The sequence below is a fragment of the Prinia subflava genome, chromosome 3, assembly GCF_021018805.1.
Source record: "Prinia subflava isolate CZ2003 ecotype Zambia chromosome 3, Cam_Psub_1.2, whole genome shotgun sequence".
In the NCBI taxonomy this organism is placed as follows: domain Eukaryota; kingdom Metazoa; phylum Chordata; class Aves; order Passeriformes; family Cisticolidae; genus Prinia; species Prinia subflava.
In genome coordinates this window covers 52,660,976-52,733,064 of record NC_086249.1, presented here as the reverse complement: position 1 = coordinate 52,733,064, position 72,089 = coordinate 52,660,976, and the positions used below count along the sequence as shown (strand labels likewise).

The window sequence follows — 72,089 nt, the reverse complement described above, 5'->3', positions numbered from 1 at the left end:
GTTATATCTCAAAAGGATCATTTCCTTCAAAATCTCCTAAGTTCTTTTTCTCTTTCCTGCTATGCATTTTACCCATTACACTGTAGTCATAAAAGAACTAACTCTCTCTGATTCTCTTGCCTCTCAGAATGGCTTTTAAACTTTATAATTTTCTTTCAGTTTCTTCTCTTCCACACTAACAAAACAAATTCTGTAGGTCATTGGAAATAGTAAAAAAAAGAAAAAAAAAATCTCACACAACTCCTCAAATATATTTCTAGTTTCAAAATTGTGTCTTGAGAATTTTCAAAACTCAATTACGTGGCATGGATGATATATCAGGAAGCTTCATTCAAGTGTGACACTGATATTCTTATGCTGTTGTACATCCCCTTTGACATTTGTCAAAGTACTCGAATTGCTGAGTTGCAGTGAATTCACTGAAAGGAAAATGCCATACATTTCTATATCTCAAACTGAAAATTTGCACCGAATTTCTTCTCAGAAAGCTAGTTCTATAAACATTGCCTGTGATCTGCTATTAACTTATTCTTCAAATTCAGAAATAAGACTCATCTCCTTGTCTCTGATAATTTTTTTAAAATACCAGCTGAAAGAGAATAGTCCCTGTGGGTGACAGCAAAATTAACAAACCCTGATGCGTACATGTGGAACAAATTCCTTGTGTGTCCTTGGAGCCATCATTATACAGGTTCTCAGTAGAGTGCTTTCTTTTAATCTTCTTGCAATCGAACAATGAGTTACATATCCTTTATTCTGTCCTAAGGCATAAAAGCCTTTGCTGAATTTGAAAGCTACAGCAGTTTGGGCTGGGGTTTTTTTGTGTTTTTGGGCTGGGGTTTTCTGTTGCATTGTTTATTTTTTTTCCTCTTCCCATGAGGGTTTTGTGACATGTGCAGTAAATACAGAATTCAGGCCAGAAATTCCAGGTGAAAAAGAAAAAAACAGTGTTATCTTTTTTCAAGTTAAAATTTGCATGCCAGAGTAAGATACTCACAGAACCTAATCTCCTAGACTCTTTGGACCTGTGAGTATGAATTTGTTTATGATACAGTAAACTACACCAAACATATTTTCTATAATATTTCCCTCCTGTCTCCACTGACATGTGTAGGTCTAAACATCTATGATAAGAAAAATTATATCAAAAAGACTGAGTATTTAGTTTCTTTACTTATTTATTTCTCCTCAAAATCTCATTTGGCCTACATTTGAAAGAGCCTTTCAATATTTCAGAATGTAAACATTTTGTCTCTTCTCTGATGTAGGAAAGTGAGCTGCAGAGAAAACCAGGAGTAATCTAATCTGTATGAAGGGACTGTACAGAATGGATAATTCACCCTAATTCTATCCATTTCTCGAGCCAGTAGGTATTCTCCATCTGGAGTACACCTGCTTAATAAAGGCTTCTATAATAACATAAATGAAGAAATAACAAGATACTGGTCACAATTGTCTATGAAAGATGGCTTTGTATACAACTTGTGTCATATTTTTATTACAACATCTATAAATAATTTGAAAATAAAAATTCAATCTATAGTTCAGGATGAAAAATAGATGGAATATGAAGCTGCTGGTTAAAATGTTACTTACTTAACATCTGAAGTAAGTAAATGCACCTACTGTAGGAGTAGGAGAGCCAATGCAAATTCAGGAATGCCTCAGTCATAAATTGGCAGTACAGTTCTAGAACTTAAAATAGTGATCCATTCAACAAGACTTAAATCTTGGTTTCTGTGCTGGCATAATTAATTAACATGGTTTTGATGTTGAGTTTTATGATTTATGCTGGGAAATGGACTGAGACTACCAATTAATTCCTCATTAATCATTCAAGGATAAGTATTTTCAGTGGCTACCATGTGGACAGGACTTGAATGAATGTCTTTAAGTATAAAAAGTAGTCTACTCCTTAGACAAATACCAGAATCAGAATTCTTGCTCATTATTTTAATCAGATTTGGTTTTATCATGCATAAGAAACTCAAGTTATATGATAACAATGCATTTTGAGATAGAGAGATAGAGATTGAAGATTAGGTTGCAAAGTTGGGGTCATTATGAGAACACTTTTTAATTTTTTTTAAATAACTTTACCAACACCATACCATTTTAAGTCCAGACAGATAGACAGCTACTATGTAAGCAGATTGTTCAGACTTTTTACACCATCACAGTCAAGAATGCGTTTAATAAATTACTGTCACTTTTTTTTCCAAAAAATTCATTTCAGTAAATTGTGCAGTCTATTTTTTCAATCACATCACTGGAATTGATGCAATGCTTGGCAACAAAAACAGCAAGCCAGTGTTGCTAATGTGCAAAGGAAGCTATGACAGCAAGATTTTCTTATACTTGTAATCAGCAGTCTTGAAAAATAGAGAAGTAGAATCATGATACATTTTAAAATAAACAGTTCTACTTGAAAAATTATATCCCCTGTAATTGATTTTGAATAAAGTTTCATAAAAACAGCATGAAACCAAAAGAATTATATTTGCCTAACAAGGTGACAGACATTTTGTTTCATTGATGCTGAACTGAATAAAATGAAGATATAATTTAAATAAGTACTAGAAAGTAGTAGAAAATCCTGTGCAGGAAAAGTAATCAAATTCTGTGGCAATAGTAATTACATTCCTGAAAATTTGTACTTGAGGTGAGATGTAGAGCTCTCAAGCTCAAACATCAACATTGAAATGACCTTTGTCTAACAGATATTCCTCTTACAGTAGTATTTCCACACATACACTGCCCCAGGTTGCTACAGAGAATTGAAGATAGTATTTATATAAAGAAATGCAGTGCCACCATATGCCCAGCAGGCTTAAAGCTGTTGAAAACTTGGCCTGTGATATTCATTAGAGTAAAACCTGTTTTAGACCACCCTGAATAAAATGCAGCAGTAATAAAACAGCTCTGGTCTCAAGGTACAGAAGTGCAATTTTCTCTTTGTTGTGAGCTATAATTGGTGAATATATTAGTATTTGCATCTTGCAAGGAAGAGAGATATTGCCTGCTATTGTCTTCACAAATATTTGTAACTGCTTTGCATCCTTTGCTTTCATGAAGGGTATGACATTCAAGTGCCATGAGCTGGAAGGAAAGAAGTGTGATATTGTTCTTAGACAGAAAACTGAATGTTCCCCTAGCTGGAGGACTGCAGCCAGGAATCTTTCCCAAGGAAAAAATTAGAGATGCATATTCATTTATCTATGAGAGGATTTTCTATAAAGTGTATCTCTTCTCCATAGGTGGCACAGAATGCAATTAATTAATTCCTAGCCTTAAAATGAAGCAGCATTTATCCAAGAGATTAATAAATGGCATGCAGCCTTGATATATTGCCAAAGCTCGCTTCAGTTTATTTTTGAATGATATACTGCCTTTTCATAAATACACATTCATTAGTAAAAAGCATTAAACAAATGTTGTACAGAAGTGAAAACAAATCTGTTTGCCAAATTGGTTATGCTTGAGGGAAACATGAGGGTTGGATTTTTGTTCAGTTTTATTTTTGATTTTTGAAATAAAGCAGGAATAGTACTCCTGATTTCATTTTCATTTGAGCATTTTTATGGTTTCTTTAATATGGTTTTACAAGTAATAATAAAAAAATACTATATCTTTAATAATTGCTTTCCTGAATTATGCAACAGGTATTACATTTAAGCAATGTTAAAATATGTTGTAAAAATGTATTTTTCTTCTGCACGTTCCTCCGAAAATTGACAATAATTTTAGGTAACTCTATTACATATTCTCTAGACCATTAGCAAAGGTTTAGAAAATTGCTTTTGTCCAATACTTAACTGGAAACAGAAGTTTTTTTACCATAATGAAACAAATCCAAGTCAAAGGAAAATCTAGCCCCAGAGAAACAGAGAGAAATCTAACTCTTCAAAATGTTAAGCACACATCTGTTCTGTTCATTGCGTTCATGAGATTAAGGTGGTCAAAATATGACATTTTAAATAAAATATAGCAAAATTCATTTGCTGTATGTTCAGGTATGCCTCCACATTCATTTGCTATTAAGCTAAAAATTTTAGAATTTATTCGACGGCAATAAAATATGTATGATATGAAATTTAGTTGGTAGAGTGATCTTTCTGCTGAAACATAGTCACATGCCAGCAGTCTTGCCACATTGCCTTCTTAGCCTCTGATGGAAAGAAAATATTGAAGTGAATGACAAGTAGATATGAAATTACAAACTTCAGGGGCTTAATCCAAAAAAAATATTTCACTGGAACTAGGTTATTACTTCTATTTTTTTTTTTTACCTACCAGCTGAAAAAATAAAAGTAATCTAGATCTGAAAAAGTAGTTTATTGATCATAATGTTACTTTTTGATTACTTTCTAGAAAATTAACTAACAATTTAAAAAGAGAAAGAAGAAAAACAACAGATACTATTTTATGAAGTATGAAATTTCAGTGTGGCTCAGCATTAAATGTCTTGTTTTTTGTAAAAGGTCTCATGTTGTGAATAGAGTCCAGGATGCATAACAGGGCCTTGACATAAGCTGCACTACTCTTCAAAGTTCTTCAACTGATAGAAAACAAAACTATAGGAAAAGTGTACTTGGCGAAGTTCTACACTTGCATCTTCCACTAGAATAATCTGTCATAATATTCATAAACATGGATATGTGGCCAGGACAAAGATGTCTGTGTGTCTCAGGCAGTGAAGAGATGCTGAGTGTTTTATAGACTATCCCAGGGGAGAAATGGTGCTGACAGAAGATGCCACAGCTCCACACCAGACTCCTGTGTGGGAATGCTCCGTGTGCTGTTAAATAGCTAAGTATGGCCTTGTGGCTCTATCTTTCCTACTGTTTCCACTTGCTCATCCTCCTTGCCAGACTGGTCTACTGTGGAGTTGAGAGACAGCTCTCTGAAGAAAGAGTGGTGGGTGGAGAATCAGTCTCAGAGACAGCATCCATCCAGCAGCAAAGGAGGTGCAGAAAAAACCAGCCCAGCTGATTTTTAATTAATTGTTCAACCAACCAATTAACCAACCACCCAAACAACCAACTCCTCATGAAAGATAAAAGGTTTAAGAACATCACCCTAGGCTTTAAGGGTTATTGGTATCTATGCTAGGGCAGCACAATGGCACTACATCTATAGCAGGTTGCTGTTTCAGACAAAAGTCCTCACTCCAGGATTTTGGATGGCCTCATTGCAGTGTGAAATCGCCATAGTGGATTGACTCAGCTAAACAGCTAAATCTTGTGGCAAGATTGGATTTTGTAAACTTAGTACTGACAGAACCTAGAGTACAGATTTTTCAGTCTTCAGAATAATATGTGTTTTGAGGACTGACATATGTGTTTGGGATAGAAGAACATCTGCGTAAGCTGTACATCTGAGTTAATTGTTCAGATGATCCTCTGTAATTCTTCTCTCATCTTACGTGAAGACAAGAGGAAAAAAACCCAAACAATGGAAGAAAAATTATAACCCCACCAAGCCTATTTTTATTGCAAGATAGCTTTGCAAGATTTTATTGCAAGAGGTTTTAGAATACCAGGTTAAAACCAATACTAAGTCTTGGTTTCAAATTCTGTAAATTTTTATTTAGTGTTCTGATAAACTGTTTCTGTTTGACCAATTGTTTCTTCATTTGTCTTCTGAGAAAAATGTCAGTGGAGAGGCTCCACAAGGAGCACCAGACCTATAATGTCTACTAATCTGCTGTTTGCCAGATGAAGAACCAGATTTTGTTTCATTATCTAGCTTTGATTCTCTCTATCATATAGCAAAATACTTTTTTCCAACCAAAAATAGTACTGGAGACTCAAAGACATTTTCCAAAATAGCAGTCATGCCACATAAGATGCAATTATCAAATTGCATTTAAAGAGGCAACATACAGATGAAGACATTCGCTAAATTAATCCAGCTAAAATACTGAAAAACTATAATGACAGGTGTTTTTTTTAAGCATTGATTTCTGCATTCTCTTGTAGGACACTCATGATGGGACTGTAATTCAAAAGGAACTTGCTTTGCATGTGTGCAAGCTGTAAATAGTTAAGTAGGCATGCAGAATTTGTTTAGCAATAAATTAAAAAGTTTTGAAAAAATAGTTTTTCAAGCATTTAGATACAGGAGAATGTTTTCTTGTGTTTAAGTAGACATGGGATTTCTACACTCCACAGAATGAAGGTGAATATTTGTCCTTTGCATATCTCTTCTCATGAAGATCTGGGAACTATCTAATTTTTGTTTCTGGCATAAATTTTGAAATTTTTCCCATCTGATAGCTTTCATGAAATCTCTCTTAATGCATAGGATTATATGAGCAGGAAAAAATGCTGTAATTTTAGTATGTTTTATTGCATTGCAAACAGTTGTGTCTTTTATGCAATCATTAAGACCTAATTAAAAACTCAGAACATCTTTCACTTATCATTATATTTTGTTGAACAGGTGAAAGCAAATTGTGACTAAGTGAATTAAAAAAAAAAACTTCAAAAGTTAAAAAGCTTGTTAATTCTCAAGATTCTTCTGTTCATAAATATGCCATATAGTTAACCATATTGTTTACTACTGTTTGTTCAATGAGGAGAAATTATGGACACCACATAAAGCTCTAGTGTCTTTTACATTTCTTACAGTTTAGGATTCAAAATGACCATCTGCTTACTAATGTTTTCCTAGTCAACAGAAATATTTTAGTTGAAAAAAACAAACCAACATAAATAGAAACAAACATTTTCAGACACATTCTCACTATCCATCAAGAGCAAGGGTAGATTACATATAGATTATCATGCTTTGGGAGTTTTTGTACTCTCTGTGAATAAGTATTCCAGTGCTCATTTGAATTATTTGAGAAGCCTTTTGTTTCGGAAGTTTGAGAACATGTAGGAAATTATTTTAGAGTTGAGATCTAAAGCTGTCAAAATAATAATAACTGGAATGAAATTTTTGATTATTCTTCCTTTAAATTAAAGCAGAAAAGCAAATCTATATTTATAATAGAACTAGTTGATCAAATTCTTCATTGTTTGTACCAGAATTTAGAAATATCACAGATCCATAAAATACATTGTCCAGTCAGAAAATGCGAACAAACCATGTCCATGTACAACTAAAAGAAAAATTTAACAAGAACATATGTAAACATAGAAATTAGGAAATGGTCAGAATTCTAGGGACTAATGTTTATTAACCCTATCCATATTAACATACCATCCTGGGAACTAGCCCTCACTGCAAGAAAAAGACAAAATATCACAAAGGGACAGTTATTTTTTTCTGTCATATAAATTACAATAATTAAGGAATGTCATTTCTCATGGCTCCAATTCACTGCCATCACATAACTGCACTTCTGGGGAATGATTAGATTTTGGAAAAATATCTAAACACAAAACAGAAATAAAAGTTAAGATAGCACAAAATAATTTTATGAGGAACAAAAGTAATGAGTTGTCACGGTGCTGTTTCGAGACCTCAGCGTCTCCACGCACGGCCAGCCCGGGCACCGCGACACGGGACGAGGATCAGTTCATACGCCGAGCGACAATCCTGATTCCTGTGGGTTCTTGTTATGAGGGATCTTTGGCAGCGGTGTTAAAGTGACGAAGCAGAGGCAGGGTGGAAGGCAGCGAGGTAGCGATGTTTATTGTGCCGCAAGCGCGATGTCACCCGCTTGCGCTGCTCTCGCAACTGCCCCGAGGGCGGTTCTGCGTACACTTTTATACAGAGGGTGTCAGGGAGGGGTAAAGGCAGAAACAACCAATAGAGGGAGTTATAGGGACCGTTAGACAGGTGCAATATTCAACTTTTGCCAACCAGGGGACAGGGAGGAATACAAAACTCGCGGGCTTCGTGAGTGACAGAAAACTGACAGTTACATCACTTGCCTCAGGGGTACACGTGGATGAGGAGGGAACAAAGGAACATATAACAAACTTAATAAACTAAATTTCACACACCGCCACAATGAGTCAATTTGTACTTTGTATACAACCTTTCTACTCAGTGGAACATTTTTTTGCACAGCTTTTGCACATTTTTGGTGCAATGCTGACATTTCTCAGACATTTATCATTCCTTACTAAGCTATATTCTTTAGTTAACTCTCTTAAAAAACAAACTCTGTGTCTAATCATGCTGCAATTGTTTATGATTTTTCACAGACATGCTGGTACTGGAAATTTTGGACAGACACAGAGATTTCCTCAATTCTTACTGTGCCTAGACTAACAGAAAGGCATCCCATTTTCCCTGTATGGATTTCTTGTGTAGCAAACAAGGCCATCCTAGAGACTAGCATGTGGGCCTCCTGCTGCAGAACTTACAAAAGTGTCTGCAAATAAGATCCTTTTAAATAGTCAGGGAGTGCAGGAATGGTCATATGGAACAGCCTTCTTCTATACATAGCCAAGTTAGGAAGGATAGATTTTGTACACGGTTTAAGATACCGAAAACAGACTTGCAGGGATCAGTAGAGCTATTTGGGCACAGGATTACATGAGTTTACTAGGAAAACATTGCAAGGAAGTGTCATTTGATCCAGATGATGATGTCATTGCAATGAAATGCCTGTCACCATTCAGAGAGCAATTTATTATCTTTTCCAGAGTTGTAGAAGGTAAATTAGCTTTTCTTTTTAAAATTATTTAGTTTTTTTAAAGGAACTGTCTCTTCATCAATATCTCTGCAACAAAAGTGATAGGAGGTTAGCCACTAGATTTGTGTCCTTGCATATTTTTTGTCTATGGCTTCTTCCTTTTCCTCTTATCACTTGTTTCAGTGAAAAGCTCCTTCACCAGATACAATTAAAGAAGGAACAGATGTTCTTTCCACCACTTTTGCAAAGAGCTTTTGGATAATGGGACAGAATCTCACCAGCAATAGTGTTTCTCTAGAAGTACAGTTAAACTACATTGATCTAAATACATTTGCAATTTTATTAATTGAATTTAATTTGTTCACTGAATTTACCAACATCAATAAAAAAATTAACATATTTACACTAGTTAAGTCTTTGTTCTCATCAATATGGCAAAATGTTAACAAGATTTCTCCTGAATTTTAGAGCTTCTCTAGTCTGCCACATTTTTGTAGTTGAGTTATGAATCCATCTTGCTTACATTTGAAGAATATATAACAGAATGATTATCTATGTTGTGTAAGCACTTCTTTCAAATACTCTGTCCCTCATATTTTATATCACCTTTTTACTTCATCTCCTTTGAATATTGATTTATGACGCATAACTTCCATTACTTTATAAAAAGCAACAAAATTATATTTCAAAATGTCCTTACTTATTTCTTAAACGTAAACATTAATTACATAAATTAGTGTCTAGCAACATTAAAACAAAAAGTTTTGATTATGACTTCCACAGTCATATTCAAAGTAGTATTAATCATTATAATAGTATAGAACAGTAACCACTGTGATAGCTGTGTGTGCCCTTCATTTTACTCCTTCCCTTAATTCTCTCCCTTCTTTCAGCCAAGTTTCATGAGACTGACTTATCCAAATTTATGTTTCTAAGTCAGAAATCTAACCCAAACTTTATCACTTTAGACTGCTTTCTCCTTTTGCAGACATTAGAAATAATTTCAAAACCTGATTTATCTCAATGCAAAATAAAAAAAATCTGTGGTGAAACACCTCCAGAAGGTACTAATTTCTCTCTAATAAATACAGAAGAAGCCCAAAATTTTAATCTCAAACTAAGGATAATATAGTTTAATAGACAATTTAAGGCTTTTGAGTACCTGCTATCAGGATCAGCATAGTGACCTCGGTGTAGATAGATGAAAAACAGGTTTCCATGTGTGAAGTACAGCCAAGTCTTCACCTACAGAATTTACAAAACTCAAAATAAAAAATAAACTAATTAAACTCTAATAATGTAAATGACATTGGTTTTAACTTACACAAGTGTGTTTACTAGAGGCATCTCGTGTATAAAATTGTTGTGAAAAAGTAATATAATTAATTATCAAATTGCTATTCTTTCATGCTGACACTACCTACATATCACTCAGTATTTGTGATTTATTATGAGACTGATGGTTTGTGTCACTCTAAATCCTTTCAGCTTTTTGATTTCCAGAGTAAAATTGTATATGTCAAGTTTTCATAACGACTGATGATTAACACAATGCAGAAGTTCTCAGGTCTTTAAAAAGGAAAAATATTCATAAAGGCTTCCTTTCCTAAAGAAAACCTTAACCAAAAAACACCAAAAAAACCCACAAGTCAGTACAAAAATTATTTTTATATTATGGATCTTTAAATGAAAAAAATGTAATACTTTATGTTTTCTGCCTTTAGCTTCAATAACTGCCAAAAGGAATTTCTTTCTGTGTGTGTAATTGAGTTGGAAATGTATTTTAGTATTTCAGAGTATTGTTTGATCTCACTCTGTAAGCAAAATATCTATAAATTTCTTTTTTTCTTAAAAAAAGAAAAAAAGAAAGAAAAAAGAGATTAAGAGATTAAGTATAAATGTGTTTGTGCAGATTTCAGTTCATGTCCATGAATCTAAAGATCTGCATCAAGATCTGTTTTATATTGCTCTAAACATTACAGAAATCACCATCAATTTTTTTCTTTTTAATTCTGTAATATTTCAGCATGTCGTTTTGTTGTTGTTTGGATATAGCCATTGTCATAAGCTGCCATCACTGGTTTCACTGCAAAACAAGCAAGCAAATATTGGTTTTCGTGGCTGTATATAACATTCTTCATACTTCCTTGCCATTTCTTCCACTTCTGGCTTGCATGGAAAAGGGAATGAAGGCAGTAATTTCTTCAGGTTTGTACTCCATTTACTCCCACTGGTTTGTAAGCAGTCAAGAATGTGCAAACCCCATAATGGTATACCAGAGAAATGTCTTTGTTAAGATCTACTCTTAAGAACTAATTATGTAACCTATTACTATGGAAAGGTAACTCATGTTGCAAATAATAATAATGAGAAGCAGAATTTATAACACGACCTAATTTATCTAACTTAGCTTTTGAAAAATGCAAACATAGTAGATTTGTAAGTTTTGTGGTCATTTTTACTTGCTGATTATCCCTCTGTCAACTTATCATTTTTAAATTTTGTCCACACAGATTTGTAGATTTTGGAAGACATCTTGATATGTCTTGTTTTGACATCTACTATATCATTAAAATGAGCCTTTTTTAACGAAAAATACTACCAGTTGGAAGTATAGATTAGGCCTATTACAGAGCAATTTTGTAACTACATGAGAAATTTTACACTATGGGATTAAATTTAAATCAAAATTCAATTTTCCAAATATCTAATCTTCACCAAATAAATTTTACTTGATAACAAATCCTATTAAGTTGTAGATAGAAGCTTAAAAGTAAATGGTTTTGTTGGTCAAAAATTTAATCCTATTGGTTCCCTTTGTCCAGTGGCTGACTTAGGCCTGATTAATTAACCATAATACAAAGACAAACAATATAAAACAAAATCTCACGGGTTTTATGAAAGATAAGCTGTAATTAGCCAGGATGGAAGTGTTCATAAATACTTATATCTCTTGAATATTTTTTGTCAGCATACATTTGTTTTGCAGTTCAGAGGGGAAACATTTAGTGTTAGTTAACTGACATTAATCTTCTCCTGTGGCATGCAATCTATCTCCCCTTCCTTAAAAATGTGAATGTCAGTTCGTCATCTGTTTATCTTCATTTTTCCAAAATTTTATCTCAAAGCAATGAAAAAATCTCGTTCTCTGTTTGTCCAAGGTCAGTGATAATCTTAAATCTTCTAAATACACATTTAAATAGTATTTTAACAGTTACCAGAATCTGATGCATGTATACATTCTGTTTCATGAGACCGTGCTTTGTTTCCAAGCATTTTAAATTTTTATTCAAACCATAATTTCATAATATAAATTTTGCCACCGTGACAGGTGATTTTCCAGTGCTAACAAAACCTTTTCTTTCTAATGACATGCTCAATATTACACGAGCATCAGCCTATTATCATTGGCTTCAGTAATGCACAGAGGGAAAAAAAAGGTTCATTTGGCTGGAAATTAATATCAGGTTTACCTTCTCTATAAGTCACTACTTGCAAAATTTTGAATAAAACTTCCTCATATATGCTGTTCCTTGTTATGCCAACACCATACTTTTGATATAAGTGAAATGTGCAGTGTGCTACTTTCGAATTTGGGGATCCAAAGAATTCATCCACTATAAGAAGTACTTAGGAACAAGTAAACTTTGTTTGCATCATAATGCAGGAAATCCAAGTATCACCAAAGGAACTTTGAAACAAAACTAGAAGTTTAATGTATTTATAAGAGTGAGGAAAAAAGTACATTGGGTTAACAAGTTTTATTGCACTTTATATGAAAAAAGTATAGATTTGATTTATTATTTTTTCCTTTAGCGCTTTTCTATTTAGATGTAGATTGGAATCCTAAGAAATTGTACCACTGTACCATAGTTCCATTGCTTCCAGAAGGCAAAAACTCCTGTGTGGAATGATTTTGAGTGTGTGTATGTGTATGTGTGTGTGTGTTTGTGTGTGTGTGTTTGTGTGCATATGTGTGTACATAAAAAGAATAACTTTATAATTGCAAGTACAAGAAAGGCTAGGCATAATTCTGAGTCCTGTAAGATCTGTTTTTAGGTGACTTCTAGGCTCTATTCCAATTCCAGATAGGTACTGGATAGTTCCATTTCATTTAACTCTCTCTAAGACAAGAGCCCACGATAGCTGTCTTGAAGAACCTCTTCCAAAAACCATAAAGTTGAAAATATATTGGATATGGTTAATTTATTTTATCAGAACTCTTGAATGCACAAGCACAAGATGGTAACTAACATTCATGAGGGTTTAGTCACCTTGAGTCCTGAGTTCAGTTTTGGGCAGTATAAGAAAGATATCAAACTGTTAGAGTGTGTCCAGAGGAGGGTGACCAAGATAGTGAAAAGCCTTAAGGGCAAGACTTACGAGGAGTAATTAAGGTCACCTTGTTTGTTCAGCTTGTAGAAGAGAGGTCTGAGGGGAGCTGTCATTGTAATCAACAATTTCCTCAGTGTGGGCTATGAAGGGGGAGGTCCTCTCTCTGCTGAAAAGCAATAGGACATGAGAAAATGGAACGAAGCTGTGTCAGGCGAAGTTCAGATTAGACATTAGGATAAGATTCTTCTCTGATAGGGTGATTAATCACTGGAACTGGGTCCCAGGAAGTGGTCATGGCATCAAGCCCATCAGAGTTCAAGGACTGAATGATGCTCTTAGTTTTATGAGCTAGTTCTAGGTAATCCTATGAGAAGCAGGGATTTGGACTCGAAGATCTTTATGAGTCCCTTCCAATTTGAGATATTCTATGATTCCATGAGTACATAGTCAGTTACTTGTCACTAAGGAAATGTAGCCTTGAGACTTGGATATGACTGTTCTTAGGGCTTAAAAAAGAAAAAAAAATAAAAAAGAACAACTATATTTCTGCAGATATATATTATCTCATATTTGGGAAAAAACCTGGCAACAAGAAGATGTAAACACACAGCTATAACCTCAACACTAACAGGCAAATTAAGATCAGAGATAAATGAGTTCCCTGAGTAATGTCTTCCCCTACTCAAGGACACTGCAAATCAGCACTGCTACTTAGACATCAGCAGGTCTCCCTCAACCTCAGTAGAAAATTATCATTGCTTTAGATTTTACACATGTAACTGTGGAAATGAGCCTGCTCATGGGTTTCTCCAGAGTACTGGGTTTGCATGGCCGAGCTTTGGTAGTGGGGAGCTACAGGGCTGGTTTCTGTGAGATGCCATCAGAAATTTCCTCTGCATCCAGCAGAGCCAATCCCTGGTGGCTCCAAAGATGAATGTGCCAAGTCTGGGCAATTAGAAATGGTGGTAATGCCTCTGTGATACCATATCTAAGAAAAAGGAAAGAAAAATTATCCTGCAGATGTAATTGCTGCCACAGAAGAGCAAAGAGAAAATACACAAGAGGAACAATTCTACAGACACCAAGGTCAGTGAAGAAGGAGGAGAAGGAGGTGCTTCAAGCACTGAAGCTGAGATTCCCCTGCAGGCTGTGGTGCAGACTGTGGTGAAGCATCTGTGCCACTGCAGCCCTTGGAGATCCACAGGAATGCAGAGATCCACTTTCAGCCCATGGAGGAGACCCACGTCAGAGCAGGTGGATATCTGAGAGGAGGCTGTGATCTTGTAGGAGGTCCCTGAAGATAGGAGCCCATGCTGGAGAGCCTGTCCTTGAATGACTACACCCCATGGAAGAGTTCCCCATGGTGCAGCAGTCTCAGGAGGACCACTGCCCACGGGATGGGCTTACATTGGAGAAGTTTGCAAAGAGCTGCTGCTCGTAAAATGGATTCACTCTGGAGAAGTTCACGGAGAACTGTTTCCTGCAGGAGGGACCTCGTTTTGGAGGAGGGAAGGACTCCTCTCCCTGAGCAATGAGAGAAGGAATGGGTGATGTGCTGACCATAACTGACCATAACTCCCAATCCCTGTCTCCCTGTACTGTTGGGGTAGGAGGCAGGGCTAGGAAGGACACAGTGATGAGGGAAAGTTTTTGAGGTTTTATTTTACTTCTCATTATCCTGCTCTGATTTTGCTAGTAAGTTCAATTAATTCAATCAGTTCTAGCCTGTTTTGCCCATGATGGTATTTGGTGAGTGATTTCTCCTGGTCCTTATCCCAGCTCATTAACCCTTCTTTATGTTTTGTCTCATCTGTTCAACTGTCAAGGAGAGTGATGGGGAGGTTTTGGTGGATGCCTGGCATTTAGCCAGAGTTAACTCACTACATAAGGTTATTTTGGTTAGCATTTCTTTTACTTGACCATGCTACTTTATTAAGAGACAAAATATGTGTCCCCGTTTCCCTGCCCTGTCCCAAAAAAAAAGACAAAACCCCAAGGTTTTAAAAACTTTAAGAATTCAAAACCTTCATACCCTTGCTTAACACTGAAATGTTATGTGTAAAATATTTTTCCTAAACTTATTTCAATAACAATCTTGTAAGCAAATAACAAATGTCTGGTTATTTATTCCTTATTTTGTATATCAAGCAAGCATAAAAAGAAATGAAAACACATTTAAAGCAAACAAAATATCAACAAGAAATAACCGCTAACAATAATGTATTTAATACAGCTATAGGAATATACCCCAGTGACATTTATAGCAGAGATTCATTTTTAAAAGCAATTTACTTCTAAGGTTGGAAAATAAAATCATGGTACTAAAAAGAAAAATAATATGCAAGATATTGTAAGAAAACAAAAAGCTAAGAATAATACAGATGCATTTATAATATTGTATCAGGATATTTCCAGCATTTTGTATTGTCTCCGGGAGGATACTGCACTTTGAATTATTAAGCTTTTCAAAGCATCAGATTTGTCTTTTGGTAATTTGTACAGCATCTGGTTTAATAAGTCTGATTGTGAGTATGACCAATAAATGTCACAAGGATAAATTACTGGTGGAATTTTAACTTCAGCACTGGTCCTGTAATATATTGTCCATGAGCTGATAATGAAGATTAAAATCCTTTTATTCTGCTTGACTGTGAAAAACCTGGAACTTGATTCAGAGCCATATTCTGAACAATATTGAGCACCTTAAATTCCCACTGATCAGAGAATGTCTTCTAATAAAAATCAGAATCAAATCTCTATTCAGCTCAGATTAATGAAAATTTGGTCACTGAGTGCTGCATTATTAAAATTTGTCCCATGATATACGTTGAAACAGTAGTTCAGTTTAAAAAAAAACTTGTAAATTATATCAGAAATAGAGACTCGTAATAAAAATCTACACAACATGGAGCTCTACAGTTTTACTTTATTTAGCCTAATGATTTCCATTATCTCTTCAGCTGATAGAATCAATTTCAAAAACCAATAATCTCTTGAAATCCACTGAGCCACAAATTAGTCATTAGAGAAAATTTTCAGAGATCATTACCTTTTCCATAGATTTTAGCTTTTCATTTCCTAAATACCCATGTCTATTGTTGTTCCTAAGAAGAGGAGTAAATTATTCAGTTCTGAAAGAATGATTCTAGTATTATTTATGCTATTCACTTTTTTATTATTTGCACTGCTGCAGATTTATTAAAGGTCAACCCTGTATCACTCTTAACCTTGAATTTATGGCCTCATATACTATTAGGTTTTAATGAAAAAACAAATATCATCAACACTTCATTGTGTGCCACTTCAACAACCTACTATTTTCCATAGAAGGAATTTATTGTTTTTCTGAACTAGTGAAATACTGTCTGTCATACACACACACAGACAAACATACACACACGAAAACAGAGGCATAATTTCTAACACAGAAGGGAAAGTAAGAAATGGGGTTCATGGTTCCAGTTTTTCATTTTCTTGGTTTGGGTTGCTTATTGTTTTTTCCTAAGTTATACTTAAAGAGTCCAGGCCTTTTGACTGGAAAGTTGGGCTGAGAGTAATTGAGTTCTGGCTTGTCTCCAAAAATGTTCAGTCCACAGCAGGAAATTAGAAGATGACAGAAATTTGAAATATTTCAAGAAACCTTTTTCAAAGCACTTTTAAAACAAATACAGCAGAATTCAAAAAGATTTTAGGGGAATCCAGTCTTGTTATAATATGTAATATTGAGAAAAACTCTTCTGCATAGATCTGAATACGCTAAAATTACTTATCAAATTATAAGAATCAGATTTTTAATTCACCAGGTTTTCCATACTTGCATAAATATATGTTTCTTCCTTCACTATAAAACATGAAAAAGTTTTGCTTAATAAGTTACCAAAGTACATTCTTCCTAGAAACAAAAAGTAACACCGGCGACAGCTGTGCAGTCACTTGGAATGATTTATGTGCCGTGACTATATCTCTGTGTTGTTTACTCTATGCTTATACTGTCTAAATTGGCAATTAGTTTCTGGAAAAATGTATAGAGCAACAGGGAGTTGAATACTTGGAAGGCTGATGCTGCACTCTGTAGGGGCAACACGGAGAGCTCTGGTTTAAAACCTTAGTGTGGTCATCAACTGAACTTGAAAGGTTTTGGCCAGGATATAGTCCTTAAGAGGTGGTAAGATTAAAGCTGTAACAATGCTTGACAGTCTTTTGAAGGGAAGTCAGATGCCTAAGGAGGAGAACTTTATTGCTTGTGAGGGAACTTGCCTAACATTTACAGCTGGAATGAGGACATCACCCAAGAAATGTTAAATTATATATATACATATACACAGAGACGATTTTTCTCCTTTAATAATTCTGTGTTTACTCTCTTCATATCTGGCTTTAAGGAAACAACTGTGTTCCTGACTTTTGAAGGGGAAGACATAAAATATTTTGAATTAATTGTATCTTGCAAGAAAATGGATTGTAGACTAGACATGTGGCCTATAACTTATTGTATGACCACAGGTATTGTTTATGTCTCTCTATCAGCATCATGTAGCGCTAATTCAGGTCATGGCTGAAACGGATTAATTTAGAAAACTCAAGAAAATATAAGAAGCACCGTCAATTCTGTCAGCCTTACAGCAGTAACTCCTTTTGAACAGTTATGCAATATCTCAAGGCTTTTTGTCAGATATACATTAATTTTTAAGCTATGATGTCTAAAACTTGAAACATGAGCTTTATTTTGAGAAATATTCTGAATCTACATTTCATTTTGACTTGAACTTGAAGTACTCAGAGATATCAACCCAATTTATCAGGATAGACATTTGAAACGAGGTGTTGTGTGAGAAATTTGGACTGAAGCATTATTAAAGAAATCCTGGCAGAATTTTTCCTCAATTTTCTCTACTTGTAGCTGACTAAAATAATTGAAGCAAGAGAGTAATAATAATAATAATAATAATAATAATAATAATAATAATAATAATAATAATATACAGAAGGGAATTGCTATCCATATTTTAAGACTGCTTGATTTCTCATCTACCATAGTTATGATCAGCAACCTTCTGAATAAAAGAGAAACACGCCAAGTATCTATTTATTTCATTTAAACAGAAACACTGTTTATTTGCATACTTCCATATCTGTTTCAGGTCAGTAAATAGAACCAAGTTTCATAGATTTATCACCTCACCTACTGAGACTCTTTTTCACTGAAATTACAAATGTGTCTGTCTGTTATCTATTGAAATTTGCATGAATCACTTTTACATATTAAGCTGTGTTCTGCTGATAAGTCAGCAGCCCTCCAGATTTTCCAAATCTTATCTAAGATGTCTCAGAAACTCAATCTCCGATTAAAAAAAAAAAAAAAAAAAGCAGAGGGGAACGGAGAGAATAGACAACTTACTGATATTACGCACCTGGTGCCATATATCATTTAAATTATGTCTAATGCATCTGTTTTATTTAACAGTACCTCTTCTTCCTCTTTGCTTCTCTAGCAGCATTATCCTGGTATGTCTCTTAATTTCACAGGTTAAAAAGTATCTTTATATACTGACTCCTTGTTAGTGATCAGGAGAAGTGGAGAAGTTTAAAGCTTTACAAATATGTTTAATTAAAAACCACTAACCTGACACAAAAGCTTTCAGCAGTCATTTGACTCTCAGAATTACTGCTTTTCCTTGAGCTTTTTCAGCACTTAAAACCAGGTAAAAATGTAGTGAAGTTTCAAGTCACTACCTTGGGAGACTCGTCCTTGCCCTATTTTCTTTGAAATGGACAGAGATATGCAAATCTGTATACATGTCTGTGCCAGGAGACACGGGGACAAATGCTGGACTCTGTGAGGTGATGAAGTGTTAACAATTCCATCCCTCCCAGCCCCTAGTAAATCTGTCCTTCTTCAGCCCCAGCTCTTGGTGCCTACAGCAAGAAAATCCTAGGTCATGTGAGCTGCCATCACACCAGTCACTGAACAGAACACTGTGATCTGTTCCCATAGTGATCCTCACAAAAGGAGAACAGCTGAGGGAGTGTTGGGTACGTGTGGCTTATTCATGTGATAGCTGTGACTACATTCAATATCACCAAACATTAGCTGGCTAAGCATTCACCAACAATGAGCAAGGTAGGTGGGTGGTGAATCTCCAGCTATGAAGGGACAAAGATAGCTCTCCAAGACATAGCTCTCCCAGACATGTAAACAAACCTAATTCCAGAAATGCCTAATTGTTTCCATTGGTCACTGCTGGGCATTAGATTACATAATCGTCTCCAAACCACTCAAGAGTCAAAATTATTCCCATCAGAGTGTGAAGGATCATTCTTGATGTTGGGTGGGAGATATTTTAGACAATACTTCAGGGAAAATCAAGCATAAGGGAAAAGCTGTGAAATTTGAATTAGCAATATCTGTGTTGTTCTGGAAATTATTATTCATTATTTAACTAGTTTCTTGCTGCTGTCCCCTTCATTTTGAAAATAGGCTGTGAATTCTTAATACATATTTTAGGTTTTTTGTGTCCTTTAAGATATTTATTTTGGAAGTAAATATTTGATGTGAATTTATGAGAGATGTTTGTTCTGACATCTCATTTTTGAGGGGGACTCTCTAAAATCAATTAGGTGGAAAGGATTCTGGATCATCTGTATGGGCAAACCCATAAAAAACATGGTACCATGAAATGTCAGTAGTGCTAATTTAGAGAAGTGAAACCACTAGAGCAACTCAAAAGTAATATACTTGCTGTAGCTGGCTCATCAGAAAGGTGTGTATATCATGGAACTGAAGATTTGTTTTGTATTCCCTGTGTTGCACATGTTAATGCTGTACACTTTAAGCCTGCAGAAATAGTATTAAAATACTATACAGGTACAGGGAACCCAGCATGAAACAAGCTCTTCTGTACTATCTATTGGGAACAGCCACTGAATAAAAACCAGCTTAGAATAAAATGCCATGTTTCAGTTTGAAGAGCACTAGCCTGTTTCCTATTAAAAGGGCCAGAAATAAACTGACATTTATGCCATGTTTATACAACTAAGAACTGGGAATGACTTAGAGGGCTAAGTTGTTTGATATACACCAATTTCTCTTTTCTTCTAAGATTAAGGTGTAATATGGTTTATGCCCTTGAAGAGATTTCTAGAGCTCTTGACCCATAAATTAAATTCTCCCAACCAAGCAACACCCTTGTGATACATAAATAATAAAATATTACATATTTTTGTTGTTTTTATGTTTTAGCTGATGAAAGTATTTTTCCTCCTTTCAGATATTAGCAAAATAAATGCTGCTCACCATGCAGACAAAAAAATCCAGGTTGGTGAAGTAGAAAATAAAGCCACACAATGGCACTATTAGTACTAAGTGATGAAGGCTTAAAGACAAATCTCTTCATATATTTGTAAGTATTATAGCTATTTTCAGCTATAAGAGTATTGTATTTACTGGTGACTTACAAACAGAGCTGCTGCAGTATTGCCCTGTGAATCAAGGTGATTGTAGTTGATATTTAACTTATTTGTTATTCAATACCTGTGTGTTTTATATTTCATGTGTCACAGATCAAGGTTTTTTACAGGCAGAAGAAAGGAAAAAAATAAATAGCTCTTTATCCTGGATTCTGACAGGACAGAGTTAATTTTTTTGCAGTAGCTGGGAGGGGGAATGACTAAGGCATTATTCTATACCAGCTCACTTATTGCCAGGGGCAGGAGGAGAAGAGGTTTTCTTCCCGGGCTCCTTCTGGTGGAGAAATCCACTTGTAACAAGGAGAAGTCTGTTAATTGATCATCGCAAACAAGATCACAGTGCTTTATTAGTCTATACAAATTTGGGGAAAAAAGGGAAAAAGATATTAATATTATTTATAATTAATCAAAGAAAATTCAGCTGAATGAAAAAGCTAGACAAAGATACTGGTTTTGAAATAAGTTACTAAAACTTTTATAGGACCATAGGTCTTGGTTTTCTGCAAGATGCTAAGAATAAATCTGCAGATATCTGTTGTTATGCTGCTAAGTTAAAACTGTCTCTACTGGCATGACAGTGAAACCAATAAACTTATATTGTAAAGCTATATTCCATATATGCATTAATGGCATGGAATTTATATTTCGTTTTTAAGGAATGCAAGAGCTGTAACTAAAGAAACCAGAAAGTTGTTCACAGTATTATCTTTAAAGACATTTTATAAAATCAAAACTCAGTGTAAAATGTCAATGTGATATCACTTTCCTGTAGTATTTTTTGCAGCTGAGCTTATTGAAATATACAGTTTTAAGTAAGTCTAAATTTTTACATTTGATTTTATGAATAATATGTGGCTTTAACACCCTTTTCCTTTCTAATTAAAGTTATATTCAGATTTGTTTTTCAAGCAGTGTTTTCCTTTGCAGTTGCATTAGGTCCTTAATCTTATTTTCATTTGAGTGACAGTAAAAATTCAGTCCCTTGAAACTATTTTGCTTGTTATCAGCTTCTATTCACAGTATGACAGACATATGATAAGGAATCAGTGACATTCTCTTTTTATTTTTTGTATTGTACAGAAAAAAATTATAGATTTTGGTTCAAAATTAATAAAGACCATAGCCATTAGATAAAACTTTTATGTGAATACAAATCTATTTTATAGATTTAAAGATATCTATTTAACACTACTGCATCCTAGTTTAGATAAAAAATATGAAGTTAAACTATTTTTTCAGCCATGGTACCAGACTGACACATAAATACAAAGTTATATTTCATTTGGAACTTAAAATGTAAGCCATGGGGTTGATATCTGTCAACAACATTTTCACTCAATTTTAGTTTTGCATGTTCACCTGATTATGTGAAAAAAATTTGGAGAAGACAGAGCTGATAATTCTTAGGGAATTTTTAGTGCTTTTCTCTCCTGTATTATTTGCAGGCAGGTAACCCATTAAAAGTATTTGACCGGGCTGTTTTTTCCATTTTTGTTATACAGGTCAAACAGAAAATAAACCAATGAAAGGTTCTTAACTGAATCAGTGAAACACAACGTGCATTTTTTATTGCCCTTAGCAATGTTTTGAGAGCAGCAAACTGTTCCCTGATTATTTCTTCACCATGCAGTACACTATAGACCTGCTGCACTGTAACTTTCAAAGGACTTCATGGCATGAAAAGCTGAGTTGCATCCAAAAGATCAACAATGTAGATGGGTCAGAGAGTAATTGTACCCAAGCTTCTACTGGGTCCTCAGTAAATAGCAGTCATCCTCTTTTTGCAGGCTGCTTCTGGAGTGTACATAACAAAAATCAAATAAGATATGTAAATCTCTTATCCTATCTTTTTCAAGGTAGCCTGAAGTCTAACTGGCTGTGCACAAAGCTAAAGGAGAGCAAGAGGCCAGAGAGGGCCTCACTGTCCTAAGCCTGCCCATGGGGGCTGGTGTCCTGTCAGATATGCCCAGTTACGTGCCTGTCCTTGAGCAGTCACGGGGACAGATATATTCTCACAAAGCAGAGAACGTTTTTTTGCAGCTGCTTCATAAAATAATCTTTTGAAGTGAGTTGAAAACACAGCCATTGAGACTGGGAACAGGCTGCTACTGTGGAGAAATAAACCTCTAAGAAGACCCATCTTCCAGACTGAGGAAACATTAATAAAATTCTGCCGTAAAATGCAACCAGTTTCTGGGAATAGGATGTTCAACTTAGGAATGGAATTGAATATCTGCACTGCAATTTTCTGAACATAGCCAAGTTGACCTTGGCAAGCAGTGAGTTAGCTAATGAAGGGAGGATGCCAAAGCTGGATTAAAACTGAATAACATGCGTGTTTTGCAGTGGTTTTAGTCAAAAACTAATGATCATCATCTAATAATTCAACAAGAAACCTTCCAGGTAAAATTCCATCTGTCTCCAGAAACGGCTCTGTTTACAGATTTGCTTCATGGGTTATGTTGCTCTGAATGATTATCTTTGCAGTGCCTAATGTAAGTCCTGCGTCAGCAAAGGGAGCCTTTATTAGCAGAGTTTGAAATGTCTGTTACTGTAGTGCACTGCAATGTTACTACGTGTTTGGAGGGTGTTGTTTTAGACCATTAATAAACAAAAGAAACTGATGATATCCATAGTAACAAAGCCTCAGAAAGAGTAGATTGAAATACTATTCCCAGGCATGCTCAACTCCATCTGAAGCTGGGTGGTTGTTTCAGCCCTACCTCTTCTGTACTGTAAAAGTCCCCCAGCATTCTCTAAATTAGGACTCTACTTTCAGATTAAAATTTCCACTTAAGCAATCACATTGCACTACACTGTTAATATTGAAAGCATACATAAAGTCGTAAAATATCTCGTTTCACTGTCCTATTTATCTTCCTGTAATAATTAGGTAATAAATCAATGTCCATTTCTCTCAGGTGAATCTAAGAATGTAGTGCTGTGAAGGTGAAGTTAGATTAAATTTTTACTCAAAGATTAGAGAGAAACTTCTTTATATAATTAAAGAAAATTAATAGTTTTATTTTCAAATTATATTTTGATTTTTAAAAATCTAATTGTATGTTGATTACCTAAAGTCCATTGTGTTAGGAGAAAATAGCTTGAAGAAATGAGTTCTACTGAATTCCAGTTATTTGTTAAAAATAAGTATTTTGAGGTTTTTGGATTTTGGTTTTTTGGTCTTTGGTTTTTAAGGTTTTGTTTGTTAACAAAGTAAAGCTTGCTAGTTTTCAGGCATTAGTCTGATTCAGTAATTTGAGAAGAATGTAAGAAATTGATACCCCTAAAGATATGATAGTTATAAAGATATGATAGTTATATTGATATAATAACTTTTACCCAGAATATGTCTGATATTAAATTAATTAAAAAATCGAGCTTTTTTGAGAAAAACGTTGTAAAATGCTACTTATACTTCTTCCCTGCAAGGCTATAAGGGAAAGTTTTTCAGTATATAGCCCTGGATTTTACTTTGTTAATTTGGAAGACAAAATTTTCTAAAGTAAGAAACCCTTTATTTCTTGCTCAGTAGATGGGAGAAGATCTGAAAGATTCAGTGTTCAGTGTAAAGTTAAAGCTGATGGGTTTTTTGATAGAAGGATGCTTTGGAAAAGTCAAATATTTTATTTGAACCCTTAAGAAATGTATAGCCTTCTCTGTTGTTTGCAATAATCTTAGTTACTATTTATGAGATGATGTTTTTTAGTAAAACAATATGTATTAAAAAAAAAAAGAGTTTTACCCTTTTAGCTTTTCATCAATGGCTTCTATTCCACTTTTGCCCATGCAATAGAATTCTGTACTTTCTCCAGCAATTTTAACTTTGTGTTGACTACTCTATAAATGTTATTTTACAGTTTTCTCCCCGCAGTCTTTAGATTAGGAAGGTTATTAGGTGAGGATGATGTGTATCTCAACCTTGTACTGACACCACCCAAGATGTAACCAGTATGGGAATAAAAGTCCCAAGGCTCTTCAATTACATGTTCACCTGCACAGTGTAGCCTGATTTGCCCATCTTTTGTCTTCACAAACTCTTCCTTGAATAGGAACTGGGAAAGTAACTTTCAGGTTGTGTTATTAAAATATAGAATCAGAGATTTAACGTGTAGCAATGTGTGTTTCTATTTTCTACTTGCTTTTTTTTCCCATGAATCTGTGTAAAGAGGTGTGTCTTTACCCTACTTTGAGGAAAAGGTGTGAGGATGAAAGAAACAATTGTGTAAGATATCTTGACTAGTACCAGAGTTTCAAGCATAAATCTCACTTCAGAAATACCCACAAAATACATCAAAGCTAAAATATAAGATACATATTTTTTAAAAGCCGAATTGGAATCAGATCCTGAAAACTAGACAATAATTTTGGCAGCTATCTTGTTAATCTTGATCTAATTTTGAGTTTGCAGCTGTTCTGCATTCACTCACAGAACTTTATATTTGGGGTTTAGATAATGAATTTATTTCTACAATATATTTGAAATTTTTTTTTGTTTGTTTGTGAGAAGGCTTCCTAAGTAAATACTGGCATTACGTTTTTTGAAAAGTGATTTAAAGTTTTATAACCTAACACCAGAGGGATAAGGGAAAAAATCTACAAAGGGGCTTAGATAAAATGTGGTATTGTTAGTGCCTTGAGCATCCATAAGAGCCTAAATTGTTCAATTCCTTCAAGTTTGCACTGGGAAATGCCTTAAATGTACTAGGTAGGACTAATTCCTCAAACCCTGTTATCTGAAGGACCTGATCTGAAGAATATATCTATATCGCCTATAAAGAATATTTGTTTTGCCATAAAAATACAGATAGAATTATTAGATTTGTTAGTGTTTTTAAAAGATTATCTACTCTGATTATGATTATTATGTGTTTGTTGTTGTTGATTTTATTGAGTATTTGAGATTTTATATTTAGCTTTAGCTATTATTCTTAGTAGCATAGAAAATTCATAGAACAGCACTAGTTCACTCTAGAGGTAAGGTTTTGGTTTGTTTTCCTTGTACTTGAGCAAAGATTACACTGCTGTTAATACACTTGAAATCTTTAGGATCTAATAAAATAATTATTAGCAGTGCAGATCTAATTATTACAATCCCCTAAATTATATTCAAAAGCCAAACTGAAGTGAATCTGACACCATTATAGCCCATCAATCATCAGAATTTACTTAGTAATTTCTAATAAACACAGAACAAAAAAGATCACATTGAAGAGCTCCCAGCTAATCCACAGCTTCGGAGCTAAATACTGGGCTTATGAATTGTCTGGGTAAGTCTCATATATGAATGAGTTAACTCCATATAGAACAGAAGCTTCAACTGATGCAATATTATGACTTTTAGAGTGTAGTTTTATTTAGAATGAAAATATTTTGTGTGTTTCACAGGAGAATAAAAATAAAAAAAGAAAAAATAATAACAATAAAAAAAATAAAGAAACTTAGTTTTATGTGGCTAAATACCTTTTGCATTGACAGACCTTCTGGTTTTTCGTATTGAGTTAAACATTTTTTTTCCACGTTTTTTAAAGTGAATATCAGAGTTAAAGGTATTTTCACAGTGAATTGTGAAAATAATATGTTCCTAAACTCTAAACCAAGTACACTTCAACCTTGTGTGAGTTTTCTTAGGCTGGTTTCCAGATGAAATTCCACAGCAAGTGACCCAATCATATGAAGCACTATTTTTACAGTGGAAGTCATATATACTCTGCTGTAGACAAGCTTTCAGAGATATGTATTTTATTAATCTTCCATTTTTTTAATCTATATATAAACAAACTTATTTTTAAATGAATTTTGTAAGTTTTGTAAGTTGTCTTGTCCCCTTTGGGATTTTGGGCATCTTATTTATTCATGCAATAGCTCCCTTGTATTCAGAACTGGAAGAGATCATGATTCATTTCCTAAGTTTCTCTTGACCTCATGCCTCCTATATTGTTCAGCTTTAAAAGTAAATAAGGCTGTCATATGGCTGCATATGCAGCAAAATACTCTTGGGTAAAGTAATTTATTGCATCCATGGAAGAGTTGCCAATTTTTCTATTAGGTGGGATTAATTTCCTATAGGGAAATAGAATAATTTCCAGAAAAGTTGTGCCTTGAATTTGCATTTTACCCTCTCATCTTCTATCACTAGTTTTCTCTTACTTTCTAAAGAAACTTACCCTCTTATATGAACAATTCAGTACTGAAACACCTGTGGTTGTGATGTGTTCATCATGAAAAGAATTTCTGTTTGACATATGATTTTCAAGGATAACTAGGTATAGCAGAAGTAAGACTGCAAAACTGGATTTTAGGCATTGAGTTTAGGTTTAAGAAATAGAAAATGGGAACATTTTGATTTGTAAGATGATCAGATTTGATATTATTCTTTGCATAGTCATTTGTCTAACTATAGTTTTATGTTATATTCATACTAGTTTACATCAAGATAACGAAAATCTCCTATCAAAACTATTTTTCCTTTTTCATCAACTCTTTTGCTTTCACAGTCAATGTTACAATACTTTCTGTCTGGTAGTCCACAACAAATTCCCAACATAAATTTGAGTCTATTTCAATAGCTATTTTTCTTCCAGAGAAGACTCCTGACTAGCCTTCAGTTATGTACACTTCTTCCAGGTTACTTCTCTGTCCTTCCTCTATATATAGACCATTGATTTCCCAAGCCCTTTTGTTTCTCCATAAAAATCTAAATTAATGTTTTCATGTCTGTCATAGCATTCATTATATTACTTGATATAAGAGAATGACCTTTTCTGTTTCCTTATCAGCTTAGTGAAAATATTTCCACTTACTTTAATTAGAAGTGGTTTGAGCTCTAAATTCTTACTAGGAATGACTGTAAAATTTCAATTATCCTTCAGATATTGACAATTCACGCAAGAAATTTCATAGCAAAACCATGCTGCTTTACTTACAGAGTTTTGTGAAGCAAAAATATACATTTAATTTTATTTTTTTTATATTGAAAGTAGTGGAACTCATACTTTAAATTGTTTTAAGGTAGGTTTCCTACCTTCCTGTTATTCACTTTTGAGAAAAAACAAGCCCATCTTCCTAACTTTCCTGAGATCATTGCAGATAATGATGACAGATAATTGTTTGTCACTTTAAATGATATTATCTTGCCAGCTGTCTCAGTGACAAGAAAGACAGCAAAAGAAAAATAAGATAGAGATTTTTGTTCACAACAGAGCCATTTTTTATCCTTTTTAGTAACTCCTTCTTAAAAACTTTCCATTAATAAGTAGTATGGCCTGTCTAAGCTATCAATTTTGTATGTCTGGGCCTCAAAAATCACATTACAAGATAACTAGAAGTTAGTGTATTTTTCACCATAAAGAATATTAGACAGCACTGGTGCTGTGTTCCAATGAAAACAAAATGATAACAAATTTGATCTCTGATGCAGATCCTGTTAAAATTCAAGTCAGAAAAAAACCCTACTCTTGGCCCCTATTTACAAGTAAAACCAACATAATTGGCTTCTACAGATTAAAACACTGTTCACAGTTAAGTCCAAAGATGGATCTAAGAGCAGTGTCTGATATTGCTGGGATTTTACAGAAATCCTGGTCCACTTGTAGGTCTAGTTAAACAAAATATTTCCAGATTACTGGAAAACACATTGAATAAATGTTATATGGCAGGATCTGTTGTGCAAAGATAAGGGGTAATGGTTTTAAATATAAAGAGGGTGGATTTAGATTAGCTGTAAGACAGATGTTTTATACAATGAGAGTGATAAAACACTGGAACAGGTTGGCCAGAGGCTGAGATGCCCCATCCATGGAACCATTTAAGATCAGATTGGACATGGCTCCAAGCAACCTGACATAATTGAAGATTATAATAATTTGAAGTCCTATTTCAAACTATTCTATGATTGTGTATCACAGGAGGAGAGGTTCGGAGAGATTTGGAGAGGTTGAGAAGAGAGGTTCAGAGAAGTTCAGAGAGGAGAGGAGAGGAGAGGAAAAGTTCGGAGAGGAGAGGTTCGGAGAGGTTCGGAGAGGTTCGGAGAGGTTCGGAGAGGTTCGGAGAGGTTCGGAGAGGAGAGGAGAGGTTTGGAGAGGAGAGGAGAGGTTTGGAGAGGAGAGGTTTGGAGAGGAGAGGTTTGGAGAGGAGAGGAGAGGAGAGGAGAGGAGAGGAGAGGAGAGGAGAGGAGAGGTTCGGAGAGGAGAGGAGAGGAGAGGAGAGGAGAGGAGAGGAGAGGAGAGGAGAGATGGTAGTAAACTAATATCCCAAAGATCACAATAATCTGAATATGAAGCCTTTGACATGTGACTAGGGGAAAAAATGAATTCTACTTAGATGCTGTATTATTGCTTATGTTGGGTTGTTGTGATCCAAGTGCAGGACCTGGGACTTTGCCTTGTTGAACCTCATTTAACTGACCTCAGCCCATCAATCCAGCCTGTCCTGATTCCTCTGCAGAACCTGCCTGCCCTCCAGCAGATGAACACTCCTGACATCTTAGTGTCGCCTGTAAACTGAGAGTGATCCTGAATCTGAATGGTATACAGTTTGATATGCAATTAAATAAACATCATAGGTATTTAGCAGCTTGTTTTCAGGCCTTCAAAGATACAAAGATTGACCATGGGTATTGCTTACCATACAAGTGTCAGACTTGGAAGAACAGGAATAAAAATGCTTGCACACACAGAGATTTATTTCTACATTGGCTGATTTTATCAGCTTCAAGATCTTCAACTATGGCCTTCTCTATGTTTTTGGGGTTTTTTTTTTTTGTTATTTTGTTTGTTTGTGGGGGGTTTTGTTTTGTTTTGTTTTAATTTTAGTTTCCTTGCTTTTATGCTGCATTTCCAATACATCATGAGTTAGTTTACATTTGAATAAAACTGAGTAGTATGGTAATGGGTGCTAATGTACACATCCATATATCTGTAAAGGTTGTTTCTGGCTGATAATAGACCAACTGGTGACATATGAAAATATTTCACAATGGAATTAGTAAAATATCTGTACAACTCCCTAATGGCTACTGACCTTATATAATTCTATATCAGAAGACTGTTTATTTCCCTGTACCAAACTGTTTAAAATTCTAAGGACTGATGTGTCTTAAGCAATTAGTGCTTGATGTTATTTTTCACAGAGTATCTAGTATATATCATCTCTGAAACTGAATTTTGTTCCTGTAGTCAAAAATATAAAATATCTATACAAAAATAGGAATAGTGAACCAAAATTTAACTCTAGTTAAGACTGGAGGCACATAGAGTCTTATTTCTTATTCATTAAATTCCATGTTCTTCATTAAATGCCAGAAACATAAATTTACCACAGAAGTATACTTATCATTCTCTTCATCCTTAATGCAAATTTCTTCACCTATAACACCATTGCTCTTTTTTCCCTGTTATCTTATTTCTTTTGAAGCCTAGGTAAAAAAATTTCAACATCCTCAACGTTGAATTAGCAACGCACAATCTCACTAAGGAAAGAAAACAGTTTTATTTTTGTTGCTGATAAGAATTTTCTTGCCCAGAACCTTGCCTTCTCTTTTACAATTCTTTTATCTGTAAATTAACTCATTTAAACACAGATGGTACAAAAGCCCATCATTTACATAACAAGGAAAAGCAGGTAAATTTCAGCAGTGCCCCACCTACTGTAAAGTATTAATAATATGCTTCAGCAGTCTTAATTACTTTGGTGACCTTCCTAATTTAACAGATTTGACTTTCCCCATTTGTAATTTTGCAGCAATAATTGGATAACTAGGCAATGCATGTACCTAAACAAATTAGGGCTTTTAAAATAAAACTTGATTGTTCACAGTTCATTAGACAAAAAACTGTATTTTAATATTAATTGCAATCACTCCTGAAAAATGCCTTTCAGAATTCAATATCATGCTCTGTTTTTATGCCCACAGAATCATAGAATGGTTTGGGTTTGAAGGAACCTTAAATATCATCTAGTTCCAACCTCCTACCATGGGCAGGGATGTCATCCACTAGACTTGTTTGCTCAGAGCCCCAAACAACCTGTCCTTGAAAGCTTCCAGGCATGGGGTATTTGGTCAACCTGTTGCAGTACCTCAGCACACTGATAATGAAGAATATCTTTCTTATATCTAATAAAAACCTACTGTCCATCAGCTTAAAGTCATTAGCCCTTGTCCCATCACTACACATCTGATGGGAAAAAACCCTCTTCATCGTTCTTGTGGACTCCATTCAGGTTAAAGTTATTCAGAACAGTGAAAAGATGCATATAAATTAATCTGAAATATATTAAAACTGCTAATATAAATATATTTATATTTATGGTTTGACATAAAATCTGCTTTTTGACCTCACTGAGAAAGGTCAATTAATTTCAAAATAATGAAATAATTTCATTTACGATCCATTTTCTTTTTAGTTATCTACATTTCTGAGGTTGGAATTGCATCACTGAAAATACCAACGACATCTTTAGCTCTGAGTATCAAGATCCAAAATGTTATGATTCACTGATTAACGTACCAATGCTTCAGTCATTTCTTATGAGGTTGCAATTTTAAAACTTACTTCAAATAACATGGACTTATTCTCCCTGATATAAATTAAAACAAAACAAAACAACCAAAAAAAAAAAAAAAAAAAAAAAAAAGCAAGCCTATAACTGCAATATTAGGATATTAGGAATATGAAAATTCCTTTCGTCAGTATTGATTCTAAGAATGTATTTTTCATCAGGTTTTTTTGTTAATTTACAACTATTTTACAGGGCCAATCTTAATGTTGATTTTAGGCTTGTTCCAAAGATTAGAACTTGAGTGAGATGATACAAAATGTATGTTGTGTCAAAACCACTTGTGTTAAAGTAAAAAAAGAAAAATGTGAAGAAACACCTCTTACAGGAATATTTTTTTTTCATCACAAACCTCAGAGTCTTCTCATGTTCAGTAAGTAGTTTTTGTAAAAGTTTTGGTCATTTTCTGAATATATTTTTACGTTGGAAATTAGCTGCAATATTTTAATAATATTTTAAGCTTTTTTTATACTCTTAAATATCTCTAAACCAAGTGTGAGCAAAAGAAATCCCATGCATGCTAAAACAGGCATTATGACTGGAGAAGATATAAATAAATAAATGAGCACAGCCTGCCAACTTACTCTTGAGTTGTCACCACTGTATTTTTTCCCAGCTTAACTTTTCTGTGAGCATTCATATTCATGAAGGCAAAGGTTCAGTTGCATATATGAATTAACCACAGGAAATTTTTATCCCAGATACAGATCTAATTGAGGCAGCTGAAATGTGAGCATATTTTGCTTATCCCTGACCTACAATTTCTGTCTGTTCTAAAAGCGAGAATTAGTTTGGTCACCCTGCTGTCAGCCCAGGGCATCTTCTGACAAGAGATTTCTAATACACTGAACAGCACTTTACATTAAGTGGTACTAATTACTGGGGCTGGGTAATCAGTTTGACCAGAATTTGGAAGCATAACTGCAGATTATTTGAGAATTCCAGCAGGAACTACTGACATAGTTATTACTGTTTACTTTCTTATTTATTAATTCAATAAGAATAGAAACTCCTAAAGCCCAAATATTCTCCCATGTGTTTCTGTGTATTTAGTTATGATAAAGAGTGCATTTTAGTTTGCATTTGTTAGAAGAAAGTCAGAATTTATAACCATTTAATTAATAAGGGCTGGAAAATTTGGGGTAAAAAGGCCCATGGAAATTTCTGCTTCCCAATACTCTGTCCTTCCTGAAACATAGCATCACTCTTTGGAAACAACAGATAGCCTTGCAGGACCGTCAGGAAGGGAAGTTCATATATTTTTCTAACTTCTGTTCTGAATTACCATTTTGCAGTTAGGTGTATTTATGTTGTGATTGGTTCTTCATTGACCTAACAGGGATGGTTGTAATTGACTTCACAGGACAGTATAACTATGTCAAATTTTAAAGCAACCTGACAGAGATTAAATAAATTATTTTTCACTAATATTATTCTCCTTGGAGCAGAAAAATAAAGTTAGAAAAAACCAAATGTTTATCTCCATTTATTGTCCCCTAATGTTAGAGCAGTTTTTCACAGAGTATTTTGCAGTTTTCCACTGCTTTTATCCCATTCACATTCTATCTTTAATTTCCAAGTACCAATGTATACTGCAAAGGATGTTTCTCAAGGGTTCCCCTGAAAGGAATAAGACTTTTGATCTTGAGAGGCTCTGTAGAAGTTCGGGGTTTTTTAAAAATTTATTGATTGGAAGGCGTGTAAGAGTATATGCTATTATCTGTATGGATTCCAATTGTCCTGGGGATTTTTTCACAGAAGCTGTGAATAAAACCCAGTCTGTGAAAGCAAGTCCCTTGGAGTTGTTCTAACATAAATGCATAATTATTCAAAAGTACTTTTATAGTACTCTGGCTTTCTTAACACAGTTGGACACTATGAAGATAAGGGACAGTTTGTATAATGTAACTTTTCCCCATTTTTAGGGGTGTCTGCTTTCCTTTCTTCTTGCTTCTAATTTTTCTCTGGTGATTTTAAAAACTTTTTTTTTTTTTAAATTTCTTTTTAGCTCTCTGCTAAATTCAGCCACTGATTTCCATTTAAGCAACTTATTGCAATGGAAATTAGCAGCAGATTTGAATTCAGAAAGACACTTTGTATGAGATTCATCTGATAAAAGCAGATGATTTCAGTGTCTCCATCTGAGCTACCCAAGGGTGTCTTTATGGCTAATAGACTGAAGTAAGCACATCTAAAGCATTATTAATTTTATACATTTAAGGGAGGTGAATGTCTTGCTCTAGTCTGCGCTGGTTATGTGCACCTCACCTCAAGTTATGTGTGTAGTTTTCAGTGCCACAATATAAGACAGAAAGCTATTGGGAAGCACACAAAGGAAGGCTGCTAAAACAGGGAAAGGTTTGGGGGAAGCTGTGTGAGGAGCAGCTAAGATCACTTGGTCTCCAGCCTGGAGGAGACTGAGAGGAGATCTCATTGCAGACTGCAACACCTTCTCAAAGGGAAGAGGAGGGGCAGGCACTGATCTCTTCTCTGTGACAGGGCCTGAGGAATGCCCTGAAGCTGTGTCAGGGGAGGTTTACATTGGATATTAGGAAAAGGTTCTTCACACTGAGGGTGATTGGACACTGGAACAGGATCCCCAGGGAAGTGGTCACAGCATCAAGCCTGACAGAGTTCAAGAAGCAGTTGGACAATGCTCTCAGGCATGTGCTGTGATTCTGTGCAGGGCTGGGAGTTGGACTTCAATGATCCTTGTGGGTCCCTTCCATTTAACATATTCTGTGATTCTGTCCTGAGGAAACCATATATAATGAATTGGCTGGCGTCCACACAATTTCCAGCTTGGGAAAGAGGAAAATTGAGGCTCTGATCACACAGCTGAGTGTGGAATTGCATTCTATGGAAATGGTTTGCTCTGGCTCACCCCTGGAAAATGTATGGTTTATCCCAAGTCTGTACCCTCCCTGCAGTATCCTGTATCTGTAACCTCATTGACTGGAGAATGTTACCGCGCCCCTTTGAACCTCTGTGATAAGAATGCTAAGGCAAGGGGTCTCGCCCTCTTTGCCCCTCTCCCCCTGGAGGCCTCCGGATGTTCCCTCTTCCCCTTCCCCTTCCCCCTTCCCCCTCCCCCCTCCCCCCTTCCCTTCCCCTCTCCCTCAGTGAATAAATCCTCACCTCATCAGCACCCCACCGGCATCTGAGTCTCTTTGCCTGCCAGCGCGGGAACACCACGACCCCATAAGACCCCGGGGGTCTCCGGGGGGCACTCCCCGGGGACCCCCCATAAATTTAAACTACAACAGCTGAGCTAGGTTTATCCTGTAAAAGAGAAAAGCAAAGGGACTCTGCTGTCAAAATGAAAGATACACTCTGCCTTTGATTATCTAGCAACCATCTAGTATTTTTAAGTTCCCAGCTTATGTTGTATATGTGAATGTGAAATTAGGTTGAGTATTGGAACAGGAGGGTTTTTTTTAAGAGAATGTCCTATGACTTCCTCTGAGTTCATGATGATCACTTCTAAAACAAATGACTTTGCTGTCGCATTTACTTTTATTTTTGTAAAGATTGCTCAGTGTTCTATACTGTAAGTGAAGACTGCTCAGTTTTTTTAGATAGACACTGTTTAAGATATTTCAAAGTAAATTCACTTTCCTAAACATGGTATTTGGATATTATTTGAGGTGACCTACCTCAGCATACTACTTAGCTTCCACCTGCTCTGGAAGTAGTGCTGTATTTTAGCAATTCTCTCAACACAGGCAGAATCAGGTTTAGAAAGGAGACATTGTTTATTCTGTGCAGGGTACAAGGTGAATGTTTTCCACAAATCAAGTATGCAAAGGAATAAAAAAGTTAGAGAATTTATACATGGAATTCTGCATAAACCCACACATCTGATACATTTTTGCCTCCCAACTAATGCATAATTATTTAGCTTGCACAACCTTACATAGTATTTTTCACTGTGCTTATGTGGGCCTTTTTGGAGGTGTCTGGTGATCATCTGGGGAGGTGCCCCCCTCTTCAGTTTTGGGCAAAGTTCAGTTCAGGATACGCAGAACCCAAAGTCAAGTGCCAAAGAGGATGTGATCTGCAGCCACGGTGCCACATCTCAATCAATTGCCAATCAGGACATAAAATACAAAAGCTTTCCATAAGCATTAAGCAAGACCTAATAACATATAGTTGCAGTCAAAAGATGGGTTAAAGGTGAGAATGATACGAATGATACCATCAGCTTCCATCTGCAACAGAGATCAAAGGAAGGGACAAGGACAGAGAATTCTGCTTAAAGATATATATATATATATAAAATAAAAAGAAAAAAAGAAAAAAAAGCACAGCTTGATTCTTTTCATCCTCTAACTTGTTATTTTTAATAAAATTCAGCATATCCAAAGGCAAATATCTATAATAGCCTAGATAATTCCATATGCAATAGAGCTACATTTAGACAGCAATCCTTCTTCTAGAAGAAAAAGAAAAGTCTAATGTATCTAAATTGGATAATAGACAAAAGTTAGAAATAAGAAATTATGAAAGCTTTCTAGTTTAACTACTTCTGCACTACAGTTTTCTGAAATTTTTAAACTATTAAAATTTGTGTCTGGAAGTTTCACTAGCATCTGAAGTTCTCTGTATATATACAAAGGTGTCTTGCCAATATTAATCAGGTAAACTTGTATCCATCCAGGTTCATAAAATATTATTTCCCTTACGAATTTAGTACAGAGATTTCGAAAACATTCCTAACATCTAAATACACCACAAAATACAGGTACATAAAATTTGAATTTAATTGTTTTAATAATGCCATATGTGAAATTGTCCTTTCTTCAGGTTTTTATGAAATTATTTTACCAGATATCCATTTTCTCTTGCTTGTGGAGAAGAACAGTAACCTGGTAGACATTAGATTAAAAACTGAGGTAGGGGGAGTGAGAGTTTGTGTGGTTTGTATGCATATAGATAAAGTCATATAGTCCTGTGAACAGATGGTGTTCAGATGCTACAATAATGCAAGATGTACAGAGCTGATATTTTCAAATCTAATACATAAATACATAAAACTGTAGCAGAGGGTGGTCTGTTAGAACTTGAAAGCTTATCTATTCCACCTCCTTTTTCTCTGGTAAAATAAATACTTCTAGACCTCCGTAGTGGGTTGATCCTGGCCAGATGCCAGACATCCATCAAAACCTTTCTCTCACTCCTCTCCACAGCTGGACAGGGAAGAGAAAATACAGCAAAGGGAAATGAGTTGAGAAGAATACTGGGAGACATCACTCACCAAATACAATCACGGGCAAAACAGACTTGAATTAAAGATATTAATTGAATTATTGCTAACAAAATCAGAGCAGGATAATGAGGTGTAAAAATAGGCCGCCAGCCCCCCTTCTCCCTCCGCCTCAGCTGCAGCCCCACCTCCCCAGCGGCAAAGGGAGACAGGAATGGGGTTGTGGTCAGTTCATCACACATGGTTTCCCCTACTGCTCAGGGAGAGGAGTCCTTCCCTCCTCCAGCGTGGGATCCCTTCCATGGGAGATAGTCCTCCATGAACTGCTGCAACATGGCTCACTCTTCCACAGGGTGCAGTCCTTCAAGAACAGACTGTTCCAGAGTAGGTCTCCCACAGGGTCACAGGTCCTACAAGGAAACTTTCTCCAGCATGTGTTCCTCTTCTCATCCTGCAGGTCCCTTGCAGGACCCTGGTGCAGCACAGGGATCCCACAAGGTCACAGCTTCCTCTCAGGCATCCACCTGCTCTGCTGTGTGGTTCCTTCATGGGCTGCAGGTGAATCTCTGCTCGCCCATAGGTCTCCATGTGTTCCAGAGGCACAGCTTCTTCACCATGCTCTGCACCACGGGTTCCAAGGGAATTAATCACAGTGTGTGGAGCACCTCCTTCCACTCCTTCTCCACTGGCTGGAGTGTCTGCAGGCATGTTTCTGTCATATAATTTCACTTTGATCTTGGCCCACAATTACTTCTCTGCAATCACTTTTTGTGTATGGGTGCTTGTATCAAGATTTTGACTGGAGGGGTGGGGGCTGCATGGGTGGTCTCTGTGAGAAGAGGCTGGATCTGGTTCCAGCCAGCACTATCTTCCCACCAGAGTCTGTGTGGTGCTGTGTAGATGAGGTTGAACATAGAATTGGTCACCAAAAAAGGGATGTAATTTAATAGAGCAGGTGACCAATACATTTGAGATGTTTTTTATTATCCAGGACCCCTGTGCAGATCTGTCTAAAATAATATCAGACTTTCAGGATTACTGAAGGGGCTACTGGAACCTGTGTGGGAAACCACAAGACTTAAAAGGATATGATGCAGCTGTGTCACAGGACAGGGGGGTCATGCCAGTTCATGATGCTATTTATACTTCCATAGATTCTCCTGACTCTATGTGTACAGAATCACAGAATCATGGATTCACAGAATCATAGAATGGCTTGGATTGGAAAGGATCTTAAAGATCAATCATTTCCAACCTCCATGACATGAGTAGGGACATCTTCCACTAGAGCAGATTGCTCAGAGTTCCATCTAAGCTGTCCTTGAACACTTTATAGGGATGGCACATCCACAGCCTTTCCGGGCAACCTGTTCCAGTGCTTCACTACCCTCACAGTAAAGAATATTTTCCTAACATATAATTAAAACCTGCTCTTCTTTTGAATCCATTCTCCCTTGCCCTGTATCTACATGTGCTTATAAGATGTCTCTCTTCTTTCTTTTAGGTTCCCTTCAGGTACTGAAAGGCTGCAATTAGGTCACTCTGAAGCCTCCTCTTGTTCAGACAGAACAATTCCAATTCTCTCAGCCTTTCCTCATAGGAGAGGTGCTTCATTGCTCTAACATTTTTCTTACAGATAACTGAAGTCCAGTGTGTGGAAATAGGTATATGTAGATAACATAAACACATTAGTTTTACAGCTATACAAAAAAATGAAGTCTTTTGCACAATCTGAGTATCAACCTAAAATATAAAGTTAGATAATATACACTGAATTGCTTTTAAATCTTTGCTAAAACACACAAACTCCATTTTCTTATGTCTTATAAGATCATGGTCAATATCTTGACTGTTGGAGTCTAGAACATCCCTCTGGCCACCCTGGAGGGTTTGGAGACCAGACAGGGGTGTCTGGGATCTGTACAGGGGGGTCAGTTAGACCCACACAGGGCCCAGGAGGACACTGACTCTGATTCCTGTCCATGGGAGTGAACACTCACATGCAGGAAGAATCACAAATCCTAAGAATTTGAAATAAGTAGTGGATGGTTTATTATAGAATATAAATATAGAAATTAGGATTCTTAGCATATGGGGCTGAAGAGACAAGATGGAGGAATTGGGGAGTGGCCCCTGTGCTCCTAGTTCTTGTTCTCGTCCCCCATCTTGTGCTGAGTTGGGTTTTAGAGATTGGCTTAGAGTAGAACTGACATGTTAGTAAAGGTAGTAGGTATTGGTAAAATTTTGTAAATAAAAAATACGTCTCAGACAGTGGTTGGGTCAAGGGTACCGTACATAAGGTGCGGGGCTCTCTGATCCGCCCAGTCCGCCGCGTGTCCTGCTCTGCTGGGGATGCCTTGCAGAGCTGAGAAAGAACTAAGATAAGGTACCCTGCCAGGGAGGCCTGGCAGAGTTGAAAAAGGACTGAGATAATGAAGAATAAACAACCTTGGAAATGTGCACCGGCGGACTCAGCTTGTCGTCTCTACCTCTGGTGTGAAACACTTAGGGCAAAGAGAAGACTGAAAACCTTATTACCCCTGGGAACAGCAACCCCAAGGAAACTCCCAGGGAACAGCAACCTTGGGGGAACCCTTAGTACCTTGGGGAACAGCAACCCCAAGGAGAATCTCAGGGAAACAATAACCTTGAGATTGACAGTATCTTAGATTTTGTATCAACTTCAAGCCTTAAAAGCACAATTAGGATTGTAGAATTTATTATTATTATTTAATAGATTTTATTTCTCAAAGAATGAAATAGACTTTATATTCTGAGATAGCTACATATTATTCATAAGCTCACCTTATATTTCTTAAATTTTCTTTTGTTTCAGAGGTCACTTATGGTGAGTTGAACTCTTTGGTTCTAAAGCTAATGTAAATAATGCATTTAATTGCATTAAATTGTTTTTTGTTTAATTGCATTAGATTTTTTAATTTAATGAGCTTTCACTTTCATAACACTAGATAAGGAGTAGATAACTAACTGTCACTTTGAGCTGTATCACAGTTTTTTTAACACTTCTGATAGCTGAAAGAACCATGAAATCGATGAAGTTACAAATACATTATAGCAAGAAAATACACTCTACTGTTTTTCACGTTTGTATACGTCATATATGATATTATTAAATGAGTACTGCACCAACTTTCTTCTGGTGGATGTGTAACTGACTTGAGCATAAACTTTCACTTAACCATATGGAAAAGATAGTGGTACACCATGATTTTCTTATGCAGAGTGAAAGCAGTGGTGTAATATGGATTAGTGATTAGGGTCATCAAAGAAGTATTTTAAAGTTACCATCATTCAACACATTCTACACAGCAGTAGTCCCAACAGAAATGCTTAATAGTAGAGAACTTCAGAACCTTATTATTGTGATTTTCATTATGTGTTCTAGTTTAAAGAGATTCTTGAAAGGGCTTTAATGGGGAAACACACTGATGTGATTGCTTAACATTACTTTAAAAAGTACAATTGTTCCTTACTGACTACTTTTAGCAGTCAGAGTTCACTGCATTTCTTTATATATTTAATACAGGTATTGACTACCTAAATTATAAGTGAAAATATTCCTAAATGTTGAGTGGAAGCTATAGATATAAGGAAAACTTGTTTCTATTTCCTCCAAATTCAGGAATGTAGAACAGAAATGCTCATTGAAACTCCAGTAACCTAGATAAAAATTTAAGAGGCCTAAACTCCTGTATTCCTGCATCTGCTTTAAGTGCACCTTCAGGTTGTATGCAGTGAACAGTAAACACATCTATACCATAGACTGTCCTCTAACAGAAATTTACAGGTCTGTTTTACTACATTATTAAAAAAAATCCCAAAAAACCAAACACCACTTTTCCCTGTTACAGCATCTCTAAAGCATCTCACCTTTTTGCTAGACTTGTTAATATTCTACAATGTAATATCATATCTACTGCAATTGGACAGCATTACTTCTTTAAATGCTGAGGACAAGAAAGCTATGTGAGTTTTACAGTTCATAGTACACAATAATTTAACTTTAGTGAAAAGCATAGGCAGATTTTATAAGCGTTTTTTAACTGCAGAAAAGGTTACCATTTACTCTGAAGCATTTTAAAATGAGTATCAGGCAGTGTTTAAAATCTATCTAGCTTACAAAGCTGTAAGCTGTGATCCACATAAGTGTCACAGAGAATTAAAATATTTATTTCTGTACCAAGTTGTAGTGTAACTAGTATCAATATTATATTATCCTTGCTAAATGATCAGGTTTAGTAAATCATATTCATATCAAATAAATTAACAAGCATATGGCTTACATTTCTTTCTTTTCATGTAATTCAAAAAGTGTGCATGACTGTACAGGAGTTGTAATGGTCATCTTCACAAGTAAGTATATGCATGCTATATTTCTGTTAATTATTTTGTTCTTTTTAAAAATCGGATACATTGCCACTAACAAGAAACCTAGTAACTGATACTACCAATAAATCAAAACTAATAGGAAAAACCTTACATGGTAATACAAGACAGTCTTGAAAAGAAGAGGAAGTTCCACCAACCAAACCATCCAAAGTCTTTCATTTGTATTGCATTACTAATTTGTTGCATTTCTCCTAATGTCCTACTGATATTACTTTTAGACTTCAATTCCTAGCCATAGCTCTTCTTAAATATTAACTTTTTTTATATAAATGGAGAGCTGATTGCACTTCTTTGTAATTGTGTGTTTTAACTGCTTGCAGTTTTTCCTTCTCCATATCCAGATTTCTAGTATTGGTTTATCATTTTCTACCTGGTATCTCCCTCTGCCTTAATCGTGTTGCATATACTTTTATGTGTGAAAATGTTCACACTTTTATAAATATTACCTGCAAGATATCTTGCATATCAACAATTTGTAGATTTTGAAATATTTGTGTAGATAATTTAATTCTTTTCCCTGCTCTCCAGAGCCACGTGGGTTATCTCTACAGTCATCATTACTTTGTGATAAACTGTGTTTAAAACTATACAAACTAAAAGAATACTTCAATCTTTTCTCACAAGCTCTCTTGTGTTCTGGTTTCCAGTTGATGAGCTGTATGGATTATACTTATTAATTATATATAGAGTCAGAAAATTGGACAAGTACTTTGTTAGTAATTCCGACATTTTGTAACTTCATTTGCCTTTTGGAAACACTATGTATGTTATACACAATTTATCACCCATGTACATATTCCTGTTGTAATTCTACTTTTCCTTCACTTGTGTCACTATCCAAAAGTTTTTAGGCTTAGGAAATAAAAAACCCCACAAAACTTATTTCTTTAGATTTTATAGAGCTTAAATTTTCAGAGAAGTCTTAGATCTCTACTTATCCTTCAATTCCTTCTGTGACAAATTTATATTGAAAGACATATACTGCTAACAATGAACCATTTTTGAGTGAGTTTGGTTGTCCTCTTAGAGGGTGGAAGAAATGGCCTAGAGGGAAGGCCCCATGTGTAAAGGGCAGGTACTGGTAGCTTCATCTATCTCTTGTGACACACTGATACACATATAAGATAAAAGATACAGAAGAATTCCTTATCTTCTTGTACTCAGCTGGAAGAAGGAAAACAATTTTATGGCCTAAATGCACTGTTTTCCTTCATGTTACTCCATTTCAGCTCTCGCTTTTATGTTAAAATTGTGCCTGGAAAGATCTAAATCTTGCAGTTCCTGATTTGAATTGAAAATATTCAAACAGCTATTTAAGCTTAAGAAGAAAAAAAATGTGTGAAACCAGCACCAGACTAAAAAACAAAGATGCTGTCTGGGAGACAAAAGATATCAAATACAAATAAAGATCACCTTCTGATGGGCATTAGAGGAAATTACAAGCAGTGAGTTTATATGCACGAACCCAGTATTTTCTAAATTCACAGCACTCCTTTGAAGTGTAGGAAGGAAATTAAATAGCTATCAGTGAAATCTGAGCTACCTTCATATATTGTCTACACCTTAAGCTGTTCAGAAAGGTTAGAGAATAATAAAGATTACACAAAGGTAATTGTGTTTAAGAAAAATGGTTATCACTACAGAGAAAAAAAAATATTATATGAGACCTAAAGGGATAATGAGCACTGAAATACTGCAGATGAGAGGGCATAAAAGCAGTCTATCAAGGGAGCATAAACTAAAGAGGAATGAATAAAGGTTTGCAGTGTCAGAAGGTGGGTCATCCTGCCCTCTTGGAGCACATATGTAAATACATACCTATTAAATTAAAACATCTGAACCTACATGAGAAGCAGGAGGTGAAAAGTAGAATTCTGAAAAGAACAGTGGCTTTCTGAGTGGTTTTATTTTCATGCTACTTTCAATAAAATGAAACATTGCACATAATATGAAAAAAAAAAGCAAATCCTAAATTTACAGACAGAGATGACATCCTTGGATCCCATCAGGATATAAAGTCTGTTTACTAAAGGGACAGATGTGAGCATCACACAAAAGGAGGGAATAAAAAGCTTACTTATAATCTTTTACATATCTGAAAGGAAAAAATCCATAAGAGGACAGATGTGGGTAACAAAGAAAAAATAAAAACATTCAGTAACTGATGTCTGAGTCTTTCTAGTGTCTTTTGTAAGCATGAAACAAAACACAAGGCTGAAGAAAATACAGCCTACACAAAATCTGAAAATCTCATTTCAACTTCTTGAGCAAGGAAGATCTACTAATGTCTATTTATCTCATATCTGGTAGATTGGGATTTATTGGAAAATGGAGAAACTGTGAACATACTCTGTATGACTCTGAAAATCATCCAATGGATAAAGTGCAGGTTTGGAATTCAGAAAAGTATTGAAACAGCTCCCACTATCTTTTCAGAGAACAGCTTAAATAAAATGAGAAGCTAGATCCAAATGACCTGTGAAGGCACTTTGGAAAGCATTTCAATATAGAAACCTTTGTAGAATCAAAGCTGAGATATAGGCTGGGTTATAAAACTTTTATAAAAGATTCATTTGAAATACTGCAGGAGCAATTGCTAGCTCTAGGGAAACAACTTTAAAAGAAAGTTGAAAGTACTAATCTATTTCTTCTTATAAAAAACAATGCATTACTGAAGTTATCCCATGTGGAATAGAGAGCAATCTCTAATAGAAAAGTTAGACTTAGGTTTTATAATCCAGTAGCAGCTATAAACTCCCCACCTACTCTTCTGTACGGAAGTGGGAAACTTTCAACCTCTTCAAAATCTAGAACTTAGGAGTGATATTGACCCCACAATTTATTTAATGTCCACATCACAAAGTATTCTTTTTTGACTTTTTTTTTTTTTTTTGTACTGCTGGATGCGTAAAATGTTTCTTAGCAGTTCTATAGCAGTCAAAATCTTCTTTGAGGAAGGCTGTGGATATCACCTCTCTTCTTTTTGTGTAAGTTTTGTGATAATGCTTGAAATATCCAACACAAGCAAAAACTTGTTTATAGGACTCTCTCCTCACCTCTGAATCCTCTTTTTAAATGGGACTTGTCTAGGAGTGTGACTTCCTTAAGAATACAAGACTTGAATGCACTAAAAGGCCTGAAATAGAAACTAGATACAATCTGTTAGGGATTGTGAGCTCATGAATGGTGTTTCTGGACACATGGCTGTTTCAGACAAAGGATCGTTACTGCACAGTGATTTGCAAGGCCAGGCAGCAGACTGTGAGGCCACACCTCGAGTGCTGTGTCCACTTCTGGCCTCTCAGCTTGGGAAAGATGTTGAGATACTTGAGTACATTGAGGCTGGTGAAGGGCTTGGAACATAAACCCTGTGAGGAGCAACTGATGGAACTGGGGTTGTTTAGCCTGGAGAAAAGGAGACTCAGAGGTGTCCTTATCACTCTCTGTAACTCCCTGAAAGGTGGCTGTAGTCAGGTGGGGGTCAGGCTCTTCTCCCAGGTAGCAACTGACAGAATGAAAGGACACAGTCTTAAGCTGTGCCAGGGGAAATTTAGGCTAGACGTTAGAAAAAAAGTTCTTCACTAAAAGAGTGATTGGGCACTGGAATCATCTGCCCAGGAAGGTAATGGAGTCATTGTCCTTGGAGGTGTTTAAAAAAAGACTAGACATGGCACTGACTGCTATGGTTTAGTTGATCAGGCGGTATTAGGTCATAGGCTGGACTAAACGATCTGAAAGGTCTTTTCCCAACTAGTTCACTCTGTGATTCTGTACCACAAGATAGGCAGTGAATCAAGAGTACTAGTTCAGAAACTCTACCAGCATGCAGGCAAGTTTTTATAAACTTACTGGCAAACATCGAGTCATGCAAACTGCTAAACTTCCACCTGGCTTTATCCCCAGCAGACTGTCATTCAGTGTCATAGATTGTATCTGACAAAGGATGTTAAATTACTGTTAAATTGCCCTAACTCCAAGTAGGCAGTCAGTCCTGAGCATGTGCTTAAGACACAAATGGTCAGGGTAATTTCTCTATGCAGCTCTAGATTCTAGATACTTGCCCTCATGCCAGCATCCATATTTCTTCATTTTCAGAAGACAGAGGGATAATAAACAATACTGAAGATTTTCAGTGGTCATCACTGAGCTAACCAGTCTGCTTCACTTATGATTTCATATCTCTTAAAAAAAATTTCAATCATATTTTCCTTCCTAAAAATGCAATCAGTTTACTGATTATTTTGAGCAATAACAATCAATTTTTTATTTCATTATTGCCTGAAAACATACTTACATTTACAGGTTTCAATGCACCAGCATTACCTCCTCAGAAAAGAACTGCAGAGATATCTGGGAAAGGAAGGGAAGAGACTTCCAGTAAGGAGCTTTTGATGAGGACATCAAAAACATTTCCCACATAGTTGCTGCATTGCCATTATTCCATCACTAAGGAAAACTCTGATCAAAAATTGATCAGTAAGTTATGTCAAAGCACATTCATTTCAGAGAGAAAATGTACTTTTGGCTTTAACAGCCTTGTTGAAAATACAAAATGTTTATTTACAGCCAAAGTTATTAATATTATTAATTATAACCAATTCAATTTACCTGAACATTCACCATCATTTGCTAAAGCAAGTGTTTGGGATTCAAAGAATTCGAGGACAGCTGTACAGCTGACAGATATAATAAATATTTCTTACCATATTTTTTCTTACTAAGTATTAAAAAAAATAGATGGGGCATAATTAAGACCTTTCAGGACAGCTTTTTAAAAAATAAAAGGTATTGTTTATATGACAACTTACAGGTGGATTTTTCAGCCAATATGAAAATCTTATGGGGAGCCAAGGAACGCAAAAAATGGCATACATAAGTTTTTGTGCACCTATTTCCAAGGGAACATATTTCCCAGATGTATTCTTTATTTCTTCTCTACTTCCAGAGGATGCCAAACAACTGATATGAAGTCTCAGATGATTTGTCCTAAAGAATCACAAAGCAAATGGAGGCATGGTAAGCTGCATGGAGACATCATTTGCATAATTATCTGTAGAAAATATGTAATCGTAGAGATGCTCTTGCTGACTCTATTTAGGACCTGTAAACAGCTAAGAGTAAATAGGTTCAGTAATTTATTTTTTTCTACCTGTAAAACTGTAATCAGATCTGGCTGTGGTTTCAAATGAATTTTGCATAAACGAACACCAAAGAGCAATTATAGTGAAAAACACCATGGAGATGTGCTCAGTAGTATTTTGCATGGTTCAGCACAAATAGGTAGCGATGAAGGACAAAGGGACATCTGGTGGCTATACAGATATATACATTAATCTTAATATTCTGCACTGCTGTCAAAAAAAAAAAATCTATGCTAAAAAGAACTCAGTCTATCCAGACATAATTGTCACTGTCTATTTGAATAAAATATGCAGATTCATATACTTGATCACATAAAAATCAGATACTGAATAAATTATTTTTTAATCAGATTCTGTGCCTGTATTTCCTGAACAAAACAGCCAGTCACAGCTGCCTTATCCAAAGCACATGAAGGAGTTGCTTGTGTTAGTGCTTTAACACGTACCTCAATAGAGCAGAATGTTTTCCTCACTAACACATCTTGAATGTAGTTTATAAAAACACATTCTTCATCTGTATTAAGAAAAAAACACAAGTGAATTATATATTTATTACATTCAGTTTAATAACAAGGCAATTACAGGATATATACATTCCCTTCACTCATATTCAAGGAGGAAAGAAAAAGTAGATGGTTGTTAGCTGTTGGGTACTTTCATATTTTAAGGTCTGCTTTCTTCTGTACCCTAGGCTGCATGTAAGTAGCAGTTGAAAAGTTATTCTTAAAAGCATCATTATTTAACTCATGGATTCTTGTGTCTCCTTTCTCTTGAGTACAAAAACACCCTACTGCTTATATGAGGAATAACTTTTTTTTTTTCTTTTTCTCTTTCAGGTAAAACTCAAGCAAGCATCATTGTTCCCAGATAGATTCAAAATGTAGCTTTTTTTTGCAAGTAGCAATTTGCCCATTTCTGCATTGCAGTGTATCTCCCACCGCAGGAAACATACCATGCTTACAGATTAAAAATTTCTAACCACTGATATTGGTGAAAAGCAGTACAAAATTTGTTCTTCTCTGTCTTCTCCCTCTTGTAACCCTTCAGTTTATAATGAATAGCAATGTGGAACTACAGCTAAGTGGAACAGTCAAGCTGTGATCTCAGCTATTAATACTCATAAGCAGTGATTACACAATGCTAAGTATTGTCATTACAACATGATTTGCTGCTGTTAGGTTAAAGAACATACTGCAGAAAACCTTTAAAAAGTCAAATCAATAAAAGAGTATGATTTCTTTCTTTTTAGTTACATAGCACATCAAAATAATTTCTAACTTTTTAAAATTAATTATTAATTTTAGAGAAAGATAATTAATAAGAGCATTAAACAATAGAAAAGAAATAACAAAATAATCCCACAGTATTTTTGCAATAGTTATATGAGTACTGTTAATTAAGTCTCTGAAAAAATAAGCTGTAAATGACATTCACGTGTATTAATTTATCTCAGTTATTAATTAAATGCTCCCTCCAGGGTCTGAAAATCCGGTTCATTGTTTTCAAGTTTCCCTTGATCTGAATAAAACCTAGTTCTGACTTTCTACAGTCCTCATTATCTTTTCCTCTAAACCTTAATCAGATGCACTTTTTCAGAACTTTACAAAGTAGGTGTCTAGCCCATAATCAAACCCATTTGCTTGCCCTACCAGACACATGTCGAATACTTCCAAATAACTTATGCCCTTTCACAAGTACACTGCTATTCCTTTCACAGATCCTCTAGCTTACAAGTCTACTTAAAGAGCACAATAAGGTTGAAAAATAAGACAAAACTTTATAAAAAAACATTCTTTATATTGGTCTAAAGAAATATGCATGTATATTCAAGAAGGAATATACATATATCACTGTCTTCCCAATAGTTTGTCAGTGTTGTTCCTGATTTTTAGATGTATTTTTTTAAACTCATCAGGGCTTTCATTTTTATTGCACAGAAGGGATTGATCTAAGCTGTTCTGCTGGCTTTTCTGTATTCACTCTCCTTTTGAACTTTCTTTGTCAGCCACAAAACCTGTCTCAAGTTTATCTTCTCTTGAGAAGATCCTTTGACCTATCAAACCTGTTTTCTCCAGGTGGTAACAAGCTCTTTTTCTATAGTTTTCCCTCTTTTTTATTAGAAGGTCACTAGTACTTGACAACTGTACATTTTTCCACTTTGAATACTGATGCAGTCTCATGCTCTATTAGTCGATGATGCTTCTGTAAGGGCAGGTTCCATGATTCCTTCTGCTACCCTTTTATTACACCCCTTCTTTAAAGCCTAGGTATGAACTGTGCCCTTCAACAGACTCTACAGATGATGCCAGCCTACAGTAGTAAGGTTCTAGTGAGGAAGTGCAATAAAATAGAACTGGGTGTGTTTTGTTTGTTTTCTGAATATATGGTCTTACACACTTGTAAAATTAGAGTTTTGTTGTGTTTGTAACTCCAGCCAGCAACTAACTGCCACCCAGCCATTCATTCATTCCCCTCCCTGCTTTCTCTGTGAGATGGGAAGGGGAATCTGAAAAGTATAAAACCCATAGGTCCACATAAGAATAGTTTAAGAATTAAAACTCATAAAACTCATTTTAAATGCTACTATGGTGATGATAAGAATATTATTATTATGGTCATGATCATTAATAGTAATAATAATAGTAACAACAACAGTAGCAATGGAGAAAGGAAAAGAAATTTGAGGGTTTTGGTAGTATATTAATTCTTAAATAGTATTATGGACAAATAAAGTAATATCTGCTGTTCGTAATAACAAAAAAGGTGTGCTCTTCTGAAGATCAAAAAATACTTGTCCATCTTTACTTTTCATAGTTACTCTTCACAGAGATTATAAATCATAACAGAAACCTTCATTTGACAGATAAAACCTTCTGGACACTAGTCATGTATAGGGTATCAGTGAGATAAAAATGGCACACGTCCTGTTGTCAGTAGTACATATCCTTTTGTAGTGTCTAGCCTTTCCAAAGGAATCAGCTCTTCTATTTTGAGGTATACTGGGGAAAATAACTTCCATCAAGTAATAAGGCTCAACACAGCAGGTTTTAATACTGTATCTTTCAACTTTACTGTTGCAACCAAAGTGCACAGTTGTAGAATAAAATTTTTCAGCATGGAGAGCATGTCAGACTATCCTTGCCCCTTTGGAAATGGTTGTATGGGACCTTATTCAGTCTCGTGTTTTCCTTTTTGCCATTGCTGGGTTTAACTCTACTTCAGAACTTCTCTTAATCCTTGGCTCTAAAAGTAAATGGTAGTATGCTCCTACAGGGAGCATTTGCTGAAAGTTCATCAGCTTTTCTCTTTGTGAAACAGGACTAGTGGAAATTAGTGGCGTTTAGAGTTGTTTTTACTTTTTTTTTCTGATTCGTTGTTGCTATTTTGTATGAACAAAGCCTCATTTTCTTATAAATAAGTTTCTGTACAAAGCCACTTTTACCTTTGTACATTTCCTACAAGCTTCTTTTACCCCACTTCACTTTAGGTCAGCATGCTGCCTGTGTGAGACAACACAGACTGCATTGAGCCAGGGTTCATATATTGCACAGGCATCTGACTTCTAGAGGAATTTAATGTTTAACTACATTCAGCTATTAATTCCCCTGAGAACAGCAACACTTGAGACTATAAATTTGTGTCAAGATGTATTGGTTATGTTCTCTTGTTTACCTTTATATCACAGTACATTAACATGCATATGTGTTGAAATTCTAGCTGGTGACCCCCTCTAGTTAATAAAGCTTGACATTTTAATAGGATAAACAAATGTTTTATTTGTACAGTGTGGAGTGTTTTACCAATGATCTGATAAGATTTTGTTAGATGTTTGTTCTTTATATACTGGAGGTAAAACTCATGTTTGCTAGATGACCTATTAATCTGCTGATTCATTGAATGCATGTTATAATTTAAAGGTCAGGACTATCCATTAAACTTATCAACATGGTGCAAGATTCTTTAAATAAAAACTGTTTCTGTGTGAACTTCATTAATTCTATGGCATGAGTGCTAAAACAATAGTAAGAAAAGTTAATCCTCCAGGCTGATGGATTGCAGGCTGTGGCTCTTATGGCTACAGACCTGCAACAGAGTGGAATCACAGGTAGTTTACAAACACAGTAAGTAGGTAAATTTCCTTTGGAACTTATAATTTATTTCCCACTAAATAATATCATTAAAAAAATTCAAGAGTTAGTTCTAGCAATAGGGGGTATAATCTCATTCTTTTATTGGACCACATAGTATATCAGAATAGTAGAATTTAGACTGGATTCAGCTTTCTGTTTGATTTTGTAAGCCATTTTAACTAAGACATTTAGGTTGAACCAATACAGAAATTATATAATTGATATTATCAAATTAATAAAGAAATAATGGTCTGGTTATATATTAATGTGAATCTTTCAAAAATGTTATGTTTTTATTTCTTAGGAAAAATAAAAAATCTCTTAGAAGACATGGAAATAATATTTTAGGATATATAGCATTATGTAGCAGCTATATTGTTTAACCATGAAGAAAGGAAGGCTGTAGAAGACAGCTGCATTTTTACTGTTATATTAACCTGCTATATAATATTGTAATTTATTGTTATTCTCCTAAATGTCTAAATCAATGCTTAAAGAAAAACATGAAAATGCTATTTTTCTTTTTAATGAAAACTTATATAGCTAGAGTTCCAAGCAGAATGCAAGTAACAAAAAAAAATATATTGACAATTTCAAGTCCATAAGCAATGTTTACTTTTGGGTGACCTTTAAAAAAATCTTCTGCCTCCAGGCGGACACATGCTATTTACACTAATCCTCTTAAATTTTCCTTAAGGCTCCGGTATGTGCTGCTTACTCTAACACCAACTTCTGCCTTTGGACCTAATTTCTCTACTTCAGATTGTTTTTTCAACTTTTGATAGTAGTTGCTAACAGGGCAAATTTTCCTGTGAAGTTTGCTAGCATTGTGCAGCTGACTTCAAAAACTCAGGATTGGTGTTATGGAGCCTGAGAATCAGAGGAAGGCATCCCAAAACAGATCTGCAAGTTGTTTGGAGGTAGAGTGCAGACTATAAAGGGACTAGAAAATTCAGTCAAAAGTGATTAAGATACACAAAGAACATTTAGGCAAGGAAAGAGGGGTTTTTTTTTTGATTGTTATAACTGCTGTCTTAGTATATTCAATAAGTTATTTTCTAGTGATAAGAGAACAATTTATTCAAAGTTGTATATTAAAGATTAAAAATTAAATAATTTTTCTTTGACACTGATTTCCATGGAGTGGAAAAAGCCTAGGTGTAATTAGAGTTAGTTGGAAACATACACCCAGATAATACTGTTAAAAAAATACTGTCTTAGAAATGCACACTCACAGCCTAAATATACAGAAGTATCCTAGGGTGTGTTAAAAGCAGCATGGACAGCAGGCAGAGGGACATGGTTCTTCCCCTCAACCTTGCTCTCTCAAAACCACACCCTGAATTCTGCTCAGGGTCTCCCAATATAGGAAGGACACGGACCTGGTGGAAAAAATTGTGCAAATCATAAATTTTCATTTCTAGTTCAAAAAGGTTCCATATTCAGTTTACTTTCATTGGTTTTAGTAATTTTATCTGTGATTTACTCATTAAGACTGTTTGAGCTAGATCTAGAGAAAATAGATGTGCCTAAAGTGAGATAGTTTAGATATTGTAAAACCCCTGTTAGGAATAGAGAAGCTCAATTAATGTGTCTAAGTTATCCAAGCTGTACAGTGGAAATGCTGAGTATCTCAACATATAGATACCAACGAAAATCACATGGTGTACAGCAACATAGGCATTAAGAAATTCTAACAACAAGTTCCAAACTTAAATATCAACCTTCTGCTCTTTAAATGAGAAATTTACTTCCTCATAATGCCTTAAAATGTTTTAGACCCTTAAAACCTATGTTATTAAAATATATTGAGAACCAAAAGTCAGTAATTTATTTGCAGATATAAACAGACTTAAAGTGTGAATGAATAAAAATCTAAACTACTATGTTAGAGAAAATTACAAATTAATTCACTTCCTCAGTAGGTCAGAATGCAGTCCTCTGAGTAGAGTACTGGCTGTAATGAAGTCTTGTTTATACACATATGTGTCTTTTCATTGATTAATCAATTTAATTTTAATACACCAAATCTTCAGTAAATTTGTATCCAATAAAATAAATTGTTGAATCTTTTTCCCCAAAGAAATAAGACAACTTAGCAAGGAGTGTTATTTGACAGCTTGAAATAATTAGACCTCCGTCCCAGCACTAGCCATCCACTTATTTCTATGAAACTAGAAGTAAAGTATCTTTCAGATTTCCACCCCTGTGTTAAATCTGCTTTAAATCACTCAGCGGGTTCAAAAATTTCTCCATAAGGGAACTCTCAGTCAGAAATACAGATAAAATAATGCCCTTTGCTATCATTGAAAACCCAAGTGATGCTGATGCACTTAAGCTACCACAAAGACTTGTCTCCTGCATGGAGTAGGTAAACATCACTAGTGTATTTATTTAAAGCTTTCCCACAGTGGGCAAATTATATCAGCAAAGGGCTAGTCACACTTGTCTGTGTGAAATAATCTCAACACAGGAAGATCTAAAGAATACATCAGAAATTGGTGTATGTTCTGTTTCATTCTCCTTTCTCAGGGGATAAATGGGTTGGGGCAATGGCCTTCAGCTGAGAGCTTATCTGTTTAAACATGGGATTTAACTGTGATGGTTTACATGTTGTCAGGAGCAAGAAAGTAATGATTTCTAAGACTGGGTGAACAAGGTGCCATGTGTCTAGCAACATGAAAGTAGGTCATGAAGGAAATTAGGCTTCACCAAGTCGACAAGGATGACAGTACAGATGTTTGAAAAACTTTATCTCTATGTTAGAGTGGCTTCGAAAGTAGAGAGTCTGGGTAATAGAACCAAAACTTGTAAGAAATAAGAGATGTTACTGAGGTTTTATTTTGCAGAGGTGGAAGAACTAGGAATCATAGTAGAAAGTATAGCACTTGAACTTAGGAGGTTACAGGCCAGGATATGTGAAGACAAAGAAGTATGTATCCTCAGAAGTTCAGCCACTGCTGGTTTAAAAATTCTCCTAAATTCTTTCTCTAGCACTCAGCAAACTGAACTTGCACAAACTGTTTTCCCAGTTGCAAGGCCTAGCTTTTAAGCCTGTGGAGCTTTGTGAAGCTTGAAAAAATAAACTTAGAACCTTCGCATATCTGTCCACACTGGTTGATATGAAATCCAGTTTTTTAAAAAAATATGTTTATGATCAAATAAACTATGTTTCTTTGTCAAAGCAAGCTGAATAGAAACCCAGAAAATCGAATTCTCATCTTTGAAGTAGATGTTCCAGCTGTAAAGATATTTAGCTATATTCACTTCTCAGCACTCTTTCTAACCTCATAAATCTTGAATTCTTCCCTTCATAGTGACATAGCTTCAATAGGAGGAATGAAGAGTAGTCCAAAAGACATGAATAACTTATAGGCTGACTGTTATGGCACTTAAAAGTAAGTGATAGTTGGTAAAAACTCAGATCCTGTCACTATGCATTAGTCATGCTCTAAGAACATCTCTCTGATTGAGACTTTGCCTTTGTCAAAGACTGCTAGGTTCAATGCCCTTTCCAGATAGGGGGAAAAAAAATCTTTAACTTCCTAGGAATATTTTTATCAGGAAACTACTACTCAGGCTGAATGCCAAGTTGTGGATATTTAGTTACTTAATTTTGTTAGATAAGAAGTAATAATTAAGAAAAAAAAAATCCCAAAAAACCACAAAACCACCTCCCAAACAAGCAAACAACAAAAAAGGACACACAAGAAAGGGGCATAAAGTATCTAATTTATTGATTATGGAAATCAGTGAGGGGGGCATGGTCTTTATATACATTAGGCTATGGAGAAAAAAAGGAGCACAGCTGTTCCACTGTCTTTCTAAATGGTCTTAATATGTGGTTTTACACAAAAGGGAGTTGAGAGACTGCTCATTAATGAAGAACTCTGAACCTTAGATCAAGAACTGAGAAAAAGACTTAGACATGGCTGAGGAAGGTACTTGCAATATGAATGGGTTGTGTCTAGCTGCAATTTTTCTAGTGATTTGCTTCTGATAGGTTTTTCTTAGATTCTCCTGGGTTTTTAGAAAACAAGATTTTAACTGTCTTTGCCCTATCACACTCTTTCCTCTTTTATCCATCAAAAACTTTGCAACTGATCAATTTCATTCAAATGTTGCAAAGGATGAAGGCCTCAAAATGGAAAAAAATATTCTTTTGGATTCCGAGAAAAAAAAAAAATATTAGGAAAAATTAAATACTTTATTAGGCTGGCCTATCAGCACACACAGTCAGGCTATCAGTCACAGCAAGCAGATTTCTGAACTGATTTACTGAAATACAAGTAATCTCTGTCACTAGGAAAAAGAAAGTCAGCAAGTCAGCATTTCTGCGAAAGGGTTGGAAAGAACAGGGGAAGAGGCTAAAAGTGGTAATTCTGAGGTCAAGTTGTCATGGGCAGTATATGGGATTATAAAGCATGAGTTTAACTTTGTTGCTGCAGTTGCCATGGAAAAGGTTGCTTTGCACTTCCATTTTAAGGGCAAACTTACACAAACAGAAATAGATAAACATTTTAGAGCTCATCCCCAAGCCTATCAGAGGCAGTCCATGAAGCTAATGCACCTTTTCAGAGTACAATTAGCTCAAAATATAAGCAAGATGTGGTGGGTTGTCTTGGGTGAGGGACAAATTCCCACCTGGCTGCTCGATCAATTCACATTCCCAACAGGGCAATAATTTACACATCATAAAAGCAAATAAATGGTGCTTTTATTGGAATATTTAACTCTCTGCAATTTTTTTATGAACATTGTGTTTCATATGCGTTCAGTGACACACGGCCTTGCACAATTGCTTTACTTTTCTTAAATAATGAGGGGAAAAAATAGGTTAAGGTTGAACTAAAGAATATCTAATTTGGGGGTGTTTAAAATATACGAAGGTGATTCTATCCTGTTATTAACCAGGAAAAAATTGTTGAAACCATATTTGTGCTTTGCCCAGTGTGTCTGGTGGATTTTTGGAGGGATTTTTTTTTCTGAGTCTCTCCTTTGTTGAGAATTTTCTTCATTTCTCTAAGTTTAAATGTGGATTCCTGACTTGTTAACAAAAAAGTTAATTGCTTTGCATCTACTTTTTTTTTTAATCATCTTTTAAAGTTTATATTAAAGAAATATTTTCACTTTAATGTTCAAAAGAAAATCATATTCCTTAGTGATTTTACCTTTCGAAGAATCATTTTAAAAGGAGAGGTGAAATGGGGTTGGGGAATGGAATTTAAAATCCACAGAAACTCGAGATTTATGAATATGTTGATTCTATCTCTTAATTTTCTTATCATTGCCTTGTCTTTATTCATGGTTGCATAACCGTTAACACTGATTCTTTGGTGCTTTGTCTGAGATATTTTTTCTACAGAGATGGACAGTAGAAAGACCATAATCAATACTATCTCTCTTACTATTAACTTAATGTAAAATTCTTGTAAGGTTCATGGTATGACGATGCTTGCAACACATCTTCCTCGGTTCACTGGGGAGCTGTGATCTGGGAGAAAGGATGGTGTAGTGGTGGATGAGAATTGGCACTTTTTCTTTTCAGAATAATGTCATGGTTTGAAAACCTGTCTCTCAGGTCTGAAAAAGAATTTTGATGAAAGAAAAAGATATCAAAACTCTGATATGTTTTTGACCTCTCTGCTTTAGAGCAGAAAACTTAACCTTACAGACATGCAAAATTCAGTGGTTCTTAGTGTTTCCGGCGTCTTAGCTGTGTTTCAGAACTCTGTTATATCTCTTTTTTTTTTTCCCCTTCCAATAAGGAGTGAAAACAGGTCGTAAGATACACTGTGAGATTAATTTCCACTTCTTTAGGCAGCTATAAATATTAATCCCTAGCCTATACCCTAAACCCTCTAATGATTGAGATAACACTTTGCATCAAAATGCAGATCTGCTGTAGGCTGTTGAGTAACATTCAAATTGTTAGCAATATTAGGGCAATCCTATACTAAAATCCAGCAAAATATAGCTCTTTTAGTATTTTTTTCTATCTGCATAAGCCATTCCCATCCTCAGTTAAGGAAGAGAGGGACAATGTATGCAAAAAAGACGAATATTTCTACTTTGGGATTTTTTTAATGAACATGACCTCTTCCCTATTACAGCACTTTCTGAAATGTGTTCTATTATTCAGGCACTCTTGTTTTAAATCAACTTGTTTAAAGATCTACCAGGTAACGATTTAAAAAAACCCCTCACTTATGTATTTTATTGTACTTTTAATACTGAATCAGTTATATGAAATGACTTAGTATACAAATGAAGCACCTGTTTGAAAGTAGAATCAGCTAAATCCGTATTCATATGTGTCAATATAAAGCAGTCTGAACACTGATGCATGTACTTCTGAAAAAAGCTTACCTTGATCCTTCTTATTAAATAATTGTGGAAAGCATATAATTTTAAGTTTTTCTAGCACTGAAAATTGGATTGCATGGAACGAACATGAATTTATAGAAGCTAAGGATTAGTTCATGAAGATCTCCATGAATTTAAAGCCATACTGCATTGATTCTATCCTTTTAGAAGGAAAATGTGTGTTCCTCAGCAAATGAGAAGGTTCCTGACACCAGAGTGTGTGTGTGTGCACAGCATCATTGTAAATATTGAAAATTTTTGTGGTTCTATGATGGGCTGACCTTGGCTAGCCACCACGTGCTCACCCAGCCACTCTATCACTCCTCCTCCTCAAAAGAACAGAGAGACAAAATTGAGACATAGTAGAGACAAAATAATGAGAAAGGTCATGGTTTGAAATAAGGACAGGGAGTTCACTCACCTGGGCAAATGGGCAAAAGAGATTAGATTCAATTTAGTTCCATTTATTTCTAGTTATTAAAAACAAATCTAAAATCACCTACCCTCTCCCAACTCACTCCCTTTCCAGGTTCAACTTTCTTCTTGACTTCTCAATTGTCTCCCTTCACATATCTCAGGGTTCTGGAGAAGTTGGGTTGAAGTCAGTTCATAAGGCTTCATATCTGTTGGTCTTTCCTCTTCACATTGGTACCCTGCCACAGCGTGACATCCCTCCAGTGGGATACAGTCCTTACCAAACTATTCCAACATCCCTTCCCATGGGTGACAATGCTTCAAGAACTGCTTCATTATCAGCTTCTTCCATGTCATAGTTTAGAGACCTTCAGGAAAAGACTGCTCCAATATGGATCCCACAGTTTCCTTCAAAAAACCACAATAATTTGGGTTTCTCTCCATGGACTTTGTCTCCTGTTAAAAACCTTTTCATATGTTGGGTTTCCATGAGCTGCAGCTTCATTCATGGTTGACATGGTCCAACGTAGGTTGCTCCACAGATTGCAGGTGGGTATCTGCTTCATAGTCATCTTCCATGGGCTTCAGAGGAACAACACCATGTATCACCTCAGTCTTCTTCATGAGCTGAGGGGAATTTCTGTTGCAATGCCTGAAACACCTCCTCCTTCTCCTTCTTGTTTGATCTTGGTGCCTGTACAGTCGTTTCTCCCATATTTCTCAATCCTCTCTCAAATCTGCTGCACAACACTTTTTACCATCTTTTTAAAATAGAATATCACAGAGGTGCCCCTAACATAGATTATGGGCTCTGCTTTGCCAGGTGTGGATCCATCTTTGAACCAGCTTGAGCTGATTCTTCCTGATACAGGACAGCTCCTACTTTGTTTTCATAGAAGTCACCCCTGAAGTTTCCCTGCAACCAAGATTTTGGCATGTAAACCCAATAAGGATTCTAAGGAAAACAGTAAAATTATACAATACCTAAAGCTTTCAGATAGAGCTGCTCAAAACAGAGGCAATCCACAGCAGAATCTGGCTCATACCTTCATAGAAGTATGACTAACTAACTATTTTATTTCTTATTTGCATATCATTCAAATACAATGACCTTGTGTTCTTTTGAATACGTGCATGAATTTTCAGCAGTGTCTCATAAATCTAACAAATACCTTTTACGCAAGGGGTATCATGGAAGAAATACTGTAATGGGTATCTGTTTTACAAGAAAAAAATATTGAAAACCATAGTCAACAAGAACATCAATTCACATATTAATTCAGACACATTCCACTTCTGATGATATACTTGGTTGACTTGGATTGTATTTGGTTTTCAAGGCCAATCTTCAGGAAAGACAGTTCTAGTTAGGGGAAAAATGATAGTATCAAAATAATTTGTTGCAAATTTTTGCTCTTTCTCAAATTCTCCTGAGGATCACAGGAAGATAAATATTCAGTTTTAGATCCCATAAATGATTCAGTTTGGCTCAGCTCTAGAAAAGAAATTAATTAAATCATTTCTCATCCAGCTGAGAGCGATACACACTAAATGAATGTCAAAAGCCTTCTGTTTATTGAGTATCAAGGATCACAGGAAGATGCTGGAAACATACAGTTTTTCATACTGAAACTTTTCCTTTAAAACTCCATGGATCCATGGATCTTTGAAATTCAAGAGTAAGGTCTGTACTTCCCACTGCTTAACCCCAAAAATGTTGTATGCTAAAGCACTTTTAACTTTGAGCCTAAAATATTTAAAAGCTATGGAATCAAAGCAGGCAAGCAAGCAAACAAAGAACCCCAGGTTAAACAAACAAACAAACAAACAAAGTAAAAAGCCTGGGATAAAATTCTCATCTTTCCTTTGAAATGAGAACATATGAAAAAAAAAGTGATTTTTTACATTTAAATTTATATTTGATTTAACTGGAACAAGATAATTAAATATATATTTTTAAAAAGTGTTTGAACTGCTGAATGATAAAGATAAAAAAAGGTTGGAAAATAAATCTTTTTCCTTTCCACTGCATTTCTCTAGTTTGAAAGTATTACTTCCACATTTTTGCATAAAAATTTCCTCTTTCTCCTCTGGCTTGTTTTTCTGTAGCAGATTCCCTGATTACTGCCTTTTTTCACCCATCTGTCCCTACCTTCTTGACCAAAAAGTCCTCATCAAATCCTAGTCACTTGTCCTTCCCCATTTCTCAGGATTTAACCCAATATAATACACCGAGGCAAAGGCTATGCAGAACAGCAATTGTCACCTCTGCTGCTCAGTGACAGTCTACATAACACTATGTTTGGTCTATAGAACAGCTAGGGACTGACTGCATACTGATAGTATTTGTAATAGATTGTGATTTGTGTATTTTGATACATCCAACTTTTTTCCTCCTTCATGATTATCACTTGTATTATCTAGCAGTTTCAACAGAAATTACAGTTTTATTAAGGGTTCTGTATTGCAGACTTTTAACAGAAACCATTTGAAATTTTGCAGCATTATCAAAAGAAAATGTCATATTTCTTACACTCTCCTTTGGAATGCTTTGTTTCAGTAACATTCCTCAGTAACTCACAGTCTTGTGAGTGATTTTTTTGTGGTTATCGCTGATCACTGAAGATGCTTTCTCTGCTGACCTCTATAACATCAGCTCTCAAATTGATTTATGAAGCTTCAGTAGATGTATAACTTGTTACCCTATGGCCTCCTTGTGGAAATTGATAGGAGTGTTGGGTTCTGTGTACAAATGCTGCAGTGACCTAGTTATTTGGATCTGTGCAACTTTGGTAAGCATAACTTAGGTAGATTTTTTGACAGTACCTTTAACTTAAAAGGTCATAGTAAAATGCAAATAAGGTGTTTATTTACAGCATCTGATAAAGACAAAATAGTTAGAAATGCTTCAAAAAGACAAGTGAAGGAAAATCAATTCCTAATTTACACTAACATAATATAAAAGATCTGTTTGGCTGCTCAGAACCTTATGTTTTGAGTTGCATTTGTCAAGGAGAATCACATCTTTACAAATCCTCCTGGCTTTAAGAGATAGTTTTATTCTTAGAATCCTCTCATAATCACATTCAGATTCAAATATTTTCCTTCATCCTTCTCTTTATCCAAGTTCTCCTTTCCAACATGTAGTCCATTTGTTATTCTATTTCCATGCAAAATGACAGCAACATTCCTTGATAAAGAAAATAATATTCTATGGGGGGATATTAGAGACATGTTGTACTATTTTTTAATTTGAAAAAGAAGGTTAAAAATAGTTATATCATTTTATGAGAGTGAGAATTCATTGTGGGGTTGTTTTTTTTTTTTTGTTTGCAGTATGTTTTTTTGAGGGGGGGGTTGGTTTTGTTTGGTTGGTTGGGTGGGGGACTTTTTTGTTGTTTTTGTTTGTTTGTGGTTTTTTTGGTTGTCGTGGGTTTTTTTGGTTTGGTTTGATTTGGGGTTTTTTCAAAGGAAGTGAGAGAAAGTATTTATTTCAAAAGTCAGTTTCAGTCTAGATTGGTGGCAGGGCTCTCTGTCTACAAAATATTCCTCACTGTCAATATTTATATTGGCTGACTGGCTCTGTATGGCAAATCTGCTTTTCACATATTCTCAGATTTATTAATACAAGAAAGGTTCAGTAGTGGAATTAAGACTATGACTTGGTGACAAAACATTTACTTTAAAGGTAAATTTTTTTGAGGGTTTGTCCTCATGATAACACATATTCCAGTCCACAATGCCATGGTGTAGATGTGGTGAGTTAAGACAGTCTCTCCTCCATTTGGTAAGTAAGACTTTTAAACTGGCCTTTTTGTAGGCCAATGATGAGACATTTTTAGGGTTTAGCCAGTGTGAAGGTGCCCACAACCAGCTGTGATAATCCCTTCCAGGTGTGTGGCTGAACTGTATTATTCTTTTCCTTTTCTGCAGAGTATTTTTGGGAGATTGGGTTGTTTTTATTTGTAAGCTATTTTGTTATTTTTTTGAACACAAACAACCAAACAAAAAAACCGAGCCAAGTAAACCTTACCTTTAGCCCAGAGAGAAGTAACCACTATTTTAACAACAAATACAAACTCCCCCAATAAGAAACCCAAACAAACAACCCCAAACCAAACAGAACAAACTTACCCACACAAATACGAAAACAAACCATGAGCAGCTGCTTGGACACTGTAGGTCATTGACAATTTTTGACATTTACAGAATAAGATTTTGAGCTAAAACCAATGTTTTGTTTATGAATGTGCACACAGTCCATAGAACAAGGGATAGAGGCCTTGATGAGAACTATCAACACTCTAACATTTTGAACTGAACTGCTGGAAAGAAGAGAGGGATCCAAAAAATATAGTTTGCACTTCTCACATTCTTCCAAGATTACTCAGTACTTCTCTCTTTAGTGTCTATAATTATATAAATCTTAAGGATCAGAAGCTTCTATCTCTCTGATCAGAATGAGACACCAAGTCTCTTTCTACAATACTAATAATTAAAAAATAGGTGGATGATCAACACCTTTTAAAGGTAATACTTCTGAAAATCAGCCTATAGATTTAGATTTTGCAGACTTTTAAAGAGCCTGATACATTAAAAAAAATCTCATCAAATCAATAACAAAAATTCTGATTTTATCTACATAGCAAATGACTACATTGACATTGGTTGTCATATATCTTAACACACAAATCCATCATCTCAGTAAAAAGCTGATGAAACTACAACAGATATATTCCAAGAAGCTTATTCAGATTTATTTCTCAGAAGAACATAATAGGTTTATGCTTCATTTTGCTTTTATATTCAAGTATAACTAGTCACTGACAGTTTGTAAATCTTGAATATCCTGAAAATCTTTGTTCACCAGTTTATATGGTTCTTTTCCAGTAGAAAAAAAAAACCCAAAAAAACGAAGCAAAACAAACCAAACCAACCAAACAACCACACACACTCCAAAAAACACTAAAAAATGCACTGACAAAATAGAAATGCATTTATGATGCATCAACATAATATCTCCTGTAATTTCTTAATTTCTCATCATATCCTGAAAAATGTCATATATATTGGGTTTTAGGTAAAAATGTAGAAAATACTTGGTCTAGATGTATGAATGTGCCTATCTAGTTTTACATGAAGTTCTGGGATAACACACATTCTTGCAGAAGAACTGGATGACCAGATGCTCTTAGGTTCTTCCACTCAAGGCAAAACCTGTACAAATGGACTTCATGAGAAAAACTGCTACCTATGTTAAATTCTGATGGAATAAACTTTCATGTAGTCAATACTTGATTACTTTTATAGATAGGCAGTCCTTTGCGTAAAACCTAAGTGTAAAAATACTGGATAAAAAAGTTATTTCTCTTAGAGTGCCTCTGTACTTGCCTTTTTATTTCTGCAAGTATTACCCATTTTGACTGTTACTCAGAAGTTAAACTTTGACTGTTACTCAGAAGTTAAACTTTAAGGTGAATGAATGATTTTCTTAACATTTCTTAGTCTTCCAATCACTTGTGGAATACATGTAGATATTTATAACAAAATAGTGGTCTTTTATTTTTCAAGTACACTGGTTTCTTTAGTGCAAAAAATCATTCAAAAATTACTTTTAAAAGCTATAGTCTATTGTGTGTGTGTCACTTATTTTTGAGGTAGTTATTTTTGAGGTAGTACTTTGGCAGTACACAAAAAATTTGCAAGAATAATCTTTGCTTTCAAAAGAGCATCAAGAATATTAATAACAAAAGCGTACAAAAGAGAGGACAATTTACATGTAAAAAGCTCAGGAACCCAATCTTGATGTGATATCCCCTCTCCCTCACCAGCAACAAAGGGAAGTGGAATCAAAAACCATTTGGATACTGGCCACACCCCCTTCTCCCTGCCCCCTCCTGCTATTGAAAATAATCAACCCTGTTCTTGGCTGAAACCCAGACAACACACAAAATTGTATGGATTACAAATAAATGACATATCCATATGGCTAAATAAACCAGACTAAAAGCAAACTGTGTCAGTGGACTATTAATTCTCCATAGAGCTTGTTAAAATATTGTCTGATACAGGTTTGATCCACAGCTGTAGAAATCAGAAAATAACATGGTTCAGAGGACAGAATGTATTAAAGAATGCCTCCAATAGGCAGTGCAGATAAAACTGGTCAGGTCTGACTTCCCAGTTGTCCAAAATGATTCCACTCTACTGGCACAGGCACCTCTACATCCTTTCACTCCATCCCAGGCCATGCCTTTTGTGTCATGCTGTGTGTGGAAAAATGACTGGGGGCACAATTAAAGTGGAAGGTCATAGACACAGTTATAACCACATGGAAATTATGGAGGGAAGTGTGTTTGCTGCTACCTGGATGGAATGTGGTCAGCATGCCCAGCTTCCCCAACAGAGAATACAGTCCAAGGGGGATTAAAGTAGAATTCCAAGAGGAACTTGGTGGAACGTCCTTTAGCTGATAAGCCTTGCAGCAGTTGACAACCAAGAGAGATAAAGGAAGATGATCTTTCTTTGAATCAGCAGTTGTGGCAAAATTGCTTTCTTTGGACTGATGTGTATCCCTATCCCAAGGTTATCTCAGATATAATACTGACATTACCCACCTCCAAGGTATGACTACTGCTCTCTGAATAAGATATATGACTAGAATTACTCACGCTCTACCTAAATGCAAAAAAAAATACTTTAAAAGTAAGTTAAGAGTGGTGAGAATTTTGGAAAGACTCTGGCTAAATGTGTCTTCCACAGGGATACCTATTGAATAAAAACCCTACTCTACAGGCCACAAATAATTACCTTGAGGTAATTTTTTTAGGGATTAGGACTTGTCTATGCATTTCTTTGAATTCATTTTTGAAGTCAGATACTATCACAGACAAGCCACGAACCTTAACCTGCCATGATATTATTATTAAAGCATGTTATTCCGTAAACTGCTGTGCAAATCCTTCAAGGGTGTTAGCAGTCTCCTGTGGTGAGTAAAGGTGTGGAGACCCATGAGGAGATCTCTCCGTTGGCGTGTGTCCCTGAACAAGTCAGTTCAGTGGACCTCTAATCCAGCACACCGTTCAGTGGAGTCCCCACAACAGGACTCTGACAGACCAGTCAGGCACAAGGGTGCCAGCTTTCCTGGTGTGCTGACTAAGCCAGCACTTGGGATTTGAGGAAATGTACCCCTTTGATGTGACTCTATAAAATATCAGTCTGGCAAACTCCCACACAGATCTTATACTTTTCAGATGTTTCAAACCAGAAAATAGTATGTGCACATGTACATACATGCCTGTGTGTGTATAAATGTATTATTGCCTTGAATGAATATACAGACACCATATGCAGTCCAGAGGAGACCCAGAACCAGTGCAATGTCATGTGACTACACTCAAACTATTTCTTTTACCCTCAAGGCTAAAGCACAACTCCTGTCCCTCTTTTATTTTGCAGTATTGACATAATTCATTGTAGTCCACCATTATTTGCATAAGGAATCTCATTGAAGTCAGTGGAACTGTTTGTATGCCATCTGCCCATGAGCAGAGATACTGAGAATTCCCTGAACCATTTCTGAATTTAGAAATGGTATAAGTCAATGTCAGAAATAGACTCATTTCCACCAATACATTTCACAGGATGACTTTCTGAATCATTTCACATTTGAAAGATACAAAATTATTTTACCATATTGATCAAAATTCCTTCTAACAAGAGAAAAAAGTCAACTATTGAAGCAAACTCAGAACTGTCTTTATCCTTTTGTTTTGAAAGAAATTTCATGTTACTGAGTTTACAAAGGTTAAAATTATATCAAAGGCATAAGGTAATGCCAAAAATAGTGAGTATAGGAGAGGAACTCACTTATAAAAAATGAAATAGCATTCCTGTTTTCTGAAGCCTGGAGGGAAACATCCTGCTATAAAAATGAAGAAAAAAGCAATGGAGAAAAGTCATTGCTCAGGAGAAGTGTCTCGCTAATATACATTTATTGGTTTTTGTGACCAAGCTGAATTCTGACTTTGAAAGGAGACTAGTGGAAAGAGAAAAATGTGTTCTTTTAGAAAAGGGATATTATTTTTTGGAGTATAATGATCTATATTTTCATCCAGATGCTGAACTAAATTTTCTATTTGCACTGGTATAGATCACATTTATCATGTCCACATTTATCAAAAATCAAGGTGTGTCCTTTCTATTTAAGACAGCATAATAATTCATATTAAATAATACATTAAACATAATTATATAATTTAGCCAGCTGTACATGTACATATACAACTCCTGCAAATGTTTATGTGGAAAAATTAGACCAAATGTGACAAATTAGACCCAATCCATATTGTTCTTCTTTCAATGAGTGGTATTGGGGATTATTTTACTCCTTTATATGTGTTATGGAAATTATACATGCCAGCCACTATAACAGAGTTGTACTAGGTTTCTGCTGAATAAATAAACCAAAAGATACATTCCGTTATAAAAATGCCTTTTATTAATAACACTTCAGCTCAAGCTGGCTGTGTTTGAAGAAGGACCCTGAATGAAGAAATCCCCAGGCAGTCATACTCTTACAATCTAAACTCCCCACCCCTCCCACAAAATTTGGGTCAGTAGTTGTATTAGGGTCTGGTGCATTCCTGTTCTTCATCTGGGCCCTTCATAGGTGAGCAATTTCTTTTCTTATCTCTGGGCTGCAGGTTCCTCTGGTGATTGTAGCTTCCTTATCTTCAGTCTTGAACAATCTCTAGGGCCTTTTATTATTTAACTAGGTAAAAGTTCACTATATCTAGGTGAGAGCTCAGAGCTTGTCACCTAAGGCTACAGCAAATTGAACTGTTAAAGCTAGGCAAGCTATGCTAAAAAACTTTTATATAAATAGAATTGCAAATAACACAGAGTATGTCAAAAGGCTTTCTCTTTATTTTATAGAAATACGCAATTTATCAACATAAAGAAATACAAATAATGCCTCATTTAATTTAGTAGGTGATTAACACGTTGACTAACACCTGACTAAAAATCTTTGGACTAATATTAGGGGTCTAGCCTGTTAAGAAATAACTTTACAGTATTTCCAAGCCATTCCTTAACTTAGAGAAATGCATTTCCATACAAAATACAACACAGTTTCTGAATGTATAAAATATTCTGAAAGCGCTCAAAATTATGTATGATTTATATTGCTTTTATACATTTTTCTGATTAAATTCTTCTACTCACTAAAAAATATGACATTAAATGAAACATTGCTTGGTCTAAAATAACAATAAAAATATCATAGTTTACAAAAACAGCCATTTGTACTAATTAATCCACCAGGGAAAAAGACCTCATCTCCTACACATAAATAATGTGTAATTTAATGAAACTACAGGACACTGGAGAGAAAGAATTGCTTGTTTCTTTGTTTCAAGCATTATATTATTTATTGAATCTTGAAGTTTAGTTTTAAAATAGGTTATCTTGTTCCAGCAAAGTATTTTCCTTTTATCTGCAAGGAGATAAAAAAGTATAAACTTTCAACCTGAGGACAATTCCCGTTAAACCCAACAGAATCTGAAATGTAATGGCAAGGAGGAAAAATGAAAATGAAATGCATGAAAATGAATGCATAAAAATGTAATATATGGTGAAATGAAAATAAAAGCAAGATAGAATACATTGTCAGATATTTTCCTTTCATTTTGCTATATGCTCTTGACTTCACTGGAGTACCGAAGAACTTTTTTTTTATTTTTTTTTTTATTACTAGTTTAAACATAAGCATAAAGTTATAGTACACATTTAAATCAATGTCATTTAAAAGAAAGGATTATAATGGTTTGAATTTATTAGGTACAAGTAGACAAGATCAGAACCTTTCTGATTTGTACTTTGCTTTGATATATTTATTAGACCTTGAGTAAGAAACTGAGCGACTTTCACACAAATACTAGATGCACATATTGCAGTCAATTTTGGCTGCTGAAGAGGCTCCTGAGATGACCTACTCCTCTTCCACTTAGTGCTAAAAACTTGCACCAGGTCTTAGCTAGGTGTAAGTACTCATCAGACAGAAAATATTGTGATGATAGTGATGAGATTCATTGTTATATTAAAAAATTGCAAAATATTCTATCAGCTGGAAACTTTTCAAAACCAAATTTTTATTCCTATTGCTAGGTTTTGTGTCCCCAAACATTTCCCCTTCCCCTTCCCCTTCCCCTTCCCCTTCCCCTTCCCCTTCCCCTTCCCCTTCCCCTTCCCCTTCCCCTTCCCCTTCCCCTTCCCCTTCCCCTTCCCCTTCCCCTTCCCCTTCCCCTTCCCCTTCCCCTTCCCCTTCCCTTCCCATTAGATATAAAGAGAAAATTCTCTTAGAGGGGAAAAAAAATTGTCAAAGAAAAGAATTTTTTTTTCTATATCTCTTTACATACAACCCTCTAATGTTGCTTCAAGAATGTTTTTCAGGAATGAGAGCATTTTCAGAACTTGTGTTTACAGTGAACCTTTGCAATATTAATACAATACTGTGCCAAAACACAGTATTGACAATTCTATATAATTTACTTTTAAGTTGTAAGACTCAATATACATAAATAAATAAATAAATTTTAAAAATGTAAAACAATTCCATTTTGGTTTAAAAGACATTATCTGAAGCAGAAAACAAACAAAAAAAAAAAAACCAAAAAAACAAAAACAAAAACAAAAACAAAACAAACAAAAAAAGAGCAATTTTATAGTCAGCAATCAAAGAGTAAGCACACATTTTTACTGAAGTTTTATTTATTGACTCAGGTCTGGAGGATACATAGAATTTGTAAAGGCTATTTATACCACTGTCAATTTATCTTAGCAATGGAGCTAAAGCTGATTTATCATAGCTGTGTCAGCATTAATCTAGTTCCAGTTTTTCTAACACAGCCAGGACAGACATGCAGGCTGAGTGGATCTTTGTAACAAGTCAGAGTACATATATTTTGCAGTCCTATTGATTAATGTTCTCAGATTCAAACTCACAGCACCCTTCTACATCTGAAAAGTTCAAAATATAGTAAAATAGGAAGGATATTTGGCAGACACTCCTTTATGAACTAGCAAATATCTAAAGACTCATAGGACTGACCTTTTGGTGCATTGCAGAATGTGTCATCTTTGTGTGCACTTTACTAAATTAATTTTTTCATGCTATGGACAAGATTAGAAAAAGAAATTGAAGAAGGAAAGAAAAAAAAGAAAAAAAAGAAAAAAAAAGAAAAATACAAACAAACAAACAAAATCCAAAATTATCAGATTTCTTTTTTTCACACAATACTGCTAATTTATTATAACTAACATTGCTTGTAGGATCTAATTTAGTACCTCTCAAGGAAAGAATAGGCCATGATACAATAATCTCCTCTCAAAATAAAAAAATAAAATAATAAACCAATAATCTGTATGAAGAAAATAAAGTCAGGCAGCAAAATTGTACCTAGAATATTATATGACAGTTTAAAAATTCACAACAAAATCAGACTAGCAGATAGTCTAGAATTTATGACATTGCTGCAGGAAATACTGCCCTGTCTTCAGTCTGCCAGAATTCCTTAAATTATGCAGCTGATATCTAGCAGACCCCACTGAACCATTAGGTAGGATAAAACTTTATAGTGGAATAGTTGCCACTAACACACATTATTTTCTTGAATTCAATAGATTCTTCATTGAATTTCACTGTCAAATGAAAAACTTCTCACAAACAGTGACTTTAGGTGATAGAAACTTCAGACAGGGATAGATGCTCTTGTAAGGAAGAGAGAACTGGTAGTCAGCACGCTGTAGCAGGAGCTAGCTCTGTGCATCATGGATACAAACTGGTTGAATCACCTGAGATCGTTTATCGACTTTTGTTTAACTTATAGGCATAGCCAGTGGCATGAAGCATATCACCACGCGCAGAACTGAAAGTAACTCAGTGATATCACATGCTCTTTCAGACTGGTTGTTAGATACATTTCAGTCTTCTGGAACACCCCTCAACAGACTGCTCATGGGTTATTGTCCTAGTTTTGGCCAAGGATGGGTGGGAGGTAGAGCTTGGAGCCGTGTGGGCATGTCCAGGTTGCTAGTCTATACCATTTGCATCATCGTTCCAGGAGCTCAAATAAGGGATTCTCATTTCCATGAAGAGGGGTCCGTGGCTTCATGTGGAAGAAAAAGGGGATATGCAGATCCTCCCCCATCATTTTTGCTCCTTCTTTCCAGGGGAGTACATGGTGATCAAAGTGGTGGGCTTTGTCATTTTTTTTTGTTGTCTCTGGCCTGGGGAAGGAGCATGGGTGCAAACAAATTGTCCAACATTGTTGGTTTCTTCTCTTGCCTTAGGGTTGGAAAAACATGGGTGCAGATGGGTTTTTCTGCTATTTTCTTCTTTGTCTAGGGAGACACATGGCACCAGCTCACATTGGGTCAGTCAAATTCTGTGATCATTTTACATAAAATAACTATTTTTTATATACATTTGTTAATACTATTGTTGCTGTTACTGATTGTTTTCTTATCACATTGCTGTTTCCAATAATTTTTTCCTTATCTCAGCTTGGGTAGGGGAAAGGGAGTGGCTGCGTAGAGCTTGATTTCCAGCTGGGTTTAAACCACAACACTGATACTGCTCAATCTCTAGATTTTTCCCTGGTACAATTTTTGGCTAGTTTAGCTGTTAAGCTTCAAGGCAAGACCAGGATTGAAAACAGCAATCAGAGAAAGACTCATCTGAAATGACAGTAGGTTTCTCCGATGCATTTGGCTCTTTTCACCTCCATAATCTTCAACCACTCTTCAATACACTGAAGGCATACACCACATTTTCACATTCTGGCCTGTTCCAACACATGCTCCTATTTCAGGTACCCTGTGGCACTGTTCATTGTGGTACTACATGGTATCCAATAGATATTCAGAGAGAACTGCTTTGCACCAACATGGATAATAAACACAGGTGACCTCTCTCGGGGTGATGAGGGCAGAAGGATGTATGAAAGAGAAAAGCATAATTTTAGAGCTCAGTAGCTCTTCTTTCTAACTCATTTAGCAAAACCATGCTTAGCATTAATTTGAGACATATATAGACTTGCCAAGCAAACCACTAGCTGGACTACTACCAGATGTAATATTTTCTCTTTTGACTTGGGTAGATTTAAACAAACTCAAAGGTGTTCTTTTCCACAACTTTAGCTACAAACAGGAGAAAATTCACCCATTGCACAACAGATATGAGCTATGAGTACTTAAAAGCTGTACTTTTCTTTCTGTACTAGTCCATTTTACATATTTTTCAGTAGCTACTAAATGTGTTGTCACTGCTTTTGGAGAGGTTGCTGATCCATTTGGAATTCAGAGTGTGTGTTATAAGCATAGAGTGATTTATACAGAGAGGTATGAAGGTGACATATTTTGCCCTGAGGCACAAATGCCCAGTGAGATCGCTTAAAAAGGGACGGCCCATCTCTAAAGTTATCTAAGAGTGAACAGAGACCACTTTCCTTTTCTCAGATAAGATCTGTAATAATCTTTGACAATTTTTGAGAAGCAGACTAGACAAGGCAACCATGACAAATATAAAAATCATGTGAAGGTGACTTTGCAAACTGCATCAATCTTTCCCGCACCAGTAACTGTAAGAAACTTGATTTTGTGTCATTCCTTTTCAGTGCTCTTTTTGTACCTTTTGTCGAAGGCAGAGAAAGGGACAGTATGCAGCGCAACTTTGCTAAATAAAGTAAAATAAAAAGCCCTTCCATATTTACATTTGTTTTGTCATGTACTCCATTTAAAATCTAAAAGTACAAACCAATCCAATTTTATGCTTCACATTAGTGTCAGCTTGAATATAGATTTGTCTAAATCGATCTTCAGGACAATCAGGATTCATATTGAATATTCTGACTAGGTTAATAATTGACTTTGCTATCAATAACAGCAACATATCATCTGCATATAACATGATGTGTTACCATTTACTGCCTCAACCTGTCTATTTTTAGAATTTCTTGACCATTTCTGTCAAGGTTTCCATTGCTATATTAAGTAAGATATGTGAAACTCAATCAACCATTTACTGTTATTTTGCTGGGTATAAAAAATAGAAATCGATCTGAAAAAGCAGGAAATGTAACAGTTATGAATATTGTGACAATTACGAAATTTATGAAATTATTAAAATTTTGAACTGAGCGTATGTTATGTACAATCTCAACATTTAATTCCCTCCATCCCAGCCCTATTTCCCCATAACATGCAACAATTCAATAGAATTAATAACTTCCATTATGAAATAAAAGCTGTATGTGAAACACAAGTATTATGGCTAACACTGCTACTGTAGTTCCCATCAAGCTATAGCATGTGCATTCTAGTTTCCAAGAAGACAACCTGCTGCATTTCTTTCTTTTTACTGTAAGAACATTACGTTAAATCCTTAGGTAACTAAGGATAAACTGAAGAAATACCAAAGGGGGAATAAGGAGAAAAGAAAAAATGCATATTTTTTCCTTCCAGGGCTTAGTGCTTGAGGGGATATGTAGACATTTTTTGATATTTACAAGCTGAAGTGCTTTGTTTATCAGACATAGGAAGTATACCCATGTAGACTTGTGATATGTGATTATTTACCTGAAGTCACTTGTTGTTTTGTTGTGATTTAACCCCAGCCAGCAGCCAATCCCCACACAGCTACTTGCTGATTCCTCCACCAGTGGGATCAGGGAGACAATTGGAAGAGTAAAAGGTAAAAAACTCGTGAGTTGAGTTCAAAGCAGTTTAATAGGGAAGGTAAAAGCTGCTCACACAAGCAAAGCACAAGGAATTAAATCTCTGTTTCCCACATGCAGGCAGGTGTTCAGTCATCTCCAGGGCTCCATCACCTGTAATGGCTACTTAGGAAGACAAACATCACAACTCCAAATGTCCCTCCTTCCTCCTTCTCTATCCAAACTCATATACTGAGCATGATGCCACATGGCCTGGAATATCCCCTTGATCAGCTTGGGGTAGGTGTCCTGGGGTTGTCCCCTCCCAACCTCCCATGCCCTCCCAACCTCCTTGACATTATGGGAATACAAAAAGCACACAAACACTGTTCAGCAACAGCAGAAACATCTCCGTATTATCAACCCATGTTCAGCACAAATCCAAAACACAGCCCCATAACAGCCATTGTGAAGAAAATGAACTCTTCACCAGCCAAAACCAGCACACATATACATTCAAAATTAAGGGCTACTAAAAATTTGACATAAAAATATTGAAATATCTTTAAACACCACCTTCCACTGTCCTTGAGATGCCTGGAAATTTTCTTATATTAGGCAGTGTAAGAAATTATCTTTTAAAGAGATTGAAATTAAGCTATTTAATAAAAATTAATAAAGTATTTTTTCAAAATCGTATACCATAAGTTAATCATCGGACACTGATGCATGCCTTCAAAGCACAAAACT

General features: G+C 35.4%; 1 long non-coding RNA gene across 1 annotated transcript; it reads left to right on the top strand.

Annotated features, from left to right (window-relative positions):
* The first annotated feature begins 18,792 nt into the window (after positions 1–18,792).
* On the top strand, positions 18,793–47,503 carry LOC134548633 (uncharacterized). Its single transcript, XR_010079837.1, has 4 exons — positions 18,793–19,052; positions 20,200–20,331; positions 45,517–45,587; positions 46,549–47,503. It is a non-coding gene; the product is annotated as an uncharacterized LOC134548633 (long non-coding RNA).
* Positions 47,504–72,089: the final 24,586 nt, after the last annotated feature.